The sequence below is a fragment of the Zophobas morio genome, unplaced genomic scaffold (assembly GCF_036711695.1).
Source record: "Zophobas morio isolate AGI-343-1 ecotype UQ-CSIRO unplaced genomic scaffold, CSIRO_AGI_Zmor_V1 ptg000017l, whole genome shotgun sequence".
Taxonomy (NCBI): Eukaryota; Metazoa; Arthropoda; class Insecta; order Coleoptera; family Tenebrionidae; genus Zophobas; species Zophobas morio.
Window position 1 is genome coordinate 18,266,986 of NW_026972122.1, and position 57,181 is coordinate 18,324,166.

The 57,181-nt window shown below is 37.6% G+C and overlaps 6 protein-coding genes and 4 long non-coding RNA genes across 12 annotated transcripts; 4 read left to right on the plus strand and 6 right to left on the minus strand.

Annotated features, from left to right (window-relative positions):
- Window positions 1-1,772: 1,772 nt before the first annotated feature.
- Window positions 1,773-4,097, minus strand: LOC135130184 (uncharacterized). Of its 3 annotated transcripts, XR_010280696.1 has the most exons (6): window positions 3,811-4,097; window positions 3,414-3,701; window positions 3,156-3,358; window positions 2,674-3,100; window positions 2,175-2,593; window positions 1,773-2,116 (listed from the first exon to the last, which is right to left on the minus strand). It is a non-coding gene; the product is annotated as an uncharacterized LOC135130184 (long non-coding RNA). The 3 variants fall into 3 exon arrangements; XR_010280695.1 differs by having other exon boundaries at window positions 3,414-4,097; XR_010280697.1 differs by having other exon boundaries at window positions 2,674-3,111; window positions 3,414-4,097.
- A 411-nt stretch (window positions 4,098-4,508) lies between these two features.
- Window positions 4,509-5,586, minus strand: LOC135130300 (uncharacterized). The gene is made up of 2 exons (XR_010280722.1): window positions 4,912-5,586; window positions 4,509-4,855 (listed from the first exon to the last, which is right to left on the minus strand). It is a non-coding gene; the product is annotated as an uncharacterized LOC135130300 (long non-coding RNA).
- A 1,066-nt stretch (window positions 5,587-6,652) lies between these two features.
- Window positions 6,653-10,623, minus strand: LOC135129981 (uncharacterized). Its single transcript, XM_064057252.1, has 6 exons — window positions 10,362-10,623; window positions 10,143-10,307; window positions 10,000-10,083; window positions 9,874-9,939; window positions 9,264-9,332; window positions 6,653-9,201 (listed from the first exon to the last, which is right to left on the minus strand). Exons 1-6 carry the CDS (start codon window positions 10,621-10,623, stop codon window positions 6,926-6,928), a joined length of 2,922 nt encoding a protein of 973 aa, XP_063913322.1. The 3' UTR covers window positions 6,653-6,925.
- A 7,208-nt stretch (window positions 10,624-17,831) lies between these two features.
- On the plus strand, window positions 17,832-20,247 carry LOC135129982 (uncharacterized). Its single transcript, XM_064057253.1, has 2 exons — window positions 17,832-17,896; window positions 17,953-20,247. The coding sequence occupies exon 2, from the start codon at window positions 18,145-18,147 to the stop codon at window positions 20,245-20,247; it is 2,103 nt and encodes a 700-aa protein (XP_063913323.1). The 5' UTR covers window positions 17,832-17,896; window positions 17,953-18,144.
- Window positions 20,248-31,511: 11,264 nt separating this feature from the next.
- Window positions 31,512-33,271, minus strand: LOC135130481 (uncharacterized). The gene is made up of 2 exons (XM_064057874.1): window positions 31,970-33,271; window positions 31,512-31,909 (listed from the first exon to the last, which is right to left on the minus strand). The coding sequence occupies exons 1-2, from the start codon at window positions 31,977-31,979 to the stop codon at window positions 31,602-31,604; spliced, it is 318 nt and encodes a 105-aa protein (XP_063913944.1). The 5' UTR covers window positions 31,980-33,271; the 3' UTR covers window positions 31,512-31,601.
- Window positions 33,272-33,301: 30 nt separating this feature from the next.
- LOC135129983 (uncharacterized) lies at window positions 33,302-37,759 on the plus strand. The gene is made up of 4 exons (XM_064057254.1): window positions 33,302-33,692; window positions 33,747-33,815; window positions 33,883-34,019; window positions 34,076-37,759. The coding sequence occupies exons 3-4, from the start codon at window positions 33,963-33,965 to the stop codon at window positions 37,757-37,759; spliced, it is 3,741 nt and encodes a 1,246-aa protein (XP_063913324.1). The 5' UTR covers window positions 33,302-33,692; window positions 33,747-33,815; window positions 33,883-33,962.
- A 174-nt stretch (window positions 37,760-37,933) lies between these two features.
- Window positions 37,934-42,961, minus strand: LOC135129984 (uncharacterized). The gene is made up of 4 exons (XM_064057255.1): window positions 42,448-42,961; window positions 42,244-42,380; window positions 38,586-42,187; window positions 37,934-38,384 (listed from the first exon to the last, which is right to left on the minus strand). The coding sequence occupies exons 2-4, from the start codon at window positions 42,298-42,300 to the stop codon at window positions 37,934-37,936; spliced, it is 4,110 nt and encodes a 1,369-aa protein (XP_063913325.1). The 5' UTR covers window positions 42,301-42,380; window positions 42,448-42,961.
- Window positions 42,962-42,991: 30 nt separating this feature from the next.
- Window positions 42,992-44,751, plus strand: LOC135130380 (uncharacterized). Its single transcript, XM_064057751.1, has 2 exons — window positions 42,992-44,293; window positions 44,354-44,751. The coding sequence occupies exons 1-2, from the start codon at window positions 44,284-44,286 to the stop codon at window positions 44,659-44,661; spliced, it is 318 nt and encodes a 105-aa protein (XP_063913821.1). The 5' UTR covers window positions 42,992-44,283; the 3' UTR covers window positions 44,662-44,751.
- Window positions 44,752-50,726: 5,975 nt separating this feature from the next.
- LOC135130321 (uncharacterized) lies at window positions 50,727-51,502 on the minus strand. The gene is made up of 2 exons (XR_010280727.1): window positions 51,143-51,502; window positions 50,727-51,059 (listed from the first exon to the last, which is right to left on the minus strand). It is a non-coding gene; the product is annotated as an uncharacterized LOC135130321 (long non-coding RNA).
- Window positions 51,503-54,029: 2,527 nt separating this feature from the next.
- On the plus strand, window positions 54,030-56,238 carry LOC135130193 (uncharacterized). Its single transcript, XR_010280703.1, has 3 exons — window positions 54,030-55,698; window positions 55,769-56,039; window positions 56,102-56,238. It is a non-coding gene; the product is annotated as an uncharacterized LOC135130193 (long non-coding RNA).
- The last annotated feature ends 943 nt before the right edge of the window (window positions 56,239-57,181 follow it).

Sequence of the window (57,181 nt, forward strand, 5' to 3'; positions counted from 1 at the left end):
TAAATTTGAGAGTGTGTCAACTGTGTTTTTATGGTTTGGTAAGTTTGTTACAGTTTCTACACTGTGTAGATATCTGTAAAACGCACCATAACGTTTGAATAGGCTTAAAAAATAATGTTTTCCAATGTGATGTACAGGTTAACTTCGCTGCATCTTATATCATTTGTTTTGCAAATTAATTCTTTGTTAATGTACATCAATGTTTTTTAAATACACTAGCATCTTAATATTATAATATTTTGTATTTTAGGAGAAAATGCCTAAATTTTGTGCTGTTGTGGGTTGCGCGAATCGAAGCACCAGAAATGCGGACAAATTTTATTTTCCTTTCCCAGCAATTAGCAACAATAAAGGTAAATATATACAGGATGGGAAAAAAAAAGCGGAAGCTTTGGTTAAAAGCCTTGAAACGAGTGGATTTAACGAAGCCAAAGTAAAGTATTCCTATATTTGTTCGGATCATTTTATTTTAGGTACAGTAACTACCTATTAGATCTACAGTTTCTAATAAATTACTACATTGATGCTCTTTTAGGTAAACCTGCAGATTTGTCGGATGTGTACCATCCTGATTATGTTCCATCACAAAATTTAGGATATCAAAATAAATCCACTCATAATACTTGTAATTTTGAAAGACACAGTTGCTTAAAAAAGAGAAAACTGAATAAATGCCTCTAGACTTTTGAATGCACGAATTTCATTGTGGGTTATTTTACTTATTCCAAAAATAAAAAATTTTAGAATGGTATTCATTGTTATGGTAGGGACATGGTCTAAACACAAATTAAAATCACTTGCACTCATTGTATAAGGATCTCCGCCGTTTAAATTGTTTAACTTTTGTACATATCTGTTTTTCTCTTTGAAAGAAAAACATCGTGCATAATCACTTAAATTATCCATACTTTAAAAACAAATCACACACCTTCACTTAAACCCGTCACATTAACCTCAAACGAAAATATTATTTTCCGATTTACCGCTTAAAACACACGGATGTATTTTGGGTGACGAGGAATTCAGACCAAAACAGCGTTCTGTATTTTTATTTTTATTATGTATTTTTAAACTCAAATCGCCAAAAAAAGCACCCTGATACACAGAAAAGATATGAAAGAAGCTATTCACGTGTTTATTTTCTAGATAAATACCTACACTTTTAAATGAAATGCGAAAATGTTAACATTGCCACTTATGGAGTTTCACGGCGCTTGTCAAACGCTGAGTTCCCGCCACAGCGTGACGTCACGTGTTATTGGCTAATTGAAAATCAAGCTCTGTGGCTCCTAGCGCCCCCTGGATGATTAAAAAATTATTTACAAGGCAAAACGTTTCTACCTCCGAAACCGGAGGTCAGAACGTTGTAGATGAGGTGACAACGTACTATTAGTATATACTTCGGAGGTAACAACATACCGTGCATACATATATATATATATATATATATATATAAAGCCATTTTAAATTTCGCGGTCTGTCAAATGGTGTTTATAATTCTTGTTTTTGTTAAGTTTCCGCCAGGTTTGCTCAGAGATATGGAGAAGGAGAATGAGCTTCCCCATGCGCAGACGAAATCCTTGGTCTAAAATTGAAAGCAGCCATTTTATCAGTTGACTGTCGCCAACATAATCACAAATCACTAACAGAACTTGATATCCCTAGACAATTGCTTCATTATTGGGCGGGAAGTTTAAAATCATTAATTACAATGACCTAATAATAAATCACAACTAAAATATATTTCACCTTAAACGAATAAATAAACATAATTATACTTCAATATATTTATTGATGCGAAAACAGTACTAATTATGTGTACACATGTCTAACAGAAGTGCCTTGAGCAAGACATGAAAGTCTTTTGCTCAAATGAAACATTCTTATTCGCATGTAGGCATTAATTATTTGTTTAATAAGAATATATAAATGGCCTTCATCGATGGCCACCGTCTCGAGTGCGTGGGTCTTCTAAATTAGGAAAAAGAATGCTGGCATGCCGAAAGTTTTAAAAAATTGTTCATCGCTTGGAAGTTTATCGGTGAGTTGCAAAATTTTTCGTATTAACAGTAACAACAAGTCTTCACAACCCCAGCAAAAGGTTTAATAAGCCCACCTAAAATCAAAATTTTGTTAAGACTTAAAAAATAACTATTGTAAGTATTTGATTTTACCCATGTTTTTTTTGTCCAATAATCTGTAAAAGTGTAAGTCACTTCTTCTTGTTTCAATACAAGAAGAAATGCAGTCTGCGCACTTAAACGTCTTCACCACCATTTTGACAACATAGCTACCAATATATGCCACGTTTTCTGCCACTTCACTCAGCCCAATAAACTTAGACGGTCATAGTCATGATCTGCAAGTGCTTCAGTCAAAATATCGAGATCATATTTTTTCAAGACAAACACGTCAACTGATTGTTGAACATTTGTGCTCTTTTGCTTTGGGCCAATGTTAACAGAGAGCAGACAGGTGGTGCAAACCACTTTACAATTTCCTCCTTCCCTCGTTATGTTTGTAAATAGAAGCAATCTTCTAAGTTTTACAAAATCGTAGAGGAGTAGGGTTATTGTTTCACCCATTTCTCGATCTGAAAACAGAAAAATAAATACAGATTTGTGTAATTCCAGTGCATAAAAAAGTAATACAATTGTTTTTTTAAAAGCTTACCGCACTGAGCAGAAGAAAATTTCTAGATGATCTTGACTACATTTATGTTAGCAAGTCATTCAACCTCTTACTACTAACAAATTCATCAAAAATTCCCATGAACGACGTAGCGGAAATAACAAAGCCCAGAATTGACGTTTTTCGGGGCGTGCACCACAAAGGGCCGCCAGTGACATCCTTCAAATTCAGAAGATACTCACTGGTGTCGATGAGAAATGGACGCCACATTTCTTCATTGTTTTCTCTCAAAGGTGCCTTAAAATTCTTAGCACGTACACTTTGGGAATTGAGAATATCAAATAAAGAATCTATCCTTCTGATGAATTCTATTGTTGTTTCACAACCTTGAAAGTCACTAATACCAAGATCTTTTAAAAATTCAAGTGCATCCGCAACTCTTGCTAAGAGTTTGTGCTGCTAAACTCACCTATAATAGAACTTAATTATTGTCAATAAGGAATATTGTCAGGAAAACAACTTACTTTCATTTTATGTTTCCATCACTCCAAATGTGCCTTTTTCAACTTGTTTGCAACATTTAGGAATTCATCATTTTGTAATTCATGTAGTTTCTTTATGTAACGCCAGCTTATCACCTTCCCTCCTGTCAGAACTACTTTTTGAGTTCTTGCTTTTACTTCCACTTGTACTGCTACTGCTTTTTCCATGGTATCTCTGCGCAGCACTAAATAATAATTATTAACAGTAGTAAAAAATTCAATATAATAAAATATTCAAACCTTAATGTCCTCTTTACACCTTGAGGTATAATCGATGGAGACTCTTCTCAAATATCAGCTGAAGTAGCACTCACAGTACTCATTGAAGTTGAAGAAGCTTCTAGACTTTCATCTAAATTCACACTGGGAATTGCGTTCGATTTCAATCGTTTTCACTCATTTACAACAATGAAATCAGTTGTTGTGAAATGATCTGAGCACACTAGCTTATACTTAGTCAGTTTGAAGCTGTCATCTTTTTTCACAACAATCAGCCACTTTTTTAAAAGTTTTCGATCTTTCGGAAACCTAAAATCAGATATAATAAATATTGATCACATAGTATTGCAATAACCAATTGTTATTAATTATAACTATCTACGTATTCGATTTTAATAAGATAATGAAGAAAACTTACTGATGAAAAGATACACCTTCTGAACGAAATCGTTGACAATTTTTACAGTGAGAAACTGTACAAGACATGTTTGTTGTCAATAATAATGTCCTTTAACACTAACAAGCACGTTCACACGTACACTAACGGTAAAACAAATTAAGTAATAATTTTAACTCCAAATTACAACTGGTTCAACAACGTCGTAACCTCGTAGGTAAACAAAACTTTAAGGTTAACTGATAAAATGGCGGCCCCCATAGTGTACCGATGCGCAGAAGTCGAAGCTCATTCTCCTTCTCCATATCTCTGGGTTTGCTCCACGGTGACGATACCACAGTAGATCAGTAACGAAACTTCAGCAATATTTGCGGAACGGGTGTGACCTTGGGAGCCCGTTCCCGGGAAACACGAAGATTCAAATATTTCGTAGCATTCGTATGTGATTCATATAATACTAATAATAATTGTACACAAAAATAAAAATGGTTGGCATGTATTAGTGACATTGGTCATTTTTTTTCTTTCTTATAAATTATTAATATATTCAAGCAAAACATTTTTATTCAATTTTGACGTTTTAAACTGCGTTTATTAAAGCCTTAACAAGTCTGACAAATAAGTTGTTATCCACAAGTGAATTGCAAAATTTTTAATTCACTCTTAATATTTTTAAATCACTCACAAAAAAATAAAAAACAATTTCAGGCACATAAACATTTTGCTTATTATTTTTAATAGTTTTCACAGAATACAATTTGTTTACAATTTTCACTAAAAGGTTGCTGCAACTAAATCAGTATTGTTTGACATATTTGTTTGGCTCTGTGAGGCGTCAATTTGGGAATTGTATAAATCCCACACCAATAGAATTCCAAAGAACGTTTCGGAAACTATTTACTACAGATTATTTCGATACAAGTGCAAGAACCAACTGTGAAACACTATTCTATTTGAAATGGAAAATTTGCTAAGGTGTTCTTTTAAACAAACTTCCACAACACATCTTCCCTGTATTCCGGCCTCTTCAACAATCATCAAGTGATGTGAGTTACCGGAAACTCACCTTGAAAGAACACAAATGGTATGTTTGCGGATACTCATTAATGCGAAAATTCTTACACCACCACTTCTGCGAAGTTTGTGTGAACCTTGCACATTCTTACGAAGTGGTACATCCTGTTTTAATTGTGTGACATTTTAAAGTTTTCAATGAAGATGTGATTTTTGGCGATTTAATGATGCCACCTGAACATTTTGCAGTTTATACTCCGGTAGTGGGTAATATATTTTGTGAGTTTTTCCCAATTTATGCACTGTATTCGTTAACTGGTTTGCGGCTAAAAAACGAACCATACAAAAATACCATTCCACCACCCCTGCAAAGACTTTCCTCTTGATTACCTCGTCTCAGTTTTTATTAGAGTTAGAATTTTTTACACACTAAAATTTAAAAATAAATCTTGGACCGCTCAAACACGCACACAGCGAAAATTAAACTATTTCGTTTAACCTGCAGTTTGTTGACCTCTTTAGCCTGGAATTTTCTAGTATTTTTTACATGTATCGTAAGACTGTGTCGTAAGTATCTATTACTTTGTTAAAATAAATTTTACGTTTGTTTTTAACCCCATAACCCAACATCCCGTATGATTCCGTAAATAATATGACATTTCTTGTTGACAAAACCAGACAAAACGTTCACCGAAAACCTTAAAATGAAAAAGAAACTATGTTCTTCAAGGTCGGAGCACCTTTAGTGACGCCAGTGACCTCTTTATGTCGTTCCGTAAGCTCCCCATGTATTTCCATGGCCGACTAGTATAAAGATTATGGCCTGTCCAAGAGGTACATAGATAAATAATACTACGTAAAATAGAATGCAAACTCGGCTGTAATGCGTGTCCCAGGTTTGTGTCTAGGCTTATGTACCGGCCACATAATAAGAGATAGCACTGATAGCAGTATAGTATATTATTAGCCAAGGTTGCAAGGCCAAGCATTCTAGACCGAGCGCAAATTAGAACCCGAGACGCGCAGCGTCGAGGGCTCTGAAGCGCGAGGTCTAGAAGTGGCTTTGCAACCGTGGTTAATATACTATTTTTTTTCCAAAAATTACTTGGCGACAACTTCCACAGCCAATTTTAAGAAACAATAAAAAAACTAATGTCATTTATGATTAGTATAAAAGTGTCATTTGTGTGATTATACGTGATAACAAAGCGTAAAATATGAAACTGTGCAGTGTTTTGAAATGTCTTGTAAGGATCCAATTCGAATTTTTAAATTTCAAACGAATTCCGCGCGCACAAGAAACGGTTAGTGAGAAGAAGGAGAGGTTGGCAACCAACCACCCCAAAGAAACAGAGATGCGCAAAGCGAGGGTGATATTGTCTTGAAAACGGTCACTTCCATAGAATACCCTCCCTTAGAACACGGTCTCTAATACTTGCGTTTTGTTCACTAAGAGCGCCTCTAGCACCAGGCTTAGGAACTAAAAGCGGCGCAAAATTTGAAAGTGAATTTTGCTGGTGAATTTTTTTATAAAGTGAAGGGGAAAACATTGTTTGTGAATTTTTATATGCTAGTTTCAAAACGCCTTAATACGTTTTGAGACTAACATACAAAAACACACAAACAGTTTAAAAAAATGATACATGTAAGATAGAATACATAGTATATTGAAACGTAAAAGTGATTTATAAATGAAAATATTACTATATAACAATAACAGTTCTTACGAAAATATATAGTATAATATATAAATATATATTTATAATATAATATTAGAAAAATAGCAAAAGCCAACGAAAAGCGCATAATACAATAACATTTCAGGTATGAAATGTTTAAAATTGATTTATAAATGAAAATACTGCAATATAACAACAATTTGCTAAAAATGACAGTGTGAATAAAGTGTTCTCTAATAACTTACATTAGTTACAATATATTAAAATAAGAAAAGAAACAGAATATGGACAAGACATTTTTAAAATACAAACAACCAGTAGAAATGCAAACTGCCTTTGCACTTTTCATTCATACCGTCAGAAATATCACAATTAAACCCAGCACACTACTTTCTTCCGATATGAACAAAACTAAGCTGATGTATAGCCTGCGAAATGCAAAATTATACAAACGTTCTCTTTCTTTTTTTAAAACGTAAATATAATTGTTGCATTTGTCTTTCCAGTGAAGTTGATTTGTTAGGCTCTTCCTTACCAAATACGAAATTGCTGAGTTTTTTCATGTATCTAAAGATATACACTCTTATAAATAGATGAAAAAGTTGAGCTTTCAGTTCTTCGGTATGTAAGCACTCCCGAAAATCAAAATCAACTGTAATTCGCAGGTGGCTTATTAACCTTTGAGAAAGAGAAGGATGATAAATTGCAGACGGAACCAAAATGACGAGATGATTATAAATCTTAATTAGAGTTTTAATCATCTCGACATTCGCGTATTGCAACCGTCTTTTTTCACCATCATACTCCTTCTGCACCACCAGACCATGATATTGAATGTTTGGGACGCCATCATGTATCAAGTTAAATCGACAGATTTCACAGTCAAGTGGTTTTGGCATGTGTTTAACTAGAAATCCGCCAATATAACCTATAACATTTTGGTCATAAAAATTATCCTCAGACACAGTATCAGGAACTGGTGGCGGCTTCCACTGATCTTCGATACACTTACGATTTATATCAAGACTAAGAAACTCTCTAATTGAGACCACAAATGACTCGTCATCTTGCTCACAATTAGATCCACGAGAATGATAGGAGCAAAAATTCTTCATCATTAGTGATTTATAAAATGGTACGAATGCTTTGCAAGACGGATTTGTATATCGTACTCCATATTGTCTTAATTGACCAAAAAAATTTTCTAAAGGATCTTGATTAAAAGCTCTTGCTGGGAAAGAGTTATAACCAAGTTTCTTTAGAGTTTCCTTGATAAGCATAAAACCATTTAAAGTACGATACCACCCTTGCAAAACTGGAGGTTTTGCTCGATCTCCAGATTTACGTGGTTCAAATCTCATATTGCTGAACATGCGTTTCCCTTCCAGCCAAAAACTATGATGAAGAGTGTCATCTCCTACCATTTGACGTAATTTCTTACCACCACAGTCTCCAAATCCTCCATTAACGCTGTCAAAGACAGAATCCATGAACAAAAACAAATTGCAAGTGTATCGAGCATCAGGTGGTATGCTTCCCCCTAATGCCCCGGTGGAACAGAGATATATGAACTTAGCAACAGTTGAGCTAAAGACCTGTGAAGCATAACGAACTTTCATTTTTTTGCCTCTTAAGTTAGGCTTCACATGGTCTATGGTGATCTTTGTCATCACTCTCAGGGTGTCACCCTCCGTATGATCCAAATCATATGCCTTTTCAAAAAAACTCCAAGAAGCTCTTCTCTCTACACCTGATTTTTCTACATAAAGCAGATCTTTGGTGAGAAGATTGTTTCGCATACTTTTTAGAAGATGAGGAGGATCAAAGAGAGGGATAACTTCGTGATCACCAATTCTTATCACATTCTCTTCAACTTCCTCTTCATTTCCCAAAATAGCACGTCGTTTGGTTTCTTGTAAAAGCATATTGATTGCGGCACTGTTTGTAGTACCTTGATCACAAACTGAAGCAATGATGTTTAAGCCGACCGCTGTTGCTTCTTTCACAATCTCTTTATAAAAACGGACAATGTTTGCAGCAGACATAGAGTTTTTGCAAAAAGCAAAAGCAACAGGCTGCTTCCACCTTTTGAAAATTCCTCTTAGCATAAATACGCAAACATGGTCTGCAATTTTTTCCGACCTTGTTGTACCGTCATCTTCAAAACCCACAACTCTGTCCTCACAAGGCAAGTAGTCGAGGTGAGGCTGAATGGACATTTCATCAAAGATGAGAGTACATAAATTGTACTTACTGTCCATTCTGCGACATACTTGCTTTCTGAGAACTTCGAAAATGGGTTTGTTGATACCCGGTTCTATTGGAACTTTATTTAGGGTTGCCCTCAGAGTGTCAATAGACGGCAGCGTAAACATTCTTGACAGAAGTTTATACGTTTTTGGGCCATGTTTCCAAATGGCAATGGCATCTACCTTCTCCTCAAACGTAAAACTTCTGCCTTTCGGTTTACGATTTACATTTCTAATCTGGCTGTTAAAAAATCTCTGCTGTAGGGGAGACAACCCTTCCACGAGATGAACCAGTTGTCGATCTCGCAGAAGTTGTTTAACAGAATGAAGTGCGCTTTTGCGCTTTTGTGCCTGCCTCTGCAGTCTCCCCACTTGCCTTTGCAGGCGTTTCGCCTCCACGTACAGCAGGGTTTCATTGCTGCTAAAATTGACGGTGGTCCCTTTGATCCCCAGCCGATCTAATATTTTTCCTGTAATGTACACGAATATGAATTAATTTCATCATTTTTAGTCTGTATATCAAAATACATACGTGGAGTCTTGGTCATGGACTTGGAAGTATCCACCGACTGCCTGGCAGGTACAAAGTTTCCAGCAAAATCTAAAAATGGGCAATATAAATTAATTATAAGTTAACTTAATAGTATACGAGTTGTGAAAAGACTTTTCTATGGAGGCGCGTATAATATATTTTGTTTTAATGAATTTGAGGTTGCTATGCAGTAAAAGAATTAGTACTGTACGGTTTGAAGGCGGATGCGAACTAATTTCATCATTTTTACTATAAAAATTAATAAAACACATACCTAAAATGTTTTATTTTATTTTTATTATATTTATTATTGGTAAATTTACCAATGTAAATATAATAAAATATTTTTTTGTCAATACAAAAACATTACAATCTCAAGTCGAAACAAAAAGGTGTTTCACCAGCCGAAGTTACGCCACTGCTTTTTTACCTGCTTTGACAGGTGTTGGCGATTAATGAACATATGACATATACGCACAGAAAAGCGAAGTGACGCCACGCTGCGGTACAAAAATGTTGTTTTATAAACAAATGATGAAGTTTTGCAATCCACCACAGTTTTATATTTTATCATTTGTAAAACATGGGGTCAAACATTACAGTTTCTTACCTATTTTTGGAATATTTTGTAACCCCGAAGGCCCAGCACCAGGGAGCTCATTGATCCCATCCTCTTCTGTAAGGTAAGTAATATTATTTTCTCTCGATTTATTTAATTTTTTTAGCACTACAATACCTGCTCCAAAATTCAGTTGTCGCACTGGAACGCCAGTACTCCATGCACTTCTACCCCCGAGAGTCTCCAGTTTAGTAGCTAAACCTATAAAGTGGAAAATAGTTAGTGCTATACATACTGAAATAGTTGCAATGGTTACTTACTTTGAGAACTTGGAGTTCGTCTCGTACGTGGAGTTAAATTTGCTATTGCATGAAAGTACGGGCATTCTTTTTCTGGAGTGAGGAAAGTGAGATCAATGGTTTGTGGCCCTACATTGGACACGTCGATCTGATCTGCTTCGAGTGATGAACGCAGTTCGTTATCATCTATAAGTAAAGATATCGTAATATTTGTTTTCTAGCAACTTTCAATTTGTTTACCTCGAGGAGGCAAAATGGTTGGTACTGCAGATCGACGCAGCCTTTGTGTTCCTGGTACATAATCCTCGGGTTGAAAATGCTGGAAACAAATGTACCCCCTTCGGTGAATTTGGTCGTGGGTCAAAACCACGAATTTTGGGTTATTCGCGGCTTTAACCCACGCGAGAAACCGATCAAGGCCCCGATTTGGGTGTGGAAACCTAAAGATGGGTTTCAATCTCGCAGCACATTCGTGTACAGAACATGTATGACTGCCTTGCATTTTTTTCTACAAAAATTGATAATAATAATAATATTGTAAAATCAAACTTATGTACTCACATTTGTAAATTAGACACTGAAATTCAATAAAATAAATTCACAAGTCGTTTCAAACACAAATCACGCAGAAAACCGAGAAAAACGTAAATGAACTGAGTGATTGAATGGTGATTCATTTGGGGTGAAAGTGATGACAAAGGGTAGAAGAGGAGGGGGTGTAAACAAATTTTAAAATTTTGAAAATCTGCGCGAATCAGCTTTTACAGATATCTTTTTATTCCGACCTCTGGCGGCGGGCTCTGAACCACGCAGTGAGAGGATAAGGTGAAGGCTATCTCATTTCAGGACCCCTGGTCACTTCGCTTTGACCGCTTGGAACGAACGGTCGACTTCTTTTCGAGCGCTTCGAGCAACAGGTTGTATTTTTAATTGTGAATTATTCTGTGCCTTTTGCTGTTGTGTTTTGTTTTTCCAGTGTTGATCTGTTCCATTGGAAAACCTAGCAGCCTCGTTGAGCCATTGGGTGTTCCTGATTTCTCATCGTTCTTACGACGAGGTTTTTGTGTTCCTGTTGGCGGTAAGCCGTGTCGAAATCTTCGCATCTTTGGAGAGGTATGTTTTGAACACCTGTTTGGCGGCGAATTTCAAGCCCCGACGATGCTTCTGGCCTCGTGACATCGACGCGTGCGCTTTTTTCCACTAATCTCGTTTTTTTATCTTTCATTTAAAATCCATCGCAGTAGGGCTTTACAGGGAGTGATTTCTAGTTCGGGCCATGCTTTATTTAGCTATATTTGTGAAATCTGTATTTTGGATGGCGGCAAACGAGTTGTTATTTTCACCGTTCTTTGTTCAGGCAGCGGCCATTTTGAAGCGTCCATTTTGTTTCTTTTAAACGAGCACATGTTTTAACTGAATCTATTGAACAAATTAACAAACATTGTGGGTCATGGGGGGACGTGCCTTCTATTCCTTTTATTTAGCCCATCGTTTATACAACGCCACAGGATTCATCGTATTTTGCATCGCATATTTTCGACGCCTATTATTTGGAATGACGAATTCGTCCAACGCCATTTTGCAACTGCAGATTGTCTGCCATGTTTGTTTATGTGTTTTGTTTGGGGAAATGTATGTGTAATAATGGCCCACAATGCAGCTAAATAATTTCACGTTTGAATTTTAACCAATAACTTGACTGGATACTAATTAATATTAATCACATGTAAATCTGTTAACTTTACACTCTTTCACCTCATGCAATTTGTCTTTGTCTCACAATTTAGCTTCAGTAATTTTCTTGGCTGTATAATTTGAATTGAATGTAAATTTCCATGCTCTACAGTTTTGACCTAACATGATATTTTATTTGCACAAGTCTATTTCACACCAGATCTTTGTTTTATAAATCCTTGCTAAGTTTTGATCATGTAAATGTTTTGTTGATGAATATTTCTATCATGTAAATTATCTGATGTCCAAATTTAATCTCAATTAAGAATCATTTGTTGTTGAATTTTCGTAAGAGTGTGTGGCGAATTTAAATGTTGTTTATTGCTCCTTGTTGAAACTTTAACACTTGTTCGGTTGTCATTTAATATTAGAGTCATAGAGATTGAACATTTAAATAGAATTGGAGGTAAATAACACGATAACACGTAGTGTCGGCGATGGGCGCAGTTCCTAGTTGAGGTAGCGGAATGTGTCGCGCTCTCTGCACATATGTGCAGGCTTTGAACTAGATTTCAGTGGGAACGGTCTTGACGACGAGGTAGTAGTTGACGAGACTTCACCGCTAGTTTTAGGCCGAAACGGCCTGCTTGGACAACATGTTCGTAATGGAGGGGTGATGTCTGGCAGGCTTGGTGTAGATAGAATCACCGTCGCGGGGGAAACCAGCCCAGACCGGGAGCTCCAAACTTCGCTCACGCTACGACACCCCCTCTGGGTATTTTGCTGTGCTCATAAATGAAATTGCTATATTTTGTTCTATGTTTGTTCGATCGCCACACTCTCATAATGATTCGGTTTCTGCCATCCAATTTACATATGTGTAGGTCTTGTGTTTGTTCGGTTTTCATATGTGTAGGTCTGTCAATTCGCGAGTGTTTTTCTTTCACATATCTTAAGGGTTTTGAAATGTAATAAAATGTCGTCCGGGAATAAAACCAAGGGGGTTTTTGCGCTGAGGGGTAAATCTTCGCAGCGTATTTCCCCCTGTGAGGGTGGTGCCGTTTCCCCCCCTCCAAAACAATTTCTGTTAATTATTTCTTGCGCTCTCGACAGTGTATGCACTTGTATGAAAGAACTTCTTCCCGCCATTTTTCAAAAGCAGAAAAAAAAAAACACAACGTAGGTTCTCATTTGTTAGACGATCACAGCCAAGGCCAAACTTTGAATTTTTAAATTTTTCGCGGGCCTTTCAAACTGTTTCAAGGTCAAAATTTTAAGGCGGGAAGTTTGGGTTATCACAGTCTAAACACTAAAATTATTAAACGCCATCGTTTTCCCAACCCCTACAAATACAACGAGCGTTTTAAAATTTGGTTGGAACGGACAGGGAATCCAAATTTAGGCAAATTAGATCCCACGAAAATATATAAAAATGGATATTTTCTTTGCGATGTACATTTTAAAGAAACGGATTTTGGCCCCAATCAAAAACTTAAAAATACTGCCATTCCTACAGTTCAAATTATGCATGGTAAATATTTGTGTGCAAGTGAATGCCATAGATAATTTTTACAATAATTTCAGATAATATGAACGACCCCGAAAGACACACCCATGATCCCGTAAACCCTATTTCTATACTGGATTCTCAAAAATTTTGTACTGAAGTATCTCGAAATTCCAGAAAAACCCTAAACGAAACTTTAAACCAAGAATCTTCTCGAATACTAAATTTACATTCAAATTCTAGGAATATTTCGCGTACAGCCCGTAGAAACAAAATTAAGGTAGCTTCGTATCGCCAACGATTGAAATTATACTCCAAATTTGAAGTAAAATTAGAAAGCAAAATTTTAAGTCAGGATGCTATAAATTTTTGTTTATCACAATTAAAAAGACGAAATGTCAAACCAAAGGGTCGCAGGTTTACCACTGAAGATAAATTATTTGCATTAATGTTTTATAAACAGTCTGGGAGATGTTATAGAAAAATGAGACAGATTTTTGCACTGCCTTCACGTCAAACAATTATGTCTATGTTGAACAAAATTCCAGTAGACGTTGGTATAAACAAAATAATTTTCGACAATCTTAAAGAATCTGCTTCAAAATTAAATAACCAAGATAGAATATGTGCATTAATTTTTGATGAAATGTCCATAATGCCCCACATAGAGTATGACAAATATACGGATACATTTTTCGGATTTCAAAATTTTGGATTTGAACAAAATTTACAGATAGCAGATCATGTTCTTGTTTTTTTCATTCGCGGAGTGTTTAAAAAATGGCAACAGCCAATATACTTTGCATTTTCTTTTTATCACGCTTTTATTAGCTTGGGTTGTATGTAACGGAATCTTTGAGCTTAATTTTCATCGGTTTCTAAAAGTCTGATCATCTTGAAACTTTGCACACGTCTCAAGGATCGATGACAATGCAATAATTTGATAACAGTTTCCCATTATCCTTATTAGGAGCGCCAGGATTTATAAATTCTTTTATGGATCCTGTGTAGTGGAGTAAAAGAGATAAAGCTAGCGCGCGATCTGCGCATGCCTGTAGTATCTGGTTTACTCTTCGTTGTAATAATTATAGTCTTGATTAAAATACAAATAACGGATATTAAATGAAAAAAACAAGAACGGACTTTTAATTAACTAAACGTGTGCAAAAATGGGTGATCGCATCTTAATTGTGTCAGTATATACCACGGTTATCTCTCTCCGTGTCGATTATACCGATCTATACCGATTATTTCTGTTTCAAGGACAATTTCTGCATAGCTTTGGTTTTACAGTCGGTAAAGAAGGAATTAATTATAATTAAAACATATCTAATCATGAATTCTCACCAACTTAAATAAAGATAACAAATTTTGATTCAGAAATACAAACATGGAGGAAAATTAACCATTTGGGGGGTAAAACTAACCACAATGATGAATTGTGTCCCGTTGGTCCGTGAGGGCGATTGATTTCGAACTAATTCCCGTTGATCGATCATACGGAGACCACTGAGTGGTTCTTTCTAGAAAAATCTAAATAAGTAATTAATTCCCCAATTTATGAATTTGTCGCAGACTAAAAAATGAAAAATAAATAATAGTTTAAAAAACTAAAAAAACACGCTTTTATTGCTAATCGAACTAAAAACTAGAAAATAATTTTTAATGACAGAGTTTAATATTACAGTAGTAGAAGATCAAACAATCAATCATAATAAATCACCTCAAATTAAAATTATAATAAAATTTAAGTTATTAACAGAATAATTCAATTCAGAGTAAAAAGCGTGGGGTGCTTGATATTTTAAATATTACAATCATTCTATTGGCAACTATCTATGAGAGGATAGTTATGAACCGCAGTAAAATGCACCCCACGCTTTTTACTCTGAATTGAATTATTCTGTTAATAACTTAAATTTTATTATAATTTTAATTTGAGGTGATTTATTATGATTGATTGTTTGATCTTCTACTACTGTAATATTAAACTCTGTCATTAAAAATTATTTTCTAGTTTTTAGTTCGATTAGCAATAAAAGCGTGTTTTTTTAGTTTTTTAAACTATTATTTATTCGTCTACAAAATCTTACATATTGACAACTATTATAAAAACTCTGGTTGAAAAAATACAAAATTGTGGATTCAAAATTCTGGTTACAATTTGTGATCAAGGCCAACCAAACCAAGCAGCTATAAATTCTCTGCTAAAGGAGTCGAAACAACGTTATATACATAAAGGGATGGAACCTAAAAGAAGAATTTTATTAGGGGATCAAGAAATTATTCCATTATATGACACGCCTCATTTAATTAAATGTATTAGGAACAATCTGCTTACTAAAAATTTAGTGTGGAAAACAAGCGAGGAAATTTTGGTTGCAAATTGGAAACATATAATCGATGCGTACTACAGTGATCAAACATGTGGAGAATTACGGGCTCTACACAAAATTACGGATCTCCACGTAATTCCGGAAAAAATTCAAAAGATGAAGGTGTGCTATGCGACACAAGTTTTGAGTCACTCAATGGCATCGACTATTACGCTATTGGTTAAATCTAGTAAATACAAATTTAAAAATAATTAACAGATTCATTTACAATTTAATTTTACAGCCGAATGCAGTTTAACACACGAGGCAATGGGAACAGCACGAATTATAAAATTTTTTGACAAGCTCTTCGACAGTGTAAATGGCAGTACTTTTCAACCACGGTGCGGAAAACCATTTTCTGGGGGCGTATTTAAATCTTCTGGTCATAAACATTTTTGGAAGGAAGCTATCAAAATTTTGGGTGATATGTATTTCGTCGATGAGGCCGGAAAAATGGTAGTACCTCCGTGTATAAAAAACTAGATTGCAACGTTAGAAGGTTTTGTGGATTTACATACAATTTTAGTAGAACAGGGCAGGTGCAAATATTTTTTACCTAGATGTTTAAATCAAGATGTTATTGAAAACTATTTTGGCAAAATCAAAAGCAACTAATCTAACGGCAGCCCAATTTAAGGAAAGTTTCAAATCTCTATTATTACGCAATTTTTATAGTTCAAATTCAGTGGGCGCAAACTGTGAGAAAACGAACATACCGGATTTATTTCATATTAAAAGACTTGTGGATAAAAACATAAATCAACCTTCAGTAAATGAAACGAGTTACGAAATTTTAAACATGAATATGTACATTTCAAAACTGTCTCTTTATATATTAGAAAAAGATCTTCATAAAAGTATTGTTGGTTATGTGTCTGGCTGGGTTGTGAATATTGTAAAACAAAAATTTTAAACAATTTTTCGGAAGACGAACAATGTTACAAATTAATACGTATAAGAGAATACAATTGTAATAACAGAAAATTGCAATATTGTAAGTTAGATTTTATAAAAAACATTAACAGAATTTATAATATTTCAAGAATCGTTTTAAACAATTGTACATCTTTCGACAACATCAAAAACAAAATTTCGTTTATAGTATCTCATCATGTCAAATTTTCGTTTCATTGTGAACATAAGGAATTAATTGAAAGTGAAATATGTAATAAAATTATATATTTAACAATTTTTACGTTTGTAAAAGGTTTGAATTTAATTTTAAGCGGTCGCGATACAAGAGTTTCCACACATAAAAATGCATTATATCAAAACGCTTGTATAATGTACCAAAAAAAATTAAAGTCAAAAAATCGTAGACAATACTAATAAATTGTATATTATTCTACTCTGTGTTTTTGATATTATTAGTGATAATAAAAATAAAATATTAATTATAAAATATGCAGCAATGACGCATCTAGTAGTTCATGCTTTAGCACCGGCCACAAGGCACCAGGGGGCGTTTGTTGAGACCAAAAATCAAGTGGGAGTTTGCATTCTATTTACGTAGTATTATTTATCTATGAAGAGGTACGATACGTGTTGCCATCTATTAATAATTACACTTAATAATTTAGCAAAATTTTAATTTGACTTGACATTATGGGACTTCAAAACGTGTAATGGTGGTTTGTTTCGGTATGAATGCCTTTGTGCCTTTCAAAAAGTGTTAATAATTCTTTCGTCGTTTTTGAATTATTAATAGATGGCAGCACGTATGGTACCTTTGGCATTTCTTTGGACAGGCCATAATCTTGATACTAGTCGGCCATGGTATTTCTTATGGAGTCAGCTGAGACTTTCATAGCCCTGACGATACTATGTGTTTTCTAGGTGCTGTACGTTTAACTATATAAAAAGCTCCTGTTAAAGAAATATTGCAAATTAAAAACAACATTATCCATCCATGGCCGACTAGTATAAAGCAGGGGTATGAAACTGACATATAGAAAATGGAAACAAGGAAGCGGAAGGTGCCAACCCAGAGCCGGGCGGTGAAGGGGTGATGAGCGCGCGATTTAAAATATGGCAAGCCGATTTGACATTTGACAGAACATAAACAGTGAGTTTTGGTTGGTTTTGGCAGTCGAATAGTTTGCCGCCATCCTCCGCCATTATTGTCAAAGTCTAGGTTACGCGTCGGTTATCGGTTACCTCGTGGTGTTGTTCTTGCGTTGTTATTGTTGTTAATGTGATAGAAGTGTTGTGATATTGTAATAAATAAATAAATATATAAATATAATATTATAAGGTAAGTTGGTACGAACAGGTACTACTCTTGTTTATCTGTATTTTTGTCGGTTTCAGGGAGAGTTTAAGGTTTTTTATCCACGCTTCGAGGACCATCTAAAAAATTTGCAGGGGTCTCTAACGAACTAGTGATTGAAGTTTAAAACAAGGTAAGTTGGTACGAACAGATACTACTCGTGTTTATTTGGATTTTATTGTTTCAGGGGGACTCATGATGGACTACATTGGTCGCAAGAAATTTTGCTGCAAATATCCAGGGTGCAACAACTGGTATTACAGCAATACGTCTACAGACTTCGTCAACAAACATTTCTTCAAATTTCCAAGAGGTGATCGCCAGGAAGCTTGGAAAAATGCTTGTAAGATAGATTTTCCAATAAATCCAAGCTCTTGGCGCATTTGTGAAGACCATTTTCGAGATGCTGATTTTGTAAATCAGAGAAAGGAACGTTTGAATTTTAATGCAGTTCCAATTTCGTTAGTAAATGAAGGGGTTTCCCAGGTTGAAAGTTCATCATTTTCATATGAAATTAATGGAACAAGCCACTCTGCAATTTGTATTTGTCACCAACCTTCAAGTTCATTGATCAAATGTCCTTTGCATTTCTCTGATTTACAAGACAGTGCAATCAGTAATGAAGTTATAGAATATTCTGCTTTTGATAATTTTATTCTGGATCATAATTATTGTGGAAATCCGCAGAATAATCAATTTGTAAATATTTTTTACGAACATGATTATTGTGGTGCCATGACTGATTATGATTTAGATAAAGATTCTCAAGACCATAATAATATAACTTCTCTTCATAATGAAATCCCCGTCAACCTTAACAAATTCGATTTTTTGACCGAAAATTCAAACAAGTCTGGCATATTGTCCAAAATTGGTCTCTCAGTCAAAGAATTAACTCCTAGAAAAGCAAAAATGTATGAAATTAATCGTAATTTAAAATCTAAAATGTGTAAATTGACTAAACTTTTGGAAAAGGAAAGAGATAAAGTTAAAACTTTGCAAACATTATGTGATTCTGGTAAATTTAAATTCATTGATGAACATTTAAATTCAGTCAATAAAGATTTTATTAATTCTCAGATACGCAACTCTTCACAAAAGCCTCATGCACGCAGGTGGACAGATCAAGACAAAGCTTTTGCATTGGCTTTGTATAAAAAAAGTCCACGTGTTTATAAATTTTTGCAAATCCACTTTCAGTTGCCCTCTTCAAGGACACTAAAAGGTTTATTGTCGAATATTCAGTTTGAGACAGGGGTTAATCCTGGAATTTTGAGACATTTAAAAAATCAAGTCGCGAAAATGAAGGCACCAGATCGTTTTTGCTCATTGCTATTTGATGAAATTTCTTTAAGTGGGGGCTTTCATTATGAAAAGGTGAAACAATACATCAGTGGCTACGAGGATTTGGGTTCACTTGGGCGAACAAACAGGGCAGCAAACCATGCTCTTGTTTTCATGGTTCGGGGAGTCAGACGTCAGTGGAAGCAAGTCATTGCGTATTATTTCACCTCACATACTGTTTCAGCAGAAAATTTGAGATTTCTTATCATAGAAATAATACTGCAACTGCAGGAAGTTGGTTTGACTGTAGTTGCTACAGTTTGTGACCAAGGGCCTACTAACGGTGCTGCAGTAAACCAACTTTGCGGCAAGAATCCGTATTATTTCTACGTTAACAAATATCGAATTGTCACGATTTATGACGTGCCACATCTGCTAAAAATCACCAGAAATGCATTGTTAAAATGCAAAATAGAATTTGCTCCTCACAAATGCGCCAAATTTGAACACATCAAGAATGTCTTCGATTTTGACCAAAGGAAAACTTTCAAATCATTGCCAAAATTAAAGGAGGAACACTTCAACTTTGCAGATTCTTATGTGAAAATGAAGGTCAAGGTTGCTGCTGCACAGCTTAGCAGTTCAATGGCAAGTGCAATTGAAACGTACATTGCATTGGAAGTTTTGGAACCTGAAGCCATTTTCACTGCGGAATTTGTACATAAGATTGACACTTTGTTCGATTCACTAAATAGCTCGAGTAGCCAAGTGTGTGATCACAAAATTTTTAAATCCGCGTTGCATAAAGGATCACCACATTTAACATTTTGGTCAGAATTGCTGGAAGAACTTGGCCATTGGAAGTTGATTCATTTAACAAAGAAAACTGACGTCACAAATCGGTATTATTTTGTTGACGGATGGCAAACTATTATGATTATCTGGTTTTTATTCTGTAAAAACATTGAAAAACAAAAATTACTAAATAACAACACTTACATTAGCGACCTCTAGTGGTTCACATTATTAACTTTAACATGATATTTGGTTGCCTACCTCTAACACTTTCCCTTATCATTTTAAAATTAATCTCTTTGAAACATAACCTCATTCTATGAATTCTTAACAAAAATAAAACGAAAACCTATCTAATTGAGTCCCATCTGATCACAAAGTATTCTTAATCGTGTTCTGGGTAACGGCTTAGTCATTATGTCTGCAAGCTGTTCTTCAGTTGATATTTGCTGAATTCCTAAATTTCCTTCAATCACTTTTTCTCGAATGAAGAAGTGCTTGATGGCTATGTGTTTTGTTCTGCGATGAAACTCTGGATTTTGGGCTAGTCTCACCGCTGCAGAATTGTCAACTTGAAGAATGGGAACATTTTTCAACCTTGAAATTTCATTGAATAATCTGCTCAACCAAATAACTTCTTTGGTTGCTTCGTTGGCTGCTACAATCTCTGCCTCAGTTGTTGAAGTAGCCACAAGTGCCTGTCTCTGACTAAGCCATGTAATTGCTCCACCTCCATATTTAACAACTACTCCTGAAGTTGATCGACCGGTTTTTGTGCATCCTCCAAAATCTGCGTCACTGTAACACTCTAACTTGCCTGTTTCTGTTTTATGGCTGTAAACTATTCCCAGGTCGATAGTTTCTGCAATATATCGGAATACTCGTTTAACTCGTGCTACGTCGTCTGTGGAGGGATTTTCCAGTGACCTTGACGGGAATCCTACACTATAAGCCAAATCTGGTCTTGTACCAAGCATTAGATACATCAAAGCGCCAACTGCTTGCCTATATGGAAAATTGTGCTTCTTGACATCATCTTTCCCTGTTTGCGATGTTTCTGGACTCTTCAACATTGGTGTTGAAACCGGCTTACATTCTAGAAAGCCAAAGCGTTCAAGGATCTTCTTTGCATAGCTCTTTTGACTTATCTTAATGTTGCCACTTTCCTTTTCAATTTCAAAACCCAAAAAATACTTAGCTTTCTTTGAGACAATCTTGAATTCTGATTTAAGCTCTTCAAGAAAATCTTCCAAGTCTTGTGAGTCTGTTGCTGCAACCAACCCGTCGTCTACGTATACAACTAAAATGAGCTTTTTGCCGTTTTTCTCTCGAACGTACAAACACGGATCGGCTTCACTGACCATGAATCCTAATTTTGAAAGGAAAGTTCCAAAACGTTTGTTCCAACATCTTGGAGCTTGTTTGAGCCCATACAAACTCTTCTTAAGTTCACAGACCCTGGTTGTGCCGTCTTCATATCCTTCTGGTTGTTCCATGTAGATAGTTTCTTCAAGTTCTCCATAAAGAAAAGCTGTAGACACATCAAACTGTACAAGTTCCATCTGCTCTGTCGCAGCAACACTCAGGATTGAACGAATCGTTCCTAACTTTGCTACAGGACTGAAAGTTTGACTGTAGTCGATGCCATAACGCTGACCAAAACCTTTGACAACTAGTCTTGCCTTATATTTGTCAATGGTACTATCTGGATTTGTCTTTAAACGAAAAACCCATTTACACGGAATTGCTTTGGCACCCTTTGGTAGTGGGATCAGTTTCCATGTCTGGTTTTCTTTCAATGCAGCAATTTCTCTGTCCATGGCTTCTCGCCACTTACTACTCTCTTTGCTGTCAAGAGCCTCTTCAAAAGTTTCGGGATTTTCGATTCCAATAACAAATTTCTCTGCTGTCATGACGAAGTCTTGAAGGTGCTTTGGTTTTTCGAGAGTTGAACGATCTCTTAAATATCGCCCTGTCGACTGTTGACTTTTCTTTCCTTCTTGATCTTCAAATTCAACGTCCGTCTCAGCCTCGGTTTCATATTCGTCGTTGCTATTTTCTTCTTTTATAAAACCTTCTTCACTCTCGTCTGCTACCTCTTTTCGTTCTGTATTTTCGATAGCATGCCCTTTTTTAAACTCAATGTGTTGGAATGGTACCCTGACTTTTTCTTCACAATCTGTAAGTTTCTCTTGAAATCTTACATCTCTGGATAACACAACTTTATGCCCTTCTTCTAGATATATTCTGTAGCGCTCGTCACCGTCGTAGCCCACCAGATATCCTTTTTCAGCTTTCTCGTCCATTTTCCTTCTTTTCTCAGCTGGGACATGAATAAAGCATGTAGAAGCGATTATACGCAGATGTTTTATTCGTGGTTTCTTACCCATCCATAGCTCATATGGGCAAACTCCTTCTTTTGACGATTTTCCAGTTCTATTCAGAACATAGATTGCCGTATTTACCAACTCCGCCCAAATTGCCTCTGGAAATTTCACATTTGGATTGGAATACTTGAAAGTCCTTGCCATCTCGACTATTGTGCGATTTTCACGCTCACTTCCACCATTTTGTTCAGGTGTGTATGGTGCTGTCAATCTTAGTGTGATTCCGTTGTTTTGTAGAGTTTCTCTGACTTCTACATTGTCAAATTCGCCGCCATTATCGCAGAGCAGCTCTTTAATTGAATGGCCTTGCGCTTTTGCATGTGCTAGCATCTGTTTAAGCACATTCTTGACTTCCGATTTCTGACTGAGAATGAAACCATAGCGGAACTTTGTGTAGCTGTCTCTAAACACTACCAAATACCGCTTCTTGGTAAAGGATTCATCAAACGGTCCACATACATCAGCTGACATCAACTCTCCAGGCTGTGTGGCCCTCTTTCTTGTACCAAATGGCAGTCGATGTGCTTTGCCATAGATACATGGCTCACAGAGTTCTTTGTCTAATTTAACTTTGATGCCTACTTCTTTCTCAAGCATTTCTTTGACGTGCCGTTTATCTTGATGTCCCCACCTTTCATGATAAAGCTGTAGCATTGAGCTATCTGCAACAGCAACATTTACTTTTGTGTCACTTTCAGGAATAATTGGTTTGATGGCTGCCTTATACAATGTTCCATATACTTTACGATCTCCACATAGTATTACTTTACCATCAACTTCCAGACTGCACTTGGTAGCTGTCGACTTAAACTCGCTGCTTGGATTTCTGTCTTGAGCTGCTAAAACAGAGAATAGGTTTCTTGAAATTTCTGGAACATACCATACGTCTTTTAACGTCATCTTCAGGTTTCTGCCTTTTACTTCTGATAAAATTTCAATTGTCCCCTTTCCAAGAGCTTGTAGTTTCTCGTTTCCAGCAGCCTTTATGCTGCATGGGTTCTCAAATTCTTTAAACTCAACAAACAATTCTGAACGATTTGTAACATGTCTTGTTGCTCCATTGTCAACCCACCAATCTGTGATATTTGCCTCAGCTGCGCAAACTTCGTTGCAAATAGAGAAAAGAGCTACTTGAGTATTACATGCGCTAGTCTGAGCGTCACCTTCTGTCTTGTTTTTCGCTGGTCTTCCATCAGAAATCCATTTCTTGCAATCACGAACCCAATGTCCTCTCTTTTTGCAGTAATTACATTTGTCTTCTTTTCTTGACCACTTATTATTTGTTTTAGTTTGGCTCCCTTGTCTCTGTCTATCTGATTTCACCACTAACGCCTCTTGAACAAACTTTTCGGTGTCCTCACTTCTTCTGAAATTCCTTTCAAACATGCACAGTTGCATGGTTAACTCGTCGAACGTTCTTGCTTCATCCTTAGTTAACAGCATCCAACTGGATCGAAAAGATTCAAAGCTCTTTGGCAAAATATGCAAGGTTTTGCATACTAGCATTAAATCTGGCAGCGGATTCTCGTTTTTAGCTGCGAGTCCGATGTTTAACTCGTTCCACAAACTTTTTAGCTTTGCAATGTGCGTAGACACGTCTTCGTTTGGCGTCCAACTGAATGTGAAAAAGTCTGTGCAGATTTTGAATAACTGATCCTTGGACGTGGCCTCAAACTGCTGCTTCAACGCCTCCCAGGCGTCATGGGCGGTCTCTTTGTCCATGATTTTATGGTAGACTGCATCAGTAACTGTGCTTGTAATAATTGACTTAGCGTAACTGTTGGCCTTACGATACAAATCACTCTTCTCTTTGTGATCTTTGATTTGCGCTTCTGTGGCGCTCTGTGGTAGAGCCCTTGGCTTCTCTAGTTTGTTGTCAATTATATCTAAAGTACCTTCGTGATAATCCAGCAAGTCTCTAATTTTTCTTTTCCAGATCGGCCAGTCTGCTTCACCTACTAGTGGCTTGATATGCTTCGTTAAATCCATTTCTCTCAATTGATTTCAACGATACTATGTAAAAACTCTTCTTATTTTTACAAAACAAACTTCGGCGTAAACTAAAACGTGGCTGGGGCTCATAACCTATTATGATTATCTGGTTTTTATTCTGTAAAAACATTGAAAAACAAAAATTACTAAATAACAACACTTACATTAGCGACCTCTAGTGGTTCACATTATTAACTTTAACATGATATTTGGTTGCCTACCTCTAACACAAACAACCATTCGTTCAGTCATCTTCCTCTGGAACAGTTTGAACAGTCTTGATGGATTCAGTTACTTGAATTTAAGGGCCTTCAATCAAGACCCTCTGGAAAATTTATTTTCAAGCATCAGACAGCATGGAGCAGCCAACACCAATCCCACATGTCACCAGTTTACTGCAGCGTTAAAAACTGTAGTCGTCAACAAATTAGTATCACCAACTAATGTTGACCGCAACTGTGAGGCTGATAGGTGTGCTCCTTTAGACGACCTCTTAAGTTTGTTGAAAACTGTTGACAATGACAGCAGCAAGTTTTCCTCAATTGAAAATAGAGATGATGAGGATGATGAACAATCAGAGACACTATTAAATTTTAATATTTCAGAACTTGATGATCTTCCTCCCGAAGATGTTCAGGGACTGGCCTATGTTGCAGGTTGGGTATTAAAAAATATTAATGTCCCTGATTGTCAGAAATGTCATAACATCTTATATTCAAGTGAGGTAACAAATCGCCATCTCCTAACTTCTTTCAGGGAAGTTGACTGTACTCAGAAATTAACTTATGCTAGTGAACTTGTAATGTCCTTGCTCAAAAACATACATGATTGTTTGTATGAATTTTTAGAAACTTCTGGCTTCCAAAGAAATTTAGAAGATACTTTTAAAAATCTATTCAAACAAAATGTAAGCTACAGTGAGGAACATTGCACGGATCATGACTCTTTTAATTTGATATTAGATAGGTGTACACCTTTCCTAATATTTAAATTCTGCAGAGATAAACATAAGAGAAAAAGAATTTCTGATGGACATGTTAAGAAGATGAAAAAGCTAAAGGTAAGTAGAGTCTAATTTTTTTTTTCAGCTTATTTTTTGTGTTTATGAAGATGTATATTTTGTTATGTTTATGTAGAGTATATTTTTCTGTTTAGAATTATATTATATTTTTTTACCAAAGTTTTAATGTATGTAAAGTACTTTTATTTTGATGTTATTTTAGAAAATGTATTATTTTTGTATATAAGTATTATGTTTATGTAGAATGTTTTGTATTTATGTTTACGTTGTATCATATATTGATTATGTTGTAACAGGGCCACCTCTTTATATTGTAATTGTAATTTATTTTGACCATGAAAATTTACATGGTACTTGAAGAAACATTCATATATTACACATAATATATTATTATTATTGTTATTATGATATTATTTTCGAATTTTGTTTAGCTTCTTATATTTTCAATAAAAATGACTTCTTTTACAGCATAAATGTGTTTTATTTTATTTTGGTGTGTGAGCTTGGAAAATTGATCAGAATTTATTGGTCACTTACAACGATCGATAAATTTAGATCAATTTTTCCAAAATAAAATGAATAATAAAAACATTACAAAAGAATATTGGTTCTTAAACATTTAAAAATCCCGCGCATAGTGGAAAATTTTCTGCCAATTCTCATTTTAAAAAACCCGCGTAAGTTTTAGTTTGCCGACCCGTCGCAAATGGCGCTGATTTGTTGCTAGTCGTTAACAAGGGAATTTGCATTTCTTGTATTGAGTGTTCTGTGGTATAAAGATTATGGCCTGTCCAAGAGGTACCATCGGTGGAAATAAAAAACTGGGACACTGAAAATTTTTGCATTGTAAACATCTCTTTAAAATGTAATTCAAAATGAAATTTAAAAAATGTCACCTTGATTAATGTCAAGTGCCAATTCAAAAATGCCAAGTTTGAATGAAGTTCAAAAGCAAACTATTGCGCAACGTTTAAGGGATGGGGTCTCAATTAGAACAATAGCAACTGAGCTGCATATCAGCAAGAATACTGTCCTACTGGCGAAAAAAAAAATTAATGAATATGGTAGAATTATCAGACGAGCGGGGTCGGGTCGTCCAAAAAAAACGACTGCAGACGAAAACATTCAATTGGCAAATTTCATTCGAGAATATCCTTTCGAAACAGTGGTTAACGCAAGGCAGCAAACGAATTTCCCTGCGTCACTGAAAACAGCCCGGAAGAGAGTCCACGAAACTGAATTAAGAAATCGGGCTGCTGCCAATAAAATATTTTTAACTGAGCAAAACAAGGCAAATAGGGTATTATTTGCTCAGGAATTTGTCAATGAACCTGCAGATATGTGGAATAATGTGATATTTTCCGACGAAAAAACTTTCAAATCATGTAGTAATGGACGTCGTCGTGTCTATAGACCCCCAGGAACGAGATATGATGAACGCTATTGCAATAAATATAAACAATCCGGTCGCTTTTCCGTTAATGTTTGGGGGTGGGTTAGCAGCAGAGGACGTGGAATTTGCGCAATAGTAGAAGAAAGATTAAACGCTAATGTATACAGAAGGCTTCTAGAAGAACTTATGCTCCCCTCAGTAATACCAGTTTTTGGAGAACGAAACTTTATATTTCAACAAGTTTGTGGTATTCTTCTTTTCATTTTTTTTTTAATAATTATAAAACCCATTGCAGGATAACTGTCCAGTTCATAATGCCCGACTGGTAAGTCGGTATTTGGAAGCCCAGGGAGTCAATGTTTTGCCTTGGCCCTCTAGGAGCCCAGATTTAAACGTAATTGAAAATGTTTGGGGAGAAATGCAAAAATATATTTATCAAAATGATTTTCGACCTAGAAATCCACTAGAATTACAAGAAAAAATTGTCGAGGCATGGGAAACTGTAACACCTGGATATATGAGGCAGTTAGTTGCTTCCATGCCTCGTCGACTACAGAATGTGATCGATGCAAATGGTGCAATGACAAAATACTGATCAGTTGAATTGGCATCTTCAGTATAATGTTTCTAGTTATAATTCCAGTTTTTTATTTTCTCTTGAATAAAGTTACGTCCCTAATTTTACGCTCTCGTTTATGCCTTTATCTTTCCGACTAATTTCTTGAAAACAATAAATAAAATATGCGAAAATGTTTCACAAACCTAATAAATAATACTTTTGGCAGGAAAAGCCCAACTTACACGTTTTAAATTTCGAATTTTCAAAATTATCTAGTTACCTATTGTGTCCCAGTTTTTTTTGTCCAGCGATGGTACCATAGGTGTTGCCATCTATTAATAATTACACTTAATAATTTAGCAAAATTTTAATTTGATTTGACATTATGAGACTTCAAAACGTGTAATGGTCGTTTGGTTCGGTACACGGTTGTAGAATAGATAGGTTGATACACTAGCATACATTTGCATATCCCTGGTCAGCGACGCCAATTGCCGATCGCGTCGACGTTTTAGGGACACAAAACTCAGGCATCTGTCTATAACCGATGTAATTAATAAAAGAAATCGTACTTATCGACTCCGATCAAATGTCATTTACAAATTTTGTATTGTTCATAAAGCAATTTAAAAGAAAATCCCCAAAATAACTAGAATGATTTCCGCTCGACAAGGTAGAGGCGCTAGCTGTTTCTGTCCTTTCCATGGATATAGGGATCGAAAAGAAGCGTCGCCATCCCAAGCCATTAGTGTACAAACCTATCTATTCTACAACCGTGGTTCGGTATGAATGTCTTTGTGCCTTTCAAAAAAAAGTGTTAATAATTCTTTTGTCGTTTTTGAATTATTAATAGATGGCAGCACGTATGGTACCCTTGGACAGGCTATGTATCTTGGACAGGCCATAATCTTTATACTAGTCGGCCATGATCCATCAAAGTAACGTACATCGTTTCTAACGTTTTGCGCATGAGTGAAACGGAAAATCCAGAAACACGCCGGAAAGAAAAAGAAAGCGAATGTTTTGCGGTGCTGGTGACGTTTAGATCGTGAAAGTCCCCAAATTATGACAGTTGATTTCGTATTTTCATCACAACAAACATTCATAATCACAATCATAGATAATATAATAATAATATTTGTAATAGATAGGCAACTCCTTATACTGACAAAAGGATAGAGAAAGCAGCGGCCTCTGGTGGGCTGTTCCCCAACAAAACCAGGGTTACAGCCTGCTGGGTTTTTATTTTAATTTTTGTTCCACATAATTTTTTTAATAAAACAAAATGCATATTTCAGAAAATTAGCTTTAATTTTTTTAATTACAGAATTTATATGTATAATGTTCAACAATGTTCAATGTTTACTCACTTTTTTTTCTTTTTTCGTAATATTTCTTGGCTGCCATATATATGGCGTCGTCGTTTCGATGGCGGTTTCGTTCATCTTTGCCACTGAGAACTTTATTAATACCACCGGCCCAATTATAACAAACTAAAGTCGCGATCTTTTCTATAGAACCACTCCCTAGTGTAAATTTTCAAAATTTGTTTGGTGTAAGTGACCTTGACGGGTTTCTGGGGGAAAACATGTGTCAAAAATTTGACAGGTTAGATGGCCCCATTGTCAATGTAGATATTTTATTTTAATAAATAGATGAACAGAACATACAGTCTGCACGGGATACAGTACGGCATAGCTGAGGGCAACCGAAACATTCGTGTTGTACTAGTTTCGATTGCCATGTCAACTACCGCTACCAACCGCGTTCGGCGTAAAGTACTAGATGACAGGGCTACCAACTTGACTTTTTATCGAGTGCGTCCGTAGAAATGACCGCTACTGTAACTCAGTGAATTTTGATATTAGAAATTCTTTGATGTCCCCCATATGTTCACAATTATCGTTAAATTCGAAGTTTACATTCATTTTCACAGAATTTTTCAATATTTCATAGCCAGATTTTTTGAAGCAAAATTTTGGTGTTAGTTTTTGTAGCACGTGATAACAAGAACTTATGCCCGTTTGCACCAGTTCGGCTTAAAATTTAAGCGCGGTTTAACTACTCTATATGCATTGCACCGCCATTTTTTAAACTTGAAGTCTGGTTTAAATTGAACAAAATTTAAACCGTAGAATAAGCTGAAGTTAAAGCTAAAACTCCGCTTACAGACGTTGAAAACATGTCAGGTTATTGAGGTTATGATGTGATGTTTTCCTTTGACTCCACAGTTTAGTCGTAGTCAAAGAGTTTCCCACGTGACCCCCATGAACTAGTAATAAACATACATACTGTTACGAAATACACCCTTACGCCGCCCCAGTACGACGCCTATGGCGGTCGAGAGCCTTCTGGACGTACGCACGGCGCTGATGGGTGAATCATCGCTGTTGACGGCCGAGAGGCGGGCGCATAAAGACAGGTCTGGAGCGTCTCGAAGCGGCGTCCAGGGGAGTCTCGAAGCGGAGTCGCGATGGATGTTCGTGAAGGATCTCGATCAGAGACTATGGGTTTAAATAGAGGCGACCGTAGGTAATGGATTCATTCATCCAGTGAAGACAGTCGAGAGCGCCGGAATAATTTCTGTACATATTCGTCGCAATAGATAGTGTTGTAATTCGACCTGAAGAAATAAATTTTTTTTGAGTTTTACCAACACCCGATTTATTATTCGTCCGTCAATCGTAACACTGGTGTCAGGAGTGGGATTAACTGTGAAATAAATCGGGATTCGAATTTGGTTGGTGCTACTAGGGGAGACCGGAACAAAGTGAACTTTCGAGAAAATTCTCTCCCGCGGTAAGAGTGGAATAACGGAATTAGACTTTCATCACCTGACATTGGCTTCGAGAATTGACATCTGTCAAGGCTCTAGAAGTTTCTAGAAGAAAATTTTATGCCGACTACCACAAGAGCGCAAACAGCCAACATGGAGGAACAACTGACAAAAATGATGAAAATGTTGAGCGAAAATCAAAGAATAATGGAAGAAAGTAGAAAAGAAGATCGAAGAATAATGGAAGAAAATAGAAAAGAAGATCGCAGAATAATGGAAGAAAATCAAAGAATAATGGAAGAAAGTAGAAAAGAAGATCGAAGAATAATGGAAGAAAATAGAAAAGAAGATCGCAGAATAATGGAAGAAAATCAAAGAATAATGGAAGAAAATTTAAAAGCTATGCAAACTACACTTTTGAACAGCCGAAGCGAAATCCTCCAAGTCGTGCGAAATGAAGTGGACGAGGTGAGAAATGAAATGGAAAACAAGATCAAGGAGCAGTAGATAGTGCCTAGGATTAGTGGGGTAATAAATCATGTTGACAGGTGACGTTATCTTGACAGCTGTCAATCAAGATAACGATCTTAATGGATTTTTGACGTGTGCTGTCAATCAAGATAATGATCTTAATGGATTTTGATTACTCATAATTTAATTTTTATTCGCGAACGTAATTAAATTAATTATATCATTATTAAATTTAATTAGATCACTATGAATTTGATATCGGAATTAAATAATTTAAATTTAAATATATATTTTTAATTGTGTATTGCGGGTTGCATGCATATGTACATAAAGACGATAATGTTTTAAGATTACGCAATTGAATCAATGATTAAAATACTAATTACACCATCATTAATTCATTCTGAATATAATACGATTTGATGTGGGTTAATATCTGAAGCGTTTTGATAATTCTTTGATCGATTGCATTATTAACTAAAAATTAGATCGTAATGACCATTAGCCCGTGCCAATAGCTCAATAATGATGACGCACTCTATGCAAGCGACTCATCATCTACAAGCAGAGACTTGTTTCTGCATGTATTTTCTTGTTATACCCATTCTCCGAAGTCATTAATCACTAGCCCCACGGCAACATCTCATTATGATGTTTGTCCATTAGCTTTTTGTTATTAAAGACATACCGACGACGCACTTTTTGCAGACGAGTCATCATCTACAAGCACAGACTTGTTTCTGCATGTATTTTCTTGTTGTACTCCCTCTCCGAAGTCGTTAACCACTTTAATTTTTAATCGCGAACGTAATTGAATTAATTATACCATTATTAAAATTTAATTAGATCAGTGTTAACTTGATATAGAATTTAAATAATTTAAATTTAAATAGATATTTTTATTACCGAACAGCCGGTTTACATATTAATAATAATAATAATTATATTTATATACATACATATAGTTACACACATCACAATTCTACACCACTGTCGCCGTCGTCTTCTTCATCCGATAGTGGATAATATCGCTCTCTGACGAAGTGGGTGTAGTTGAATCTACCGCCCGTGAATCCAAGCTGTCTACCTTGGCAAACGAATCTCCGACTTGTTACAATTTGTACATTGCACCTAGCGCAATATACCTTCGCCAACGTATGGATGTGGCCTATCCACATTGGTCCTTTATGGTTTTTTGCACAAAACCGACATATAAATCTTTTGCGAAGATCATTTCTAGACGGGGCCTTCCGCCTGATGGAAAATAATATAATGCACAGATCTAGAAAAAAAGAAAAAAACTTATAAGAAATGAGAATAAATTACATTCTTAAAAACTTACTGTTGGCCATATCGTTCTCAGGAATAACACACGGTACTACGAAGCTGAATGAATAAGAGCGTCTGTATTTTCTAAAGTTTAAAGTAAAACTAATTTTTCAGAGGGATGACAAAGGGAGGGATAGGGTAACGACAGGTAGGTACGAGTCTTACAATTTTGCCGAAAGTTAAATTTTCTTTGTGAGTAACATTGGGCGCCACTATGCTAATACCTTCTCGCAGGTAATCACACAGAGAATGTTAAGTCCTCTAAGGTCTTGCAGAGACAATTACTTATGCACTTAAAGAAGTAGATGATGTAAAGTTAAGATAAGTTTTCTGTCTATACTAACAAAGAAGGCGCCAATATTGCATTACCCCTTTTAAATGCCTGAGACGTCGGTGAGTACCTTTTTCCAGATGATTTAACTAAGCCGACAATGTACATTGTTCCGTACATTTAAATATTTTTGAAGAAATGACTTTACATAGAAATGTTTCACTACCCAGCCACTTAGTCAGATCCCCAAATGATGGCACAGTGACTGTAAGTCCTGTCGCGACTTGCAAAGACGGGTATATTTGTTGTCATACAATGATAAGACAACCTTTCAGTCTAGAGTAATAGAAAAATAGGCGCCGGAGTGCATTACCGCAAATAGTTTTAAGTATCTGCGATGGACAAGTCGACGTTTATGGCATCTTTCATTTTTTCGTCAATTTAAGATGACACAGTCACTGTAAGTCCTGTCGCGACTTGCAAAGACGGAAATATTTGATGTCAAGCAATGATAAGAAAACCTTTAAGTCTAGAGTAATAGAAAATAGGCGCCGGAGTGCATTACCGCAAATCTGCGAAGGGCAAGTCGACGGTTTTTGGCATCTTCGTTTTTCAGACGATTTAACTAATTCGACAGTTATTTCGGATACAGATTTCCGTGTATTGAGTCATGGGTAAACGGCGTATGTACCATTTAGCTCTCGATAAATGCCAATAGGGTTTATCTGATTCCTACCACTTTTTTTACCCCACCCTCATTGGTTTTTTCTATATATTACCTTGTTTGCCTATTGTAGAATTATATTTTTTTAGTTTTGACAAAATTGTGTCTGCCGCTACGGTTTGTGATAGTGAACGTTAATTTGTGATAGTTGTGATTGTGTCAACGCAAAATGAATACAGGATTTGAAGAATTTTTGCAAACCCTGCAGATTGTTCAAATATTTACGATGTTCGCGAGTGGTTTTTTTGAAAATTTGAAAATTCTGCGAACTGTGCGGGATCATATAAATAATCGAATTATATATAAGGATGCGATTTTGGACAACAACGATCGAAAGTCATATGGTCTTTTGTTAGGAAGAATAAGACAATTGGGTAAGTTGATAATAGCTGATATCCTAAATTAATTAATTAATTGATTTAAGAAAAAATTCTAAATAATATTATTATTTTTTAACAGAAATTTTCGAAGCCGAGAAGGACGGGTGCATCAATAATGTCGAGATTCAACAGAAGAATAACTTGGAAAACCAATTTCGCTCATTTATAGAGCATGAATCTCGCATTGCTACTGCCCATCAATCTTCACCTGATGCTAGTTGGTCCAGCGATAAGGCTGTCGTGAATGCGACTTTTTCGAACAATAGCACCAGTAATAATAATTCATACAAAACGCAATCAACTGATGTCGATGAAGAAGAAGCTAGCGTAGTAAATGTATCGACATCGACATGGTCAAAAGGTATGTTGAAAATGAACATTTATTCATAACAGCTAATAATACGGAACGTTTTAGGGGCTACAGAAGGTGACGAAAGTGAAACATCAGATGTTCAAAGAGGTGCAGGGGAAAGAAGCGATACAGGTAATAGAATATAATAACATTAATAAATAAGTGATCATTAATAATAATAACTATTATTATTTCGCAGTAAACGGAGATCACAAATATTTCAATGAAAAAGGCGAGTGTGAGGCGTTCATACGTAAATTTGGGCTAACGGCAAGACGGATGGAATTTTCGTTTAAAGATGTGAACGATGACGAGATACCACAAAATTGGTTGAAGGTATTTTATACAAAAAAAAATAAATAAATAAATATTAAAATTTACGTTTGTTTCAGAATGCGTTTCAAGAGTTACTTGATTATATTACCCGTGGATTTCAACCCACCAGCATGATTGGAGTGGTCATCGAAAATGAAGAATTTCCAGACAAACCTGCCGGAATTTCTTTTCGAAGACTATCACAGCTGAGCGCGGACGTGGTGATGGACATCATTAGCGCTATCATTCAAAGCAACGCTAGCTTTTTCGCTAACGATAAGATGACTATCCGCATAGATGTGATTGATATGCCACTAGGTAGAGGATTTTCCGCACTGGATGGTAAGTGCGTGAATTTTAAAGAATTTTGTATCGCAAAAAACAGCATTTTTGTTGTGGATGTGAACAATTTTTGCCTAGCGGCGTCTCTAATTGTTGCTATTGAGTATACGGCTAACGGTTGCAATAGAAAGGTGCTACAGAAATTTAAAACAAAAAAGGGTAAAATAGATTTGCTAAATCTAGCTCAGGCACTTTGTCAAAGAGTAAATGTTGATATAACACATGGGGGCGGACACGCTGAAATTCAGCGGTTTCAAAATTACTTTAAAGAAGATTATATAATAGTTGTTTATAATAAACGCGACGGAACGTCGGTATATTTTAAAGGGGATTATAATATCAACAAGCCGAGGATTAACCTTTTATTGGAAGATCAACATTATAATGTAATTTTAAGTTTGACTGGTGCATTCGCAACGCGATTTTTCTGCGAATATTGTCTGACGAAGTATTCCCAGCAAGAACGCCATAAAAATTGTCCGTTTAAATGCCCGTGTTGCCTAACGTCGCCTCCATGTAACGACGACCCAAATGTAATAAGTTGTAATATGTGTAACAGGGTTTTTAAAGGGGAGATTTGTTTAAATAAACATAAAAAAGCCAAGACTTGCGATCGTATAAAGCGTTGTAGTACTTGTCACGCCGAGATTACACCAAAAAACAAAAAAAAGAGTACTCACAAGTGTGGAAAAAAATTTTGTAACACATGCAAAGAGGATAAGGATATTAGGCACGATTGCTACATGCACCCTTGCAAAGTTACGCGTAACAACAATGAAGCACATTTTGGTAGAAATAATAATTTTCTTTTCATCTTTTTTGATTTTGAAACGAGACAAGAGAAAAAAATTGGTGAAAAATTGTTTCTGCATGAACCAAATCTATGTGTAACGCAGCAAATATGTAAAAAGTGCTTGTCGAACGATGATATGAGCGAAAATTGTGGTGTATGTGGTCAACGCCAATACATTTTTAATAATGAGCCTGTATCACAGCTCATGGAACACATTGCCAAAATGTCAAAGATTTTCGCTGTGACAGCCATTGCACACAACATGAAAAATTTCGACGGAGCTTTTATACTACAACACATTTTTTCGAATATATCACGCTGGCAGCCAAAAGTTATAAAGCAAGGTATGAAAATATTATCGATAACATGCGGTGGTTCGATACGGTTCATAGACAGTTTGAATTTTATTCAGCTACCACTGGCGTCATTTCCTAAAACTTTTAAATTAGAAGGTGGTAAAGGATATTTTCCTCATTATTTCAACACGTTAGAGAATCAAAATTACACCGGAGACATACCATCAGTCGAGTATTACGGTTGTGATGTCATGAAAAAGAACGAACGCAGAGATTTCATGGACTGGCATCGTCGGCAAGTTGCCGATAATTATGTATTCACCATGAAAAATGAGATAATAAAATATTGTGTATCCGATGTTGATATTTTGAGGAGAGGGTGTTTGAAATTTCGCGAATGTTTTACTGAGAGCTGTAATGTAGACCCTTTGTTAGAGTGTATAACTATTGCGTCATCATGTAATCTCGTATTTAGGAGAAACTTTTTAAAACCCAACACAATAGGTATTATACCTACAGGGGGTTATAGAGGTAGGGATCGGCATAGTAAGATAGCGATAGCTTGGTTACTATGGCAAGAGTATACATTGCAATGCCGAATTAAGCACGCTGGAAATGGTCCAGAGGTTCGTTTGCGAGAAAATATCGTGGTCGACGGATTTTGCAGCGAAACAAACACCGTTTTTGAATTTTCCGGATGCTTCTGGCATGGGTGCCCTAGATGCTTTCCCGATTTTGATTCTGAATTGGCCGACAGAAATGAGCTGATGGTTACGCGGTATGAACGAACTATATTTAAAAACGAACGCATCAAAAATAACGGCTATAATTTGAATGTAATATGGGAGTGTGATTTTCGTAAACAAATAACGGAAAACCGGGAACTAAAGCAGTTTGTAGATAATCATTTATTTTCAAAAAACACACCCCTCAATCCGCGCGACAGTTTTTACGGTGGTCGTACGAACGCGTCACAGTTATATTACAAATGTCAACCAGGCGAGAGAATACTGTATTTCGATGTTTGCTCGTTGTACCCGTACGTAAACAAGTACGGTCGGTACCCTGTCGGTCATCCTACAGCCATTCATGTCGGCCATCCAGAATGCGTAAAAGTCGATCTAAACAAAGTCCATGGTTTTATTAAATGTATTGTTTTACCACCTGTTTCGTTGTATCACCCTGTTCTGCCGTACAAATGTAATGGTAAATTAACTTTTCCTCTTTGCAAAACGTGTGTTGAAACCCTGTATGAACAAGATTGCCCGCACAACGACGGACAGCGTCAGTTTACGGGTACTTTCGTTGCAGACGAGTTGCGTAAGGCTTTGGAGTTAAAGTACAGAATTATCGAAATTTTTGAAATATGGGAATACGACACCGTAAAATACGACCCAGAAACTAAAACAGGTGGGTTGTTTTCGGAGTACGTAAACACGTTTTTAAAAATAAAGCAAGAGTGTAGCGGGTGGCCTACATGGTGTAATACAGAACACGAGAAAGACAACTACATTCGCGAGTATTACGATCGTGAGGGGGTTAAATTAGAAAAAAACAAAATATGCAAGAATCCAGGGTTACGTTTCTTGGCCAAATTAATGCTCAATTCATTTTGGGGCAAATTCGGGCAGAGACAAAATCTGCAGCAGACTGCTATCATTGATCAGCCTTACAAGCTGTTCGAAATGTTTGCATCACCCGGTCGTTGCGTCAATAACTTAACCGTTATCAACCCTGAAGTACTCCTAGTAAATTGGGAGCGCGTGGAGGAGGATATATTGGCTTCTAGCACCACTAATGTAGCTATCGCTAGTTATACTACTGCTTCGGCACGATTAGTTCTTTATCATTTTTTGGAAAAGTTGGGACGACGAGTATTATATTACGACACTGACAGTGTTTTCTTCACTGCCAAACCAGACGAATGGGTACCTGATACCGGCGACTTTTTAGGCCAGCTAACCGACGAATTAGCTGATTATGGTCCAGGTAGTTACATTACGGAATTTGTGAGCGGCGGACCTAAAAATTACGCCTATGAATTCTTGAATGCTAACAAAGGGATAATTGAGCCAGTGTGTAAGGTGAAGGGTATAACTCTACACTACTCCAATAATCAAAAAGTTAATTTTAACGTATTAAAATCGATGATTCTGGATAAAGAGGCTCCAAACGTGGTCGAAGTAATCGATAAACAAATTTTTAAAGATAAATTTTTTAATATATTAACGAAAGACGCAACAAAAAAGTATAGAGTAAACTATACTAAACGTCGTAGGTTAAGCAATTCGTACGATACGCTCCCGTACGGGTACAAAGGAGCGCTTTAGTATTTTAGCAATAATAATATGTACATCCCTGGAATAATGTTTTTTTAATTATATGTGTATACATTTTTCTTTTTTTTTTGTACCGTTAAATGTAAGTTTGGATGTTTATTTGTACGTAGTTATTTGCGAAATGATGTATTTACTAAAAATTGTGAAATAAATATTGTTTTTCATTCATACACTTTTTTTTTCGCCGCCGTCCGCGCCCCCCGCCGTCCGCGCCCCGACCGCGCCCGCGCCCGCCGTCCGCGCCCCGCCCGCGCCCGCGCCCGCGCCCGCGCCCCGCCGTCCGCGCCCCGCCCGCGCCTGCGCCCCGCCGCCCGCCGCCCGCCCTCCTCGCCGCGCCTCACGCAGCCCGTGTGGCGGCGGGGCGCGGGCGCGGGCGGGGCGCGGACGGCGGGGCGCGGGCGCGGGCGCGGGCGCGGGCGGGGCGCGGACGGCGGGCGCGGGCGCGGACGGCGGGGCGCGGGCGCGGGTGCGGGCGCGGGCGGGGCGCGGACGGCGGGCGCGGGCGCGGTCGGGGCGCGGACGGCGGGGGGCGCGGACGGCGGCGAAAAAAAAAGTGTATGAATGAAAAACAATATTTATTTCACAATTTTTAGTAAATACATCATTTCGCAAATAACTACGTACAAATAAACATCCAAACTTACATTTAACGGTACAAAAAAAAAAGAAAAATGTATACACATATAATTAAAAAAACATTATTCCAGGGATGTACATATTATTATTGCTAAAATACTAAAGCGCTCCTTTGTACCCGTACGGGAGCGTATCGTACGAATTGCTTAACCTACGACGTTTAGTATAGTTTACTCTATACTTTTTTGTTGCGTCTTTCGTTAATATATTAAAAAATTTATCTTTAAAAATTTGTTTATCGATTACTTCGACCACGTTTGGAGCCTCTTTATCCAGAATCATCGATTTTAATACGTTAAAATTAACTTTTTGATTATTGGAGTAGTGTAGAGTTATACCCTTCACCTTACACACTGGCTCAATTATCCCTTTGTTAGCATTCAAGAATTCATAGGCGTAATTTTTAGGTCCGCCGCTCACAAATTCCGTAATGTAACTACCTGGACCATAATCAGCTAATTCGTCGGTTAGCTGGCCTAAAAAGTCGCCGGTATCAGGTACCCATTCGTCTGGTTTGGCAGTGAAGAAAACACTGTCAGTGTCGTAATATAATACTCGTCGTCCCAACTTTTCCAAAAAATGATAAAGAACTAATCGTGCCGAAGCAGTAGTATAACTAGCGATAGCTACATTAGTGGTGCTAGAAGCCAATATATCCTCCTCCACGCGCTCCCAATTTACTAGGAGTACTTCAGGGTTGATAACGGTTAAGTTATTGACGCAACGACCGGGTGATGCAAACATTTCGAACAGCTTGTAAGGCTGATCAATGATAGCAGTCTGCTGCAGATTTTGTCTCTGCCCGAATTTGCCCCAAAATGAATTGAGCATTAATTTGGCCAAGAAACGTAACCCTGGATTCTTGCATATTTTGTTTTTTTCTAATTTAACCCCCTCACGATCGTAATACTCGCGAATGTAGTTGTCTTTCTCGTGTTCTGTATTACACCATGTAGGCCACCCGCTACACTCTTGCTTTATTTTTAAAAACGTGTTTACGTACTCCGAAAACAACCCACCTGTTTTAGTTTCTGGGTCGTATTTTACGGTGTCGTATTCCCATATTTCAAAAATTTCGATAATTCTGTACTTTAACTCCAAAGCCTTACGCAACTCGTCTGCAACGAAAGTACCCGTAAACTGACGCTGTCCGTCGTTGTGCGGGCAATCTTGTTCATACAGGGTTTCAACACACGTTTTGCAAAGAGGAAAAGTTAATTTACCATTACATTTGTACGGCAGAACAGGGTGATACAACGAAACAGGTGGTAAAACAATACATTTAATAAAACCATGGACTTTGTTTAGATCGACTTTTACGCATTCTGGATGGCCGACATGAATGGCTGTAGGATGACCGACAGGGTACCGACCGTACTTGTTTACGTACGGGTACAACGAGCAAACATCGAAATACAGTATTCTCTCGCCTGGTTGACATTTGTAATATAACTGTGACGCGTTCGTACGACCACCGTAAAAACTGTCGCGCGGATTGAGGGGTGTGTTTTTTGAAAATAAATGATTATCTACAAACTGCTTTAGTTCCCGGTTTTCCGTTATTTGTTTACGAAAATCACACTCCCATATTACATTCAAATTATAGCCGTTATTTTTGATGCGTTCGTTTTTAAATATAGTTCGTTCATACCGCGTAACCATCAGCTCATTTCTGTCGGCCAATTCAGAATCAAAATCGGGAAAGCATCTAGGGCACCCATGCCAGAAGCATCCGGAAAATTCAAAAACGGTGTTTGTTTCGCTGCAAAATCCGTCGACCACGATATTTTCTCGCAAACGAACCTCTGGACCATTTCCAGCGTGCTTAATTCGGCATTGCAATGTATACTCTTGCCATAGTAACCAAGCTATCGCTATCTTACTATGCCGATCCCTACCTCTATAACCCCCTGTAGGTATAATACCTATTGTGTTGGGTTTTAAAAAGTTTCTCCTAAATACGAGATTACATGATGACGCAATAGTTATACACTCTAACAAAGGGTCTACATTACAGCTCTCCGTAAAACATTCGCGAAATTTCAAACACCCTCTCCTCAAAATATCAACATCGGATACACAATATTTTATTATCTCATTTTTCATGGTGAATACATAATTATCGGCAACTTGCCGACGATGCCAGTCCATGAAATCTCTGCGTTCGTTCTTTTTCATGACATCACAACCGTAATACTCGACTGATGGTATGTCTCCGGTGTAATTTTGATTCTCTAACGTGTTGAAATAATGAGGAAAATATCCTTTACCACCTTCTAATTTAAAAGTTTTAGGAAATGACGCCAGTGGTAGCTGAATAAAATTCAAACTGTCTATGAACCGTATCGAACCACCGCATGTTATCGATAATATTTTCATACCTTGCTTTATAACTTTTGGCTGCCAGCGTGATATATTCGAAAAAATGTGTTGTAGTATAAAAGCTCCGTCGAAATTTTTCATGTTGTGTGCAATGGCTGTCACAGCGAAAATCTTTGACATTTTGGCAATGTGTTCCATGAGCTGTGATACAGGCTCATTATTAAAAATGTATTGGCGTTGACCACATACACCACAATTTTCGCTCATATCATCGTTCGACAAGCACTTTTTACATATTTGCTGCGTTACACATAGATTTGGTTCATGCAGAAACAATTTTTCACCAATTTTTTTCTCTTGTCTCGTTTCAAAATCAAAAAAGATGAAAAGAAAATTATTATTTCTACCAAAATGTGCTTCATTGTTGTTACGCGTAACTTTGCAAGGGTGCATGTAGCAATCGTGCCTAATATCCTTATCCTCTTTGCATGTGTTACAAAATTTTTTTCCACACTTGTGAGTACTCTTTTTTTTGTTTTTTGGTGTAATCTCGGCGTGACAAGTACTACAACGCTTTATACGATCGCAAGTCTTGGCTTTTTTATGTTTATTTAAACAAATCTCCCCTTTAAAAACCCTGTTACACATATTACAACTTATTACATTTGGGTCGTCGTTACATGGAGGCGACGTTAGGCAACACGGGCATTTAAACGGACAATTTTTATGGCGTTCTTGCTGGGAATACTTCGTCAGACAATATTCGCAGAAAAATCGCGTTGCGAATGCACCAGTCAAACTTAAAATTACATTATAATGTTGATCTTCCAATAAAAGGTTAATCCTCGGCTTGTTGATATTATAATCCCCTTTAAAATATACCGACGTTCCGTCGCGTTTATTATAAACAACTATTATATAATCTTCTTTAAAGTAATTTTGAAACCGCTGAATTTCAGCGTGTCCGCCCCCATGTGTTATATCAACATTTACTCTTTGACAAAGTGCCTGAGCTAGATTTAGCAAATCTATTTTACCCTTTTTTGTTTTAAATTTCTGTAGCACCTTTCTATTGCAACCGTTAGCCGTATACTCAATAGCAACAATTAGAGACGCCGCTAGGCAAAAATTGTTCACATCCACAACAAAAATGCTGTTTTTTGCGATACAAAATTCTTTAAAATTCACGCACTTACCATCCAGTGCGGAAAATCCTCTACCTAGTGGCATATCAATCACATCTATGCGGATAGTCATCTTATCGTTAGCGAAAAAGCTAGCGTTGCTTTGAATGATAGCGCTAATGATGTCCATCACCACGTCCGCGCTCAGCTGTGATAGTCTTCGAAAAGAAATTCCGGCAGGTTTGTCTGGAAATTCTTCATTTTCGATGACCACTCCAATCATGCTGGTGGGTTGAAATCCACGGGTAATATAATCAAGTAACTCTTGAAACGCATTCTGAAACAAACGTAAATTTTAATATTTATTTATTTATTTTTTTTTGTATAAAATACCTTCAACCAATTTTGTGGTATCTCGTCATCGTTCACATCTTTAAACGAAAATTCCATCCGTCTTGCCGTTAGCCCAAATTTACGTATGAACGCCTCACACTCGCCTTTTTCATTGAAATATTTGTGATCTCCGTTTACTGCGAAATAATAATAGTTATTATTATTAATGATCACTTATTTATTAATGTTATTATATTCTATTACCTGTATCGCTTCTTTCCCCTGCACCTCTTTGAACATCTGATGTTTCACTTTCGTCACCTTCTGTAGCCCCTAAAACGTTCCGTATTATTAGCTGTTATGAATAAATGTTCATTTTCAACATACCTTTTGACCATGTCGATGTCGATACATTTACTACGCTAGCTTCTTCTTCATCGACATCAGTTGATTGCGTTTTGTATGAATTATTATTACTGGTGCTATTGTTCGAAAAAGTCGCATTCACGACAGCCTTATCGCTGGACCAACTAGCATCAGGTGAAGATTGATGGGCAGTAGCAATGCGAGATTCATGCTCTATAAATGAGCGAAATTGGTTTTCCAAGTTATTCTTCTGTTGAATCTCGACATTATTGATGCACCCGTCCTTCTCGGCTTCGAAAATTTCTGTTAAAAAATAATAATATTATTTAGAATTTTTTCTTAAATCAATTAATTAATTAATTTAGGATATCAGCTATTATCAACTTACCCAATTGTCTTATTCTTCCTAACAAAAGACCATATGACTTTCGATCGTTGTTGTCCAAAATCGCATCCTTATATATAATTCGATTATTTATATGATCCCGCACAGTTCGCAGAATTTTCAAATTTTCAAAAAAACCACTCGCGAACATCGTAAATATTTGAACAATCTGCAGGGTTTGCAAAAATTCTTCAAATCCTGTATTCATTTTGCGTTGACACAATCACAACTATCACAAATTAACGTTCACTATCACAAACCGTAGCGGCAGACACAATTTTGTCAAAACTAAAAAAATATAATTCTACAATAGGCAAACAAGGTAATATATAGAAAAAACCAATGAGGGTGGGGTAAAAAAAGTGGTAGGAATCAGATAAACCCTATTGGCATTTATCGAGAGCTAAATGGTACATACGCCGTTTACCCATGACTCAATACACGGAAATCTGTATCCGAAATAACTGTCGAATTAGTTAAATCGTCTGAAAAACGAAGATGCCAAAAACCGTCGACTTGCCCTTCGCAGATTTGCGGTAATGCACTCCGGCGCCTATTTTCTATTACTCTAGACTTAAAGGTTTTCTTATCATTGCTTGACATCAAATATTTCCGTCTTTGCAAGTCGCGACAGGACTTACAGTGACTGTGTCATCTTAAATTGACGAAAAAATGAAAGATGCCATAAACGTCGACTTGTCCATCGCAGATACTTAAAACTATTTGCGGTAATGCACTCCGGCGCCTATTTTTCTATTACTCTAGACTGAAAGGTTGTCTTATCATTGTATGACAACAAATATACCCGTCTTTGCAAGTCGCGACAGGACTTACAGTCACTGTGCCATCATTTGGGGATCTGACTAAGTGGCTGGGTAGTGAAACATTTCTATGTAAAGTCATTTCTTCAAAAATATTTAAATGTACGGAACAATGTACATTGTCGGCTTAGTTAAATCATCTGGAAAAAGGTACTCACCGACGTCTCAGGCATTTAAAAGGGGTAATGCAATATTGGCGCCTTCTTTGTTAGTATAGACAGAAAACTTATCTTAACTTTACATCATCTACTTCTTTAAGTGCATAAGTAATTGTCTCTGCAAGACCTTAGAGGACTTAACATTCTCTGTGTGATTACCTGCGAGAAGGTATTAGCATAGTGGCGCCCAATGTTACTCACAAAGAAAATTTAACTTTCGGCAAAATTGTAAGACTCGTACCTACCTGTCGTTACCCTATCCCTCCCTTTGTCATCCCTCTGAAAAATTAGTTTTACTTTAAACTTTAGAAAATACAGACGCTCTTATTCATTCAGCTTCGTAGTACCGTGTGTTATTCCTGAGAACGATATGGCCAACAGTAAGTTTTTAAGAATGTAATTTATTCTCATTTCTTATAAGTTTTTTTCTTTTTTTCTAGATCTGTGCATTATATTATTTTCCATCAGGCGGAAGGCCCCGTCTAGAAATGATCTTCGCAAAAGATTTATATGTCGGTTTTGTGCAAAAAACCATAAAGGACCAATGTGGATAGGCCACATCCATACGTTGGCGAAGGTATATTGCGCTAGGTGCAATGTACAAATTGTAACAAGTCGGAGATTCGTTTGCCAAGGTAGACAGCTTGGATTCACGGGCGGTAGATTCAACTACACCCACTTCGTCAGAGAGCGATATTATCCACTATCGGATGAAGAAGACGACGGCGACAGTGGTGTAGAATTGTGATGTGTGTAACTATATGTATGTATATAAATATAATTATTATTATTATTAATATGTAAACCGGCTGTTCGGTAATAAAAATATCTATTTAAATTTAAATTATTTAAATTCTATATCAAGTTAACACTGATCTAATTAAATTTTAATAATGGTATAATTAATTCAATTACGTTCGCGATTAAAAATTAAAGTGGTTAACGACTTCGGAGAGGGAGTACAACAAGAAAATACATGCAGAAACAAGTCTGTGCTTGTAGATGATGACTCGTCTGCAAAAAGTGCGTCGTCGGTATGTCTTTAATAACAAAAAGCTAATGGACAAACATCATAATGAGATGTTGCCGTGGGGCTAGTGATTAATGACTTCGGAGAATGGGTATAACAAGAAAATACATGCAGAAACAAGTCTCTGCTTGTAGATGATGAGTCGCTTGCATAGAGTGCGTCATCATTATTGAGCTATTGGCACGGGCTAATGGTCATTACGATCTAATTTTTAGTTAATAATGCAATCGATCAAAGAATTATCAAAACGCTTCAGATATTAACCCACATCAAATCGTATTATATTCAGAATGAATTAATGATGGTGTAATTAGTATTTTAATCATTGATTCAATTGCGTAATCTTAAAACATTATCGTCTTTATGTACATATGCATGCAACCCGCAATACACAATTAAAAATATATATTTAAATTTAAATTATTTAATTCCGATATCAAATTCATAGTGATCTAATTAAATTTAATAATGATATAATTAATTTAATTACGTTCGCGAATAAAAATTAAATTATGAGTAATCAAAATCCATTAAGATCATTATCTTGATTGACAGCACACGTCAAAAATCCATTAAGATCGTTATCTTGATTGACAGCTGTCAAGATAACGTCACCTGTCAACATGATTTATTACCCCACTAATCCTAGGCACTATCTACTAGGAGCTCGAAGAAAGGTTGCAAACACCACGACCTACAATTGCGACCCCTGCAGAATTCAGTCCGGTGAGAGTTCAACCCCCTATTTTCGATGGGCAGACGTCGTGGACTACTTATAAGAAGCAATTTGAAGCTGCGGCCTTGTCGAATAGCTGGAATGACCAACAGAAAGCGACCGCTTTGGTAGTAGCACTACGAGGTGCGGCCCTGGAGATTCTACAGACATTATCAGAAGAGAACCAGAAGGACTATACCGCTTTGACGACCGCCCTCGAACTCAGATTTGGAGATGAACACCTCCGGCAAGTTTTCGTAGCGCAGCTTAAATCTAGGATTCAGAAGAGTAGTGAATCTCTTCAGGAGTTTGCGGCTGATGTTAAACGTTTGGTACACCTCGCCTATCCTGAAGCTCCGCAAGACTTCCAAGACAGACTGGCAGCAGAAACCTTCGTAAACGGCGTAAGAGATAGTGAGGTAAGAAGAGTCCTGCAAATCTCCGGGTTCAAGAAACCATCCGAGGCGCTGATTCGAGCGTTAGAAGTGGACGCCGCATACAACAGCTCACCTCGTTCCAACGTTAAGATACGAGGCATTGGGGTTGAGGGCGAAGTAAACCCTATTCAAGAGAGTCTCGACAAAATGAGCGAGAACTTTGAGAAACTCGCCCGCGAAATAATTGCCGAAATCAAGACGGGCAGTTCTAGACAACATGGAGGGCGCCTAGAATGTTACAGGTGTGGGCGTCAAGGGCATGTTAGGAGGGATTGCCGTGTTAGATCGCCAGCGCCGATGAGGAGATCGCATTCGCGACCTCGTCTACATCAGGAGCAGGAAAACTAAAGGCAGTCGGTACCTCGGGGCGCGTACTGGCTGCTAAAAGAGAAGCCCCAACAACTGTAATGGTTAGAAGTATCGCGGGGAGCGTCGATAGTCCGACAATCAGCGGAAAAATCAATGGACGGGAATCGAAGATCATCATCGACACAGGAGCCGAAGTGTCCCTTGCACGCAGATCCAGGTTACAAAATTGTCAGATTAAATCAGTATGTACCGCCACGAATGTAAAGACGGTCACAGGAGAAACAACACCGGTTCTGGGTACAGCGGTGGTGAATGTACAGCTCGGTCGACTCCGAATAAGGCATGAAGTTCTGGTGGCGGAAATCGCTGACGATTTCATTCTGGGTATGGACCTAATCAGCCGGTATGGTTTAATGATCGACCCAGAACAGAAAATTCTGCGTTTCGGAGCCGAAGAATTTGTGTTGGGACGTCCGAATGTGGAAGCTGCAACGGTCAGACTAGTGGTCTGTCAGACAACGAAGGTAGATGGTAATGCAGAAGTCATCGTTCCCGCCAGAGTAGAGACAAACCCCGGATACAGTTTGGGGATGGTGCAGCCGGCAAGTGACTCGACCCACAAGCTCCTGATCGCGAGCACCCTAGTCAAAACCGACCGTGACATACCCATACGTGTGGCAAACGTGTTTCCCAATGCAGTCAATATTAGAAAAGGGGAGATTATTGGAATGTGTGAGCCAGTCGCCCGAGTGTTGAACTGCGAGGAAGAAGACGTTGAGAATGAGTCTAAGGACAGGGATACCAAAGGCTTGGAGGTCAACTGGGACCAGCTGTCTGCTCGTGAGAGAAAACTGGCCAAAGGACTCATTCGTAGGCACCGTAATGTCTTCGCCTCAGAAGAGGAACCATTCGGGAAGACCAACATCGTAGAACACCGAATAAACACTGGTGACACGCAACCGATCCGTCAGGCTCCTCGAAGACTACCCCTAGCCAAACAAGAAGAAGCTACAAGACTCGTGGACAACATGTTGAGAGATGGGGTAATCGAAGAATCCAACAGCGCGTGGTCATCTCCAGTAGTCTTGGTTACCAAGAAGGACGGGACTACCCGATTTTGCGTCGATTACAGGAAACTGAACGACGTCACGAAGAAAGACAGTTACCCCCTTCCTCGAATAGACGATACCTTGACGACCTTATCCGGCTCGGCGTGGTTTTCGACCTTGGACTTGAAGAGTGGCTACTGGCAAGTAGGCTTGCACCCGGACGACAAAGAAAAGACTGCGTTCTCCACCGGAAGTGGCCTCTATCACTTCACCGTTATGCCCTTCGGGTTATGTAATGCGCCAGCAACATTCGAGCGGCTGATGGAGATGGTGCTAAAAGGATTGACATGGAAGACCTGTCTGGTATACCTCGACGACGTCATGATTATGGGCAAAACGTTTGATGACCATCTGAAGAATCTCGAGGAGGTGCTAGAACGAATGGAAAACGCTCGTTTGAAACTAAATCCCAAGAAATGCTCACTCTTCCAGAAACGAGTCGAGTTCCTGGGCCATATCGTGTCGGAGAAAGGAATAGAAACCAACCCGACGAAAGTTCTTGCTATCCGGGATTGGCCCATACCAAGAGACAAGCATGAACTACGAAGCTTCTTGGGACTCTGCACATATTACCGACGATTTGTAGAAGGGTATGCCGACATCGCAGCACCGTTACACCAACTGACGGAGCAGAAGGCGACTTTCAAGTGGAGCAGTACATGTGAGATGGCCTTTAAGAGACTGAAGACGGCTTTGTGCACCAGCCCCATTTTGGCTTACCCCAGGGACAAAGGAATGTTCGTCCTCGATACCGATGCGAGTAACTCGGGAATTGGGGCCGTATTGTCGCAGATACAAGATGGGGAGGAAAGAGTTATCGAATATTTTAGCAAATTACATTCCAAACCAGAGAGAAATTACTGTGCCACAAGGAAGGAACTACTAGCCATTGTCAAAGCCGTCAACCACTTCCACAAGTATCTATACGGACAGGAGTTTCTGATCAGGACCGACCACGCTGCCCTCTCGTGGCTACTGCGGATAAAGAATCCCGAGGGCCAAGTAGCGCGTTGGCTGGAACGACTACAGCAGTACCACTTTAGGATCAAACACCGAGCGGGTCGACTTCACAACAACGCTGACGCTTTGTCAAGGCGTCCGTGTGGAGAGTGCAAGCACTGCGACAGGATCGACGCGGAAGAAGGGAACCTGCCCGTTCGTCGGACGATTTTTGAGCAAGATGAAGAATGGACAACGGCGCGGTTAAAGCGTGAGCAAGAAGCAGACGACATAATCGGACCAATACTAAAGTGGAAGGAGGAAGGAGTCGAACGACCCGGCTGGGCAGAATTGTCCGACCAATCCCCCAGTTTGAAGGCATTATGGGCCCAATGGGATTCCTTGGTCATGGAAAATGGGCTCTTGAAGCGAAAGTGGGAGAGTCCTGATGGGCGTACCTCTAAGACGATGCTGGTCCTCCCCAAGGTAAAGGTTTCCAAGGTCTTAGAGGAAGTTCATGCCGGAACATCTGGAGCCCACTTCGGAGTGAACAAAACTTTGTCGAAAATCCGGGAGAGGTTTTATTGGGTAGGTCATCGTGACGATGTCGAAAGTTGGTGTCGCAAGTGTACGACGTGTGCGGCCAGCCAAGGTCCTCATACCAGGGCGAGGGGAAAGATGAAGAAATATAATGTTGGGGCACCTTTCGAAAGAATCGCCATCGATGTGGCCGGTCCGTTCCCTGTAACAAACGACGGCAACAAGTTTATCCTGGTGGCTAGCGACTACTTCAGCAAGTGGCCAGATGCCTATGCCATTCCAAATCAGGAAGCCGTCACGGTCGCGAAAGTACTGGTTGACAATTGGATCAGTAGGTTTGGCGTCCCCTTGGAACTTCACTCAGACCAGGGACGCAATTTCGAATCCAACGTCTTCCAAAGAGTGATGCAGCTACTGGGAATACGTAAGACAAGGACAACGCCACTACACCCACAGTCCGACGGCATGGTGGAAAGGTTCAATCGGAGTATGGAGCAACACCTTTCGAAAGTGGTAGAAGAGCACCAAAGGGATTGGGACCAGCACCTTCCACTATTCCTGCTGGCCTACCGCGCAGCTATCCACGACACCACGGGCCAAACACCTGCTCACGTTGTATTTGGGAAGGAACTGCGGCTGCCCTGTGACCTAGTCTTTGGATTGCCATCCGAAGAACCAATGGAAGTACGTGACTACGTGAACGAACTGAAAGAGAAGTTGGTCAACGTGCATGAACTAGTGAGGGGCCGGATCAAGATTGCCAGTGACCGAATGAAGACCCGTTATGATGTGAAGGCCAACTGTGGCGGATTCCAGGAAGATGACTTAGTGTGGCTGTATAACCCCCGACGGAAGAAGGGACGTTGCCCAAAACTGGCTCCTGACTGGGAAGGTCCATACACTATCGTCACTAGAATAAATGACGTAGTTTATCGGATCCAACGTGGACCAAAGACAAAGATGAAGATCGTTCATCTCGATCGACTAAAACGGTACGAAGGAAACAACGAAGACGCTTCCGATCGGGACGATCGGATTTGAAGAGGGGGGCAGTGTTACGAAATACACCCTTACGCCGCCCCAGTACGACGCCTATGGCGGTCGAGAGCCTTCTGGACGTACGCACGGCGCTGATGGGTGAATCATCGCTGTTGACGGCCGAGAGGCGGGCGCATAAAGACAGGTCTGGAGCGTCTCGAAGCGGCGTCCAGGGGAGTCTCGAAGCGGAGTCGCGATGGATGTTCGTGAAGGATCTCGATCAGAGACTATGGGTTTAAATAGAGGCGACCGTAGGTAATGGATTCATTCATCCAGTGAAGACAGTCGAGAGCGCCGGAATAATTTCTGTACATATTCGTCGCAATAGATAGTGTTGTAATTCGACCTGAAGAAATAAATTTTTTTTTGAGTTTTACCAACACCCGATTTATTATTCGTCCGTCAATCGTAACAATACGATAAGTAGTACGCAAGCTGGTGTCCGATTATTTTTCTGGTTTAAATGCATATACATATAGATATAAGAAGAGTACAATAATATAATCATCAATTATGGAAATCGCAAATGCCATTTTCGAAGAAAATGAAGATATTGATGATTTATTTGTACTGGACTTTTTAGAGAATCGGATTCCACGCCAAATATACGAGCGATATCATTATTTTGATACCTTGGATGAGGTTGCATTTCGCAGAAGATTTCGCCTGTCGAGAGAGAAATCTAATAAATGAATATTTTGGACAATTATAAAAATACGTTTATTTAAACTAGATATAATGCTGTTACATTTCTTCTAATTTTTGCAATTGTTTTTCTTTTATTTTAACATCTAATAAAGCACTTTTTTTTTGCAATTCAGCTGTTTCAATTTGGAGCTGCAACAACTTAGCTGAAGCTTCAGCTTCCTTGGTCTGCTGTTGTAGCTTATGCTGCAAAATCTTTAACTGTAGTTTTGCCACTTCCGCTCGTGTAACTGCCATATCTTCATATTTCCGGGCGACCGATTCGGTGGCAGATAATGCTGGTCTTCTACGGTTAACCCAACTTTCTTTCTTTTCACTAATAATCTGTTAACAAAGGAATAATTACATAATCATGAATACACGCTTCCAAACACTTTTATTAGAAAATTCCTTCTTTAGGTACTTACTTTACAATAAATAGGTATTAAACCAAAAGTTTATTTTGATCCCAAAAGCATAGACCACTATAGTAGCTACTAATAAAAACAACACCACGCGACTGCAAAATGTAACGGCTAACTATTGTTTACACAACAAGGCTATTGCTTTACAGTTGAAGGTTATGTTAGATATACTGCCATCTGTCAAAATACTGTCAGAAACCACTACTGCAAAGGCGCTTTTACGGAAACAGTGGTTAATGTAGCGCTTTGTTAAGCCGATAGTGGTGCAACGCTCATAGATCTTAAGCCCGGTTTAAACGAAAGCCAAGTTTAGTTAAACCAAAACTTTAAGCTAAACTGGTGCAAACGGGCATTAAACCTATAATAAGCTTCGGAGTACAATATTTCAATTTATTGGGAACCGAATCTTTAAATTCTTTCGCAACAACCAGATTATGCCACTCATTTTTGTTTACTGTTGTTAAATTTTTTTCGCATTTTATGCATGTTTCTATTCCTTTCAATTGTTTAACAATAAAACCACTTACGTAGCCCATGCTAATTTTATCTATATAAGAAAATTCCGGTCCCGGGCTAATCAATAAATTTTCGTCAATTGTTTCTATTTCTTCGGTTTCGTCATCTTCAGATAGGCCTTGCGTTATAAATTGTCTGACGGACGTTAGAATTTCTTCGGAATTATCAATTTCACAATTTGCAGAAATAGAATGAGTAGTAGTTAAATTATTAAACAAAAGAGTTTTAAAATGATTTTTAAATTGGGTAACCATAGGATTTGTATTTCGAGCTCCTTGTTGACGAATTTGGCCGAAAAAATTTTCTAACGGGTCTTGATTGAAAACCCGAGGCTTAAAAAACGTTAAACCATGACTTTTCAAAATTTTGAAAATTTCTTCGAATCCATTTAAGGTGATTTCCCAATTTTTTAAACTTGGCGGGATAAACTTTTTGCCTCCTTTCTCAAAATGCATATTTCGTAGATTATTTCTCGCGCATTGCCAGAACTTTAAATGTTTGGATCGTTCTGTTACTGCACATCTCAAAAAATTCCTTTTCATGGGCTTTAACACCCTTCCGTTTACACTATCAAACAATTTGTTAAAAAAACTAAGGACCTTAGAAGTGCCAATCGCTTCCTCGTCTAAGCCACTGTCTCCAATTTTTGTCATTAGTCCCAGAACCGATGCAACTGTATGGCTAAAAACTTGTGCAGCACATGAGACCTTCATTTTTCTAATTTTTTTGGGATTAACATGACCCTCGGTAAGTTTTGGCATAGCACGTAGATCGGTCGAACACTTGTCTAGTTGGTATGCTTTCTGGATGTCTGACCATTGCGCACTTAATGGTTCTTTGTCTTGTATTTTCCAAATTAGTTTATATTTTAAGAGATTATTGCGAATTCCTTTAAGAAGATGCGGAGGATCATATATGTGGATTATTTTCTGCTCGTTAATTTTAAAAAATTTGATTTTGTCTCCAATTTGAACATTAGTTCCAATAGAAGATTTCATTAAATAATTAATCACTGCCTGATTATTCGTCCCTTGGTCACTTACTGAGGCTATAATTTTTAATCCTGCGTCTTGACATTGTTTTACAACTTGTTTAATTATTCTCGCCAAATCTATTGTTTTCACCGGACCGCTGGAGAAGGTGTACAGAAGGGGCTGTTTCCATTCCCTTTTTATACCCTTAATCATGAAAACGAGAGCCCTATCAGCAATTTTTTCGCTCTTTTTTTCTCCAAAATCCTCAAACCCTTCAAACTCTTTTGAATGCGTGTTCAACGATATATGTGGTTCTATGGAAATTTCGTCAAACATTAGGACACATAGTTTTTCTTGCTGTTTTAAGCCTTTAACTTTTGCTTTTAAGTTGTCAAATAGTGCCTCATTGTAACCCGCTTTAATCGGTATTCTATTGAGTAAGGCCATTATAGTTTTTTTCGAAGGCATTGGAAATATTTTAGAAAAGAGTTTATATGTTATGTTACTTTGTTTGTTCAAGATGAGACCCATAATTTTGTCATCCAACGTATATCTTCTACCATTAGGATGCACATCGGCTAATCTAATCTGGGTCTTTACGAAATTTGCAACCGTCCGATTCAAAGGCGCTGTCACCTTTTCAACTAGTTCTTCTTTCGAAATTTTTGTCACTTGCTTTTGACGTGACAACGTCTTATAAATCGATGGAGCCGGCTGCACGCTCGAAAAAGCATGACTCATACCGTTACTGTCACGTTCCATGTAAGGCTTGAAGTGCAAGCGAGAACGCGGAACGAGCGACAAAGAGGCACAATCGGCCTTCGCGTTCGGCAGCGTTCGCCATCCGTCTCTCTCCTACTTGAGTGAGCGATGCGTCTGCGTGGACAGCTGCTATATTATAGTACATTTACATGTTTTGGTCGAGTATCAAGTGCAGTGAAAAGTGAATGTAGTGTCAATTTTGACGTGACAACGATAATATTTTAAGAATTTTATTTAAATTGTTTCGAACGACGATTTATTTTGCAGAACTGCTTACAAACGCACCATGGAAAAAAAGCCTGACAAACCAGAGGATGTTACGAATAAGCCTTTACCTTCAATGAGTGAACCCATGGAGGTTCAAGATGCTGTAGCATTTACTTTAGCAACGCCATTCGCGCAGCCAATAATCGCTGCTTCAAAATCAAAAGCCCAAAACCATTCCATCAGTATTTTCTTAAGACGTTGTCACGTTCAACTATCGTCAGTAAACCGACTTTACAGACAACCGCGTTTTTTTTTATAAAAATTTTTGGTTTTTGTAAGGCGACATACTTTTCTCCTAAGTTTTTTTGTTAAATTGTAAAGTTTTTTTGCTTCTTCAGGAAGCTCTTTGCTGTACGTAACTCCTGCGATTTTTAAGATTTTTGAAGGAACTTCGTTAACCAATGCAAAGCTTGATGATCTTTTTAAAATGCGTCTTTCACTCAAGGATGGAACTGGGATGGAATCGGGACTGATTTGCTCGGAAGCGGGATCATTTATGGGGTCTGCAATAATAAATAATTGTAGATTCGCCAAAATGTAGTTTTTATTTCACCATGAAAAAGAGAGAAATACGTAAATATGTAAATTTTACCTGCAACCGTGTCTTCTTGAGAAGAAACAGGATCTAAATTTGAATCTGATACAGGAAAATGGAGAGGCAAAAAAAGACTTGGCAACACATCCTTTTTCAGCAACATATTAGACGACCGATCTTCCACAAGAAAATGCCTGTCACAAATACGGTGGGAGCGATACACCAGGTCTGCATTCTTAACATGAAGATCTTTATCTCCGCAAAGCTCAATCCATCGTTCAAAACGGCTTTTGAATTTACGGGGATTTGGAAAGCGATGTCGCGGGGATTGGCGATCATCGCAGGTTACAACGGCACACTTGCGGTACTTCAGCATCCTCTAACTGCAATAGTTAATAATAAAATTCCATATCTTCAAATTAAACAAATATTTTTACCTTATAAAGTCCTTAATTGAACGGGGAACAAACAGTAAAACAAGAAACACCAAACAGCAACACAAAAACAACAATAAAGAGAACGCGAACACCAAAAATATATATAAAAGTAACGAAAACAAAACTAACAGAGCAAATTAATCGAAAAACTGTGGCTCAAAGACCAAGATAGCAGAACAGAACGGTTGGGAAAGCACGGGAATCGAGACGATAATTAATTTTTGACGTTTCAAGTTGTCAAAGTAACCGAAGCGCTTTTATTTATTATTTTCAGTTATAATATAACAAGTGATATGATTATTATCGATAATATTTCGAGTGAAACCGAGCTGCAGATTCAACGAGTGCGAAGCACGAGTTGAATGTGCTGCTTCGGTTTCACGAGCCATATCTTCGATTATTAATCATATCACGAGTTATATTCAACATGAGAATATAATAAATGAACACATTTTTTGATAATAGAGTTGATTTCGTCGTTTTGAGCTTGCCCCCAACGTTGGCAAGCCATAAAAGACAAAAAAATTTACGAAATTTTAAAATTTGTCAATTTGACAGTTTTTAAATTTAGATAGCAACAGACCACAATAAGGCAATAAAATTATTATCGCTGTGATAGACATGTAACTAAGGGCATGAACAAATTCTATTGGACGAAATGGGGTCATGTGATTCATGAATTATATTCTCATAGATATTGTTTTAAATTTAAAAACATGCCGCCAGCGCCTCTCGTGGACTGTTCCCCGTACTAAAACGCATGCCCATTTCAATCCTTTGAAGTTCCCGCCCCATGATCACAATTTTTGGATGATATTAGTTCACATTAGGTTGTATATGTTTCTGGGTTTGTTTTTTTTTGTATGTGTTATTAATAATGACAGAAAGACATGTGTTAACATCAGGGACGATTACCAATTTTTTTTTGTTGATGATCGGAGATGCATTGTGAACGGAGAATATTCTTTGCAATCAAATAATGTAATGAACGTCAATTGGGATATTGAATTAAAGGTGCTTCAAGAGTTTATTCGAGCTGGCATGCGAAATAGCCAGTATAACGTTGTGGTAAGTTAATGTAAATTGATAAATTCTGTATGAAGTACAATCATGACTTATTTTGTTTTATAATGGATAGGTATTCCTTTATTTGGATGTCTCAGTAGAAAAGGCAACATGTGAAAGCCCAAGAGTACATTTGTGTGTCATATGATTGTAGTTGCCCTTCATGGACATTATAATATATTTGGTACCAATAATTCGCGTTTATGGGACGTACATCTGAAGAAAAGTGAATCAGCTGAAGTCAGAGCTGTTGTCTCTGAAAATCCGTTTAATCCCCAAGTGAGTTTAAAAACGGCTAATCTTGAACAACTTTATGAAAGTTTACGACAAACATTTTATTTGAGGTACAGTACCTACCTATTAGATTTACAGTTTCTAACAAATTACTACATTGGTGCTCTTTTAGGTAAACCTGCAGATTTGTCGGATGTGGACCATCCTGATTATGTTCCATCACAAAATTTAAGATATCAAAATAAATCCACACATAATACTTGTAATATTGAAAGACACAGTTGTTTAAAAAAGAGAAAACTGAATAAATGCTCTAGACTTTTGAAGGCACGAATTTTATTGTGGGTTATTTTATTTACTCCAAAAATAAAAAAGTTTAGAATGGTATTCATTATTATGGTAGGGACATCGTCTAAACACAAATTAAAATCACTTGCACTCCTTGTATACGCCGTTTAAATTGTTTAATTTTTGTACATATCTGTTTTTGTCTTCGACGGAAAGATGTCGTGCATAATCACTTAAATTATCCATACTTTAAAAACAAATTACACACCTTCACTTAAACCCGTCACAAACTCAAACGAAAATATTAATTTCGGATTACCCGCATAATCACTTAAATTATCCATACTTTAAAAACAAATTACACACCTTCACTTAAACCCGTCACAAACTCAAACGAAAATATTAATTTCGGATTACCCGCTTAAAATACACGGATGTATTTTGGGTGACGAGGAATTCAGACCAAAACAGCGTTCTGTATTTTTATTGTTATTATGTATTTCTAAACTCAAATCGCCAAAAAAGCACCCTGATACACAGAAAAAATACGAAAGAAGCTATTCACGTGTTTATTTTCTAGATAAATATCCACACTTTTAAATAAAATGCGAAAATGTTAACATTGTCGCTAACGGAGTTTCACGGCGCTTATCAAACGCTGAGTTCCCGCCACAACATGACGTCACGTGTTATTGGTTAAAAATTTTTTTTTAATTGTACAGCTTTTATCGCTTGCAGTAAGAAGTCTAGGGATGGGCAGATTCGGTCATCAGTACGAACGGATCGTTCATCGTTCGGTCCCTACGAAGACCCGGTCGTCAAATGTCGTTCATTTCGTTCATTTCGTTCATTTCGTTCATTTCGTTCACCGTTCACTTCGTTCTTAATCATTCAAGGCTCAGGGATCTATTGATGAATCATTCGGTCTTTCGGCTCTTCGGTCAATGGTCAAATTAGTTCCCCT

Bases quoted from the DNA above. Each gene is read 5' to 3' on its own strand.
- LOC135129981 (XM_064057252.1), bottom strand. From the start codon at position 10,623: ATGCAAGGCAGTCATACATGTTCTGTACACGAATGTGCTGCGAGATTG. The intron at 10,084-10,142 runs GTAAGTAACCAT...TCCACTTTATAG, and splicing joins ACGAACTCCAAGTTCTCAAA to GTTTAGCTACTAAACTGGAG. The intron at 9,940-9,999 runs GTATTGTAGTGC...CTTACCTTACAG, and splicing joins ACAACTGAATTTTGGAGCAG to AAGAGGATGGGATCAATGAG.
- LOC135129982 (XM_064057253.1), top strand. From the start codon at position 18,145: ATGATGGACTACATTGGTCGCAAGAAATTTTGCTGCAAATATCCAGGG.
- LOC135129983 (XM_064057254.1), top strand. From the start codon at position 33,963: ATGGAATTTTCGTTTAAAGATGTGAACGATGACGAGATACCACAAAAT. The intron at 34,020-34,075 runs GTATTTTATACA...CGTTTGTTTCAG, and splicing joins TACCACAAAATTGGTTGAAG to AATGCGTTTCAAGAGTTACT.
- LOC135129984 (XM_064057255.1), bottom strand. From the start codon at position 42,300: ATGGAATTTTCGTTTAAAGATGTGAACGATGACGAGATACCACAAAAT. The intron at 42,188-42,243 runs GTATTTTATACA...CGTTTGTTTCAG, and splicing joins TACCACAAAATTGGTTGAAG to AATGCGTTTCAAGAGTTACT. The intron at 38,385-38,585 runs GTATAGAGTAAA...ATTTGTACGTAG, and splicing joins ACGAAAGACGCAACAAAAAA to TTATTTGCGAAATGATGTAT.